Here is a 60948-nt window from a genome sequence, read left to right on the forward strand (position 1 = left end):
TACATAAGATTTAATTCTATAATAAACCTATAACGGTCCATAACTATATAATTTATGTGGAACTAGGGACTTTTTTGAAACATTGAATATCAAGTAGGACAATCATTGGATTAGAAGGCAAAGATAGAGCTTTGTTGGAATCATCTTAATTTCACCTTTGCTTATAAAAGTCCACAATTTACTGCAAACCAATGAATGCATTCCTAAAACACTTTTAATTATTTGTACCAGAGCCAGGACCTACAGAGCAGTCAAATGCTGGGGCACAGCATGTAGGCTAGAGATAGATAGGAGGAGGGAGTACTGTGGTGAATAAAGATGGGTCCTCGTTAGCCAGGACTGATCCTGGCACTCTGTTATGAGTTTGTGTGTCCTAAAAATGGCAGTGATTTCTCTCTGTTAAACACAGCAAGATCCTTAAAAGGCTGGAAATAGTCCTGCAACACTACTATGGCAATGTGTAATTACACACTGAGTGCTCATCAGACACACAGAGACCAGACACACTCACTGCCTGTGCCAGGTTGGCCTTATTATTAGGTATTTGCTTTATGCAGCCTTCTTCCCTCTACCAATCTTTTCAATGAAGACATCAAAGCTGGGAAAATAGAGATGCAAGTATGGAACAGGATGAAAAGGTACCATGTGGGTAAAAAGAAAAAACCTTTCACTTAGCCACAAAATGGTCTGACATTTGCAAATTAGTGACACAAATGTTGATGGGGATATTTTTACCTTGGCACCATAGCCCCTGGGAGAAGATACCTGGAAATTCCATGGGTCAGTCTCCTTTAGTCATAGAATTCATTAGCATGAAATTATGTAAAACTGTTCAAATCAGCAAAGCTCATGGATTATTTACCATTTTTTCCTTCACTTGCCTTCAGGAGGGTAAATTATGTAAAAAAAAGACAATGGCAGAATGACTTCTATTCATTAAACATTTGTAATGAACATTACTTGACATGCACTCTATTTTCTTGATTTGATGTTTTTGTGTTTGCTGCAAGAAATGCACAAAGCCCTATGTTCTGAGTCCTTATTCAGTTTATTATCGTGCTTAGATTATTTGGAGGGATGGATGGATGCATGGATGGTTGGATGGAAGGAAGGAATGAAGGAATTAAGGAAGGAAGGGAGGAAAGAAGGAATATGCTAAACCCATCATTATGCATGTGATGTCCAGAAATACATTATTATTTTTATGTAAAGACTGTTTCAGTCATCTCTTTTTCTTCTTTTTCATCTCCATCACTTCGTTGCTAGACAACCAGTCCCTCCACAGCCTCTTCATCAGTGTGTGTGCAGCACAGGAGCGGTATGGTACTACATGCTGAAACCGGCCTTCATCACATCAACAAACATTCCAAAACAACTGCATGTTGTGTTTACTTGTGTTATCTTTGACTAATATTTACATTTGTTTGATGATCAAATGACATTAAATGTATATGTGTGTGTATATATATACACACACACACATATATATATATATATATATATATATATATATATATATATATATATATATATATATATATATACATTTAGTTTTGTTAATAGCTCTAAACTCTTTTGCTATTTAAAAATGACTTGTTATTGTCCTGTCGGCTGAATCTTAAAATATTTGTATTTTTTAACAAAATGTAGGGAACTGATAAAAAAGGAGAATATTTAATCTTGATATTTTAAGATTTAACCTGATATTCAGGTGTTAAACATAATGTCATTAAGGATCTTTGAGGTTGAGGTGCAGTAGAGGGTGCAGTCTGGAAAGCACCGGGGTTTACCATTCAGTCACACTGAGATAACACACAGACAGGACAATGAGAGTGAAACTACCTATAACTTCTGTTCACACAATGTACTTCATTGTCAGCAGAACTCAAAAAGAGTGGCACAAGATTAAATCGGTATTTGGTTAATTTATAGCCCACTGATATTACATTTACCAATAAGTGTGCAAAGTAAAGACAAGACATTTTAAACATTCATAACGTTTGAACATATTTCAGATAAATAACTTAAAAAGTTAATAAAACATGCCCAACTACCACTAAACATGACCTTAAATTATAATAATTACTGTACCTTTTTTGTATTGGATTCATTTAGCATATATTAAGCATTAAACAGTGTTTTTTGTTTTGTTTTTTTTTGGCTATACACTGCTATATAATAAAACCTGGCACCTTTTATTTGAAACCACCTCAAATGACCTTTAGTGAGAAGATGCCAACCCTGTGAGGATCCTGAGGCATGTACCAGCTCCAGTTGGATTTTGCTTCATGAGGATTTCAGAAATTTAAAGAGAAGATGCCAACTACATGTGGTCTTTGAGGACAACAACCTCCTAATCAATACACAATTGTCAGACTGTATCTGACTGTAGAAAGGACATCATTTATAATAACCGGTGTTTATAACAGTTTAATCATCACACCCTCCAGTGCCACCCAAATGAGGATGAGGTTCCCTTTTGAGTCTGGTTTGTCTCAAGGTTTCTTCCAGTTCTATCTAAGGGAGTTTTTCCTCACCACAGTCGCCTCAGTCACCTCAGTCAGCTCAGGCTTGTTCATTGAGGCTAAATACAAACATTTAAATATAAGTCTAATATAAGTATGATACCAATCTTTGTATAATGTTAAATTCTTTGTACTTTTTGTCATATTTATTTTGTTCTGTAAAGCTGCTTTGAGACAATGTCCATTATTAAAAGCACTATACAAATACATTTTACTGATGTATTAAACAGCCAGACATCAGACAGGTCACCAAAGGAAAACAATAGCAGTTAATAGCCAGAAGGCCAGATTAGAATTTGCAAATAAATATAAGGTTCTGAAACCAAGATGAAACTCTAGAAAAGTGATGAAAGGGGCAAAGTGTGGAGAATGAAAGGCTCTGCTCATGATTCAAAACTTACAAGCTCTTTGAAAAAGTGGAGGTAGTGTCATGGTTTAGACTCACATGGTTGCTTCTGGAACATTCTCACTAATCTTTATTGATGATGTAACTCATGATGGTAGCAGCATAAAGAATTTAGAAATCTACATTTACATTCTGTCTGCTAGTTTACAAAGAAATGCATTCAGTCAAATTAAAAGGAAATTTATCATGCAGAATAACAATGACCCAGAACACACTGACTTCATCAGGGGGGAAGTGGAAGGTTTTAGACTGGCCGAGTCAATTACCAGAGCTCAACCTAAGTGAGATTTCAGTTCACATTCTGAAGAGGAGACTGAAGGAAGAAATTCTGTCATGTGATGTAAGATAAGGGTTAATGCATTTGGTCAAATGAGTGTTTTATTTGTTACAAGGTTTAAATGGTTCCACGATGGGATTTATTACTTTTGCCCCCATTATAAGCATGTACGGTCATTACCTCTTCCTTCCTTCCAGGATGGTTGTGTATACATGAGCAGAGATGTGCTCCAGTTATGCAGATATACAGTGCAGAGATCAGAGAGGTTTTCCAATCATCATGCAGGACTGAACTAGGAGGCTGTGCGGTGTGATGGGTAGGGTGTGTGTGTGTGTGTGTGTGTGTGTGTGTGTGTGTGTGTGTGTGTGTGTGTGTGTTTGGGGATAGAGTGTCCCTTATACGTCTATGCCTCTGGTTAATAACTGCTACAAAATCGTCCTCATCCAACACACTTATCACAAATACACAAAACTAACCACATATTGGCAGTTCCCTTCTTTCCCATGTGTCTCTTTGTTATGTTTCTCTCTCTCTCTCTCTCTCTCTCTCTCTCTCTCTCTCATTCTTTTGTTCCTTCCTCCCTCTCTGTCACATATGGTAGCAGAAGCAGGTTTGCAAATCTCAAGGCAGCGCTTATAATTCATTGCCCTATGTATAAGAAAAGAGAGCAGGAGAGAACTGGAATGGAAAAGAGGAAAGAGGAGCTTAGGGAAAAAGATTCTTCAACAGGATTTAGATGACAGCTACACACAAGCAATCATAAATAACCACTGCTGACTTGCTAATCTACCTTGCATTTTTTTAGTTAGCCATTATATCAGTCTTCTTTAGCCAATAATCTTTATCTGTGCTTTGTGCTACACTGTTAGTCTGAAGATCAATCATATTCATTGATTCCTACTGATCCTCATCAACCTTTGTCTATAGTACTGGCTATAAAGCTGCTTCTGGTAAAATTGGTGTAATTTCTTTGTCATTATATCTGATGACTGTTAAAGTTAAAATATAAGTCAAAAGTTATATTTCTGAATAATATTGTTTGCCAAGTCTGCCTATGATGTCAGTAACAATACTAACAATAGTAACAGTTTTTTAGCCAGGTTTTATTGTCATTTCGTCCATACAGTATATAGCTTGTACAGTACATAGCGAAATTAAACCACCAAATTAAACCACATTAAACGATGTGTCTTGATGGGGCTACATCAAGACACATCGTTACATAAGACAAAACTTTTCGACTAAACAATTTGAAATAACTATTAAATAATTAGCTGCATGGCAGCAATGTCTTGGAAACGGTAGAACTGTCTGACTGATCTGCAGTTCCTGAACCCAATTCCAAAAGTCTTGGTTTGTGGGATGAAGAGTAATTGAAGCTGTAACATTTTAGTTTTAAACTATAAATTGCTCATTTTTCAGCCTGAAATGTACATTACTTCTTCCATGAGGTAGAACAATGGACAATAAATGTTTTTTTTTGCTTAATCTTAGTGTGCCTTCAGTTCCTTCCCTTTGTCACTATAGAGCAGGGCTCATCAATTTTCCCGATGAGGTGAATTTGATTTGTTAGTATGTAACACGGTAGAAAATATTCCCTTCGAGTGCACTTTATTTAAAAAGCCACTTCTGCTTTTATATAAAGTGAATGATCATCCAATTTATACTTCTTGTGGAATTTGTATCGTTACCCGAAACAGATGCTGGGAGCCCTCTCCACCCTCTCCCCAGTGATGAAGACTGGAGCATAATTTCCATCCTGGGATCTCCTAAAGTTGATGATGAGTTCCTTGGTCTTTACAGTGTTCAGAGACAGGTTGTTCTCCAAACACCAGTCTGCCAATTTCTGTACCTCCTATCTGTAGACTGACTCATCAATCATGATCAGCCTCACTACAGTGGTGTCATCTGCAAACTTCACGATGATATTGTTGTCAGATGGAGGAACACAGTGTTATAGTGTCACAGTGTTCCCAGTGGTGAAGAGGGAGTACAGAATAGGAAAAAACACACATCCCTGGGCTGTACCAGTTCTCAAAGTAATGTTGGAGGATGTATAGGGTCCTAGTCTCACTACCTGGGGATGATCTGTCAGGAAATCTAGTATCCATTTGAGAGTATTGGACACTTAGGTGAGTTTTGGGGTCAGTTTGACAGAAATGACAGTTAATTGGAGAGCTGTAGTCCACAAATAGCATCCTTACATGTACTGTCTGTTCTGTTCTTCTCCAGCTGATTGAAAGCAATGTGGAGAGGCAGCGAGATGGAATCATCTGTGGACCTGTTCGCTCTGTATGCAAAGTGATGATGATATGGAGACTTTGATGTGTGAGAGGACCAAAACACTTAAGAGACTTGAAATGCTGAAGAATATAAAATGTTTTTCCATGGCTATAGGTACTTTTTTACGTAGTGTGAGCGTCTGTGTCAGGAGGATCTGCATTTTACAATTTGATGCGATTTTCCCAGTTTTGCCAAGAGATTGAGTTGTGCAGTGTGCATTCAGATGACAAGATTTGTCTATTATTACAGTCTGAACCCAGCTCTATAACACACGGCCTTTTCAGCTAACAATAGGAGTTTGTTTCCTCTAACAAATGTGTCTAACATTAACAGTTAACAAAAGGATTGTGTTTGGAAGTTCACATGTGAATGTTATCTTACTGCATCCTCATCACACGTATAAAGAGTGATAATATCATCTATACTGTACGTCTAATATAGTTATAGATCCAGATTCATATAGAACAGTTTATACATAATTCTAATATAACCGTAAACTTATAAGGGATGAGAAGAGAGAGAAAACTCTATAGTAGTGTATACTAATAGTGAAATGTACCCTGGTGTTAGACATTTTTCCCCTTGGGCCATTATCTCCCCATCACAGTCAGTTATGCAGTTGTGGTTATTCTGTCAGCTCATTAATAAACGCTCCTGTTCCTTCCAGTCTCCTGCTCTAATTTACAATATACCCTCTTCTCACATCCCTCTCTCCATTGCTGCACCCTCACCCCTCTCTCCACACTTTCACCCACCTTTCCTTTTCTTCAGCCATATCTCACAGGACTACTCCAGTCAGTCAAGGTTGGACGGTTTTACCTCCAGTTTCACGTTTGAACACACACACACACACACACACACACACACACACGTGAATCTCCTTTATGCCCGGTGCTGATGTTTAATAAATGTGTTGTCGCTTGCAGTGAAGCATGTCAGATTGGCTGGGTTTGTCGTGTGTGACAGAAGGGAATGGTGCTGAGTGGCACCGCCAGTCTCTGCAAGAGGGTTATGGAGACTCCAGCGCGCTCTCCTTCTGGTACTTACTCATCCACTATTGGACTGTATTTTACAATATATTGCATTTTATGGCATGAGTGTTAGGATGACCCCAGTACTATTCTGTCCTCTGCTCTCCCAAGACACTTGTGTCTGGACCAATGGCATTAAAAGCCAGTTTGATTACATTTGAGATTAAAGTGGGTGCAGGCTGGGTGGAAGTCTGCAGGGAATGAATTATGCTGCTGTTACCTGCTCAAGCTGGGAGTGAAGCAGCTGCGGGGGCTTCATTCCATTGCGCTCATGACCTTGAGGGTCATAGAGGGGAGGGATGCATTTATCACAGGTATGCTGAAAGAAAGAGATGGCAAAGACTCTGTAGACATGGTTTCACACAACTAGTTTAAATGGGCTTCTTTCTGAGTTTCTTTCTGAGTAATGCTTTAAAAAAATAGTTTTTCTACAAACCACTATCTAGCACACCCCCTCGTTCTCTTTCTCTTTCCTCATTCCCGCCTCTTTGTCTACCTCCATCAATGCAGCCTAATGAATAAGAAATAGAAAGGCGAGTCTCTATGACTCAACCCCTCCCTCCCCAAGGCAGCATATGAGACAACTGATTAGGGGAATCAAGGTCATATCCCTTCTCTCTGCCTATAATCTAGCACATCTAACAGGGAATTACTGCCAGCGAGGCCTCACCAAACAGGTCATTGCAGTCTGATATGCTGCTCTGGCGTTCAAAGGTCTCTGTCATGTGGACTAGCAGCCAATAAAGTAGTAACTAGTAAACTAGTAAGTTTTTTAATCTAAGTGACTAATAATTCAGAAAAGTAGTCATTTCCATTGGTAAAGCAAAACTGACTGAGGACACCATTATTTTAACTGTTTCTTTTATTTTTATTTATTTAATGCAGTTAAGTTCAAATAAACAGCAAGAACATGTCAAACTCTAGCATTAATTAGCAAGCATACACTGGCTACAAATGACATTTCTAGCTTTAACGCCTTTACGGGCCATTTACAAAAATGTAATAAATCAGTGCCCTAAAAGTGCAAATAAATAAATCTGTGGCTCATATTACTCTATTCAAAAAGGGACATTTTTTAAACAAAAACACTCATGTACAACCTTGAAGATCAGCCATAATAATTAATTTTAGAAATAAGACTGCACAGCATGGACAGTCATGGCATCAACAGAGCCCTCAGTGACTGCTCTTCCTGTGACTGGTACATGTTATGTCTATAGCAGTGTCTGAGAGGATGTTCTAGACTGATAATGACCCCTGAGCTGAACTTCCATGTTAAACCTAGCATGCGCATCTTTAAACTAAGTGGAAATTCTTTATGCTACTGTACAAGGATTTATGTTAATGTTATTTAGCTTTGAAGGACAACTAAAATTACTCTGGGAGGACCCCCCCCCCCCCAACACACATACATACATACATACATACATACATACATACATACATACATACATACATACATACATACATACATACATACATACATACATAAACGAAATTTATTTTATTTTGATATCATAATGATAATGTTTCACGAAAGTAAAATTATCTATATTTATTTCAAAACAAAAGCAGCACAGTCTTACACATTGTGTAACTAGTACTCATGCCTCAAGCATCTAAGCTGCATGGGTGTAGACATCACTTCCCTACCATTAAGCTGCAGGTCACTCTGCTCATGTGAGAACATATTGTAAATAGGGCATGACATCTGTCAAAGCTCTTTATGTCACTTTATGACTGACATCAGTATTAGAGGATTTGGGAGTAGGGCTCTAACATGTGTGTCTATGTTCCTATCTAACGTGGCATCTAGGATTATATTCCAGAGTTCAGTTTTAGACAAGACAAAAAACATATTTCATGTAGGTTTTTTCCTGAATACAGAAAGAACTGGTCATTTAGAAAATATGTAAAAGAAAAAAAATGACACCTTGGTATTTTGATGAAGAAAAGCAGAAATATCATTCTTCAAGGATGTTTGTCCCTCTAGTATAAGCAGAACAGATTTGTTTCTAAAAACTCCATTAAGTCATTAAATCAGGCACCTCAGGTCTTTTTTCACACCAGAAGTAATTTTGCACACCCAGTACATGCAGCCTGTCTGTCATGTAAAACAAGAAAATGAAAGGAATATTGTTTTTGTATGATACACTTTTTCCCCCATTAAGATTAAGAATACTCTTAATTGATTTATTTCCTCAGAAAAGCATGCTAGAGGGATAGGACACACTAAATTTCCTCTAGGTGAGAATGTGCATGTGTGTGTGTGTTGCATTGTAATGAACTGGCATCTCATCTAGAGCGTATTCCCACCTCACACCCAGTGTTCAAGGGACGGACTCCAGTTCCTCTGCACCCTTAACCAGGATTAACTGGATACCAATGATGAACGAAGGAATGAATTTCGAAACCCTTTATTCAGTTTCTGCTCTTGAATCTCCTATGTGCTCCTCGTGGTTGCTACAAAACCACAACATATGCCATTATCAATATTTATATATAGTTTTGCTGGAAATTCTACTTTATGTTGTTTGGTTTTACTTGCTTAGAAATCGGATGCTATATTCAGACCTTTAAGAACAAACCCTATTACTGTGAACATCAATCAGCTAGTGAGTCTCATTAAACAAATCAGCGATTTAATACATATTAATAAACAGACAATCGTACTACAGTATCATTTGAGAGAAGAACAGAAAAGTGCTTGTATACATGCCACCTTCAGTGGGTTAAGAGAAAGCTTAATTGGCTCTGTGGGGTTCTTATCTTCACCATTACAGCAGCTCACTCGCAGGCTTGTGATGAGAAGCAAACACTGGCTGTTATAGTTAATTGCTCATTTGAATCCATAAAGGCAACCAATTATGTTTATGTGCGTTATAAATCTGATTAACCTCTCTATACTGCTCCCCAAACACAGTGGTCTAATGCTTATTCAATGGGGATGCATATCTCTGTGTGACAGAGAGAGAGAGAGAGAGAGAGAGAGAGAGAGAGAGAGAGAGAGAGAGAGAGAGAGAGAGAGAGAAAAGAATTATGTCTGATGGATCTCTAATTATTTTATAGGTTAAAAATAATAAAGCATTGAGGCTAATTAGGGTAAATCTTTTCAAAAAAAAAAGTTCAAAACTGAATCAAATTCAAAATAGTTTTAAAAATGTAAAATTCAAGCCACATTTAATAAGATATACTGTAGAATTACTGATGCTATAAAACGAATGGTTTTCTAATCAATGCATAAAAAAATCCCAGAATATTTAACCTGATTTATGACAAACTCTCTGTAAATAGTCAGACATATTAGTTTAATTTAACCAGTTAATGCAATTCATAGCATTTTAAACCATTTTTATTGTATTTATTCACAACACAATCAAGAGCTGGAAACCTCTGTTATGGCTAAAACAATGTTATGGCTCTGTTATGGTAGCAAGTCTCTTTTTAAGGAATTTGTTTTCCAATGCATTGGGCTAAATGTGCATTTCCGTAGGATATTTGAGAATTGTGATTTTTTTTTGGTGAAATCTTTTTTCCTCACTAATTGCCATTCTGTGATATGGTGCAGAAGCAGTCCAGTGAAAGAAGAAGGCAGTGTAGCTTAATTTTATCACCAGCCATCCAATCAGATGGAGGTATTTCTTGCTGCCACCTTATCTGCCCTCACCCTCCTTTCCATCCTCAGGGGAAATAAATCCAAGCCAGAGATGCCCAACCTATTATGCTGGACTGCCAGTCATAAGAGCCCTCCCCTAACCTCACACACACACACACACACACACACACACACAAATGCACACGCCACACACTAAATCACTGCTTCAGTCAGAGTCCTATATCCGGTCCTATAATATTCCACATGGGCTGTTTAACACCACTAGATGATCTACTGTTCTGTGGTTTGTAATTCAGTATTTACTTTATTTTCAGACTGTGTAACCAAAGTCTCATACACACACAAAAACAACTAGTGACTACCTATCAGTAACTTGTCCGCACTATTTTGGTTGAACCTCACAAAGGGTCTCACAGGCAGGAAATTATTATAGGAAAACATGCTCATTAGAAGACTTAGTGCTCCTGCATCCTGTTTTTATGGCAGTTTCAAGCGACTTCATCGACAGTAAACACAAGAGGCTCTGGATGCATCGTTGAAGCAGGTTTAAATAAATTATCCCTATGCCATTTCACTCACCATTTGCTGTGTGACTCTACACTCTGGGCTAGAAAGAAATAAGCCCCAACCTGTCTATTTTTGTTTACAGCCTTTGGCGATCTTTAACATCAAATAAGATCCTTTTTAAAGGTGTTTTTTCCTTAAAGGACAATGACGGCTTGGCCAATTTGTACCAGCTGGCTCTGTGAACTACAAAAGCAACAGGAAAATCTATTTTCTCTTATATATAACTAACATCCTTATTGAGTCAAGTCACTGCCAAACCACGAGCATTGATACAGTTTATGGTGAGCTTTTAGCTTTTTGCCTCAAGGCCAGATGTTAGGTGCTCTGAAGTGACTAAATCTCATACATCTTTCCTCTGACTCCTTTTGACCTTAATCAATAGAGAGGGGGGGAGATTCCCACTTAATTCAGCACTCGGGGTCAAGTCTCTTTCCTGAGGTGACAGTTAACAGCCTGCTGCAGCTTGGGCTTCGATGCTGATGAATTATGGATCTGAATTGAGATGAAAGACGAGATTAATTACCATAAGCTCCATGCCTTTATACCTGGATGAGTAATTGAGATTGTTTCATTTACAGCAAGGGCTATACTCCATATGCAGATTATATGAGGACAGAAGTCCTTTAACTAACCTGAAAAATCTTTTCTCATTTACCTGGCTAATTTGTCTAGCTAATAGCCTGACTGTCAAAGGTTGAAGATGCTAGTGATGTATCCTTCTTAGTTGCTGTGCACTGCTCGTACTATAGTTATATATTTTAAGTTGTGGTTTACTGACAAATTTGTCATTAAAAATTTTGACCTAAATTTAATTTAATTCTATATCAGCCATCAAGCTAAGATGTAGGTTTATACCACTTTCTGAGTGATCAAGAAGGTGTTCTGATTTTCTATAACAGCACAGATCTGAGGGGGGACACGGTGGCTTAGTGGTTAGCACGTTTGCCTCACACCTCCAGGGTTGGGGGTTTGATTCCCGCCTCCGCCTTGTGTGTGTGGAGTTTGCATGTTCTCCCCGTGCCTCGGGGGTTTCCTCCGGGTACTCCGGTTTCCTCCCCCGGTCCAAAGACATGCATGGTAGGTTGATTGGCATCTCTGGAAAATTGTCTGTAGTGTGTGATTGTGTGAGTGAATGAGAGTGTGTGTGTGCCCTGCAATGGGTTGGCACTCCGTCCAGGGTGTATCCTGCCTTGATGCCCGATGACGCCTGAGATAGGCACAGGCTCCCCGTGACCCGAGATAGTTGAATGAGTGAGTGAGTGAGCACAGATCTGAAAGCATTGTTCAAATTACAGATCAAATCAAAGGCTCTCTTTCTAATATCTTATCGTTTCTATGGTTACTAAGTTTTTAAGTAATACTAAGTAATTGACAGGGGTTTTGAAGTCAGAAACTCATACAAATCTAATGCTAGCAATACACCATTTTGGAAATGTGAACAAAATTCTTTAAAATAGTGTTGTGTTCGTAAAACAACATTTATGGAAAGAGTCCATAGAAGAAGAAGGAAAAACTCTTATACTGTTGCTGACCAGAGGAAACAGTTCTCAAGGTTGATGTGCCTCAAAGTTTAAGCAAAAAAGGAAAAATTGAGGGAAAATTGGCAAGTGTGAGGATCTGAGCTGTTTGGATCTGTTTGTGATGGCTAGACGACTGGGTGAGAGCATCTATAAAATGGGATGGAGTGTCCCGGTACTCAGAGGTTAGTAAGTGCCAAAAGATCCAAGGAAGGAGAATCGTTGAAATGGTGACAGGGTCAATGGCACCAGGGTGCACGGGAAGAAGGCAAGCATGATGCTTGAAGTTGGCATGTGATGCTGTGGGCATGTTCTGTTCTGTTGGGAATCCTTTTGTCCTTGGGTGGATGTTACTGGCATTTATGAGTCTGTGTGGGTTTCCTTTGGGTTCTGTGGTTTATACCCACCACCCAAAACGTGCCAGTAGGTGGGTCGGCTTAGATAAACTGCCCGTAGGTAAGTGTTTCTTTGTGTGGTGCAATGGTCTGGTGTCCCACCCAGGGTGTTTAATTCCTGCCTCAGAGTGAAATAATTGAATGTGCTTCCAGTGGACTGAGTCCTGTGTCGAAACTGCGTCCCCTGCTGAAAAGGTTTCACTTTTTGTGTTAAAATGGTCAAAATAGAAGCTGTACCTGTGACTGGTGCAGTCTGGAAGTGTTTGTGAGGAAAAAAACGTCTCAATGTTTGTCAAAACAGGAGATCAAATGCCTATACACAGCAGAGACAAACATAAAACGAGGACGAAAGAGAGATGCATTGAGATGGCACAGCAGGAGCCAGTGAAGTCCGTTACCATAGTAACTAGGAGGCGGAGCCACTTTTTTAGGCTTGTTTGCGCCTAGAGGTCACGTGACACGGCGCTGGGGAATGGGGCACTTCCTGTTTGCAGTGAGCTGCTGTTGTCAGTTTCAACAAAATGGCTGCTAGAGGACCGCAAACGCAAGCCCAGTAAACGCCTTTCTGTCACTACAGAGCAATTTAAATGGACATCTCGGAGTTTCTGTCCACTCAGAGCACGTACTCGTGTGGACTCGTTTGCACGCGTGTTAGCGAGATAAATGCACGCTGAGAACGTTTGTGCACTTTTATCGCCTTGTCGAGATGAACACGTCATTGAAAAGGCGCAGCGCGCGCGGTGGAGCTGCTGCACGCGCCGAACACAAACACTGAGCTGCTCGTCTGCGTGCTCAAAGCGCTCGTTTCCTCTGTTTGCACTGGTTGTTTTTGTTTGTTTTGTTTTGTTTTGTTTTGTGCAAAAAAAAAAAAAAACGGACTGAATCCCTGACGTGGAAAAGCCAAGCTAGCTGTTTGACTGCAGTGTCGAGTCGCCGGGGTGTCAGTGCGAGTGTATAAACACGTCCCCGGGACACGAAACACTTTCTGCACTAAACCGCCATTGCCGGACGTGTGATGTAAGGTAAGCATTAATGAGTCCAAAAACTGGCACGTTTCCACGTTCAACTCGATGAATCCGTTTAAAAAGGTATTTAACGCGGTGGCACGTGCGGGGTTTTGTTTGGTTTACCGACCAAAATAAACGATTATTTTAAAGACGTGTTGCTTTGGGATGAAGAATGTTTAACAGCCTGTGTGTAAACAGTTAAACCGTCCAGTCTGTAGTGTTTTATCATGGATTTGTTCACGTCTGATTCGTCAACATCACATCCAGTTAAATGTTGTGTGTTATTCAGTGCGCGAGGCCACGTTGTAACCGTGCGCTTCTCTTCTGTGATTGTTTAATCTGCTCGTTTACTGTTCACTTCTGCTGCAGAACAACACACAAGCTGGTAAAATAAACCTTGCAGGCTGATTTGACCGGATTATTTTTCGCTTATCTGTGGCGCCCCCGGTTGTAGCTTACGTCATCATTTCCCCTTAGACGTCACAAGTGTAAACACGATGCAAACTGAAAATAAAAGATGCAGCAGAAAGTAAATAAATACTGCATCTGTTCCCAGAGATAAATACATCACCTGAGAAGATACAGGGGAGGTTTTTATACAGACAGCCCCGCTGAGAATAGTGACATATATATATGTGTGTATAATATATATATATGTATACATACATTTTTTCAGAAATGTACGAATATGTACTCGAATAAGGCTTCAGCTATTTTGCATAAAATATATATTATATATATATAATATATAAAAAACAACAAAAGTTATTAAATAAAATAAAATTTATATAAATAAAAGTTTATTTCACTTAAGGATTTTGGACATAAATAATTATCATGAAAATAATGTGCTTTTTACAGCTATTATTTATATTAAATTATTATTATCTACTATTATTATTTAAAATATTAAGTCATCAGTGTGTGTATGTATGTATGTATGTATGTGTATATATATATATATATATATATATATATATATATATATATATATACTATTTTATATAACTTTTATGCTGACAAACTTAGTTAACTTGTAACTTGATTAATAACAGGCCATGAGAGAATAAATTGAAAAACAGAATTATATTGAGAGAGAAATTTGTAAACGTGAATGCGATTTTTTATTTTAACACGTTAATTAAAAAAAAAAATTTTGCGCGCACAAAACCCACCATATATTTTGTGTGTATTTATTTAATTGATTTTGTAATACTGTAATGCAGCAGTGAGATTTAACAAAAGTTGTAAAACTAATAATTAAGACGTAATTGTCACGTATGTCAGGAAACAAGTTTTCAGAGCTATATGATTTAATGTGACTCACACAATTAAGTTTTTTATTTGTTTTTTATTTCTTTTAAGCTTAGCTTCAGACAATGCAAGGTCACAAAGAGAAAGAACAAGGAAATAAACATGACATTTAAAATAGTACTTTAAAAGAATACTTTAAAATAGTCCAATAGTGCAGTGCTGCTCAAAATCCGGTTCATATCTTTCATTTTGTTGCAGCATCATTATCAGATGTTTCCTATTTATTATTGAGTTCTTACAGTTCTTATCATTATGACTATAGACTCTGATTCTGAGTCTTTCTGGTGTGGTCACATGGTTTGAATCTTAACTCCCAAACAAGGCAGTGGATAAATAATCAGTTGGGACCCAGAGAGTGTAATGAATATACTAAACATTATAAGGCTCATGAATAAATACACACTGAGGGGTTTCCATTTATCATTTACAATTAAAAGTGGTGCTTGGCTACAAAAAGTTTAAAAACCACCGTTTTTGTGTTTAGTTAAATATTTGGCTGCATTTGGTATTAAATGAGTTACTGACACGCTAGTAGGGGTGTATACACATGTGCAAACACAGATTTTAAACACTAGTGAACACTAGTTACAGAGAAGGATAGAGTGCAGTCCTGCTGACAGGATCAGCTGATTGTAAGATTTTATCTGCACTGATTGTTTTCCTCTCGCAGCTATTTACTCCTAGTTGGTGTGGGGTTCACAGATGCCTTGTGAGAAACGTGTACAGGACTCTGTAGAAACTGCTGACGTGCCGTTCCATGTGCGAGCCCCCCTGGCCTCACGGCTGGCCAGTGCGGTGCAGTAGTTGCTAATTTTGGAGCGCAGATTCGGCCCCTTCGCAGGATCAGGGCCCTCCTGTCAGCATGTGAGCATATTAGAAAAACAGTGTATTCTCTGCCAGTGAAAGAAGCTGTTGGTTGAGCTAGACAAAAAAGAGGCCACGTAATGCTCAGATTACCACACAATATGCTTTGACTGCATGCTCTTACACAGTGATGTTGTGGCCTTGTGCACTGTGCTGAGCTTAATGCAGCTGAATGTTGCTGTTTGAATAGAAGAAGAAGTAAAAAAAACTCTTATACTGTTGCTGACCAGGCAAAGACAGCTGTGAAGGGCAGTCGCTGGCAGAGAGTCTACTGGTGTGACAGTTTAGATGGAAAAGCTGTAGAAAATCACAACATGCTGCCAAATACATAAGATGCATCCCAGATTGCATACTTGCGCGCTGTACTGTGCCATTTTGTCGTATTACCCATGTGAGTATTGTCTTTACTGTGAAAGTTCTAACAAGAAGAAGTGCACTTCAAATACCAGGATGATGCATGTAGTCAGCTGAAAAAGAAACAAGTGTGGAAGCTTGGAAGAAGGGCAGAGCTCGCACGAGAAAAGAATTAAAGATACGACGACGGAAAATTGACGACACATTGGTGCAGAGGACGTCTTTAAAAAATAAATAAATAAATAAAAGATCATTGTATGAGCGTTTGTCATCATTTGTCATAGGCTAAAAAACTGTTTATACTTCCAGTAATAAAATAATAATAATCTGCTAGTGTTCCATTTGAGACGATAGAAATGTATACACTAGATGCTAGAGCGCATAGTGTAAGTGTATATCGTGTTGTATGCCATTTAGGACACAGCTTCAGTTCATCTTTTACTATTTGGTAAACTAGTATGAAGGAACACTCCAAGGAAGGAGTGTGCAATAAAACAGTGTGAAAAGCCCAATCTTAGTAAAAGCAGAGAGCCGTGTGGTCCAAGCTAGTTGGGAAGTAAAAAATCTACATGTCTGTGCTGATGTGGCTGAACTTTACTCTTATATTGTATTTTAAATCCAGTATCGTGTCATATAAGACATATAAGAAGAGACAACCTGCAGTATCAAACACTGCTTTATTATCAGCAATACACTACAACACAAAAAAGCGAGTTTTATTTATTTCTGCAGCACATAGCTCCTGACCCCGAATAGCCATATTTGCTAAGCATACTGATTTATTCAAATGTATTTATTAAAAATAAGCTCTTTATTATTATTTTTTATTATTCATGAGTCAAATATTCCAGTAATTGATGGTAAACCATCTTCTCCTTTGTGCCCTCTATCAGTATGAAGGCATCGTGACACCGGTGCCGTTTGATCGTACGAACCCGGTTACTGATCTGACCACACCGAATGGCCTGGTGCTGCGTTCATCATAGCAGGAAATGATCAAGTTTTCAGGTCGGCAGAAGACATTTATTAATATCATTATATCAGTGTAGGTGAATTTATCTTATCATCCACTAGTGCCTCAAAATCTTTCGTTTGCTCCCTCTGGCAACTAGATCTTTTTTATGCTGATATACCCCTTGGTACACCTTGTTTGTGTCCCTGATGTTGACTGTGTGTATTGTTTAGCATATGTAAATCCCATCTAAATCTTAGGGGGCGGGGCTAAACAGCTGTGCAGGAAAACCTGACCAGTGGACATGACGCCACAGTCCCGCCATTTAAAACCATGAAGAAAAGTCTAAGAACTTGAAAAATAGCATTGTTTTAACCCTCTTCCCCTCTCTGTACCATAATTCACCTCTCTGTAGTGACAAATATTGTTTTATTTATTTCTTTATTTAGTTTTTAAGCCCCCTTCCCACAGTTCACACCCAAACACCCAGACAAACAGTGAATAGATTAATAAATTAAAATAAAGAAGGAATAAAAGGGCATACTAAAAACAACGGAAAGTAACACAATACAAAGTACATAATAGACAGACAGACAGACAATAAACAAATGAGTAAAAGACGACCACTTTTAAACCTTAACAACAGCTTGTTTTTTGGGACCCCAATGTTTTTATATATTGGTCATAACGTCCTGACACTAAATATGACACTCAGCAGAAGTTCTACCCATTCGTTTGTAGGAGGAAGGCGTGTGTGACTTCCAATGTCTCAAAATGTCCTTACATGTAGAAAGTACAGCTGAAGAGAACTGTTCATTTCAGTTTGAACACATGTCGCACTTTTAAGGTTTTGGATTAACTCAACCCTCGTACATGGAACACAATCGATGGGGTTGGCAAAACCACATGAGAACATTGGCACCCGAAGGACGGAGACAAGGTAACGTCATGAGTGTGCAGCCGCACTCGCCCGCCACACCACTACAACAGGCCCTAAGCACAAACATCCTGCTGTTAACACTTTCCTCTAAGACAAAATGAACACGACTGCAGCTTAACCTCCTCCAGAGTAGCTAGATTTGTGGGATTTGTTTATCGCATGCAGGTTTGCGCTGCATAGTATTTGCTTGCGAGACAGGAAACTGAGTGGCGTCACATGTTGAGGATGTGTGACGTTTATTTACACATATATATATATATTTATTTGGCCATTTTTATTCTTCAATTTACACAACAGACATTAAAGAGCAAAATATTTTTTGTGTGAAATTTTAATAAATACTTGGCTGATCCAAGCAGTGACCGTGCTCGTGCTACTGGAGAATGCGTCTTCATGCGTAATTATCTATCCTAGTGGCAAAACCTGCAACTATGTTGGGTACGTACGTGTCGCATACCCAGCCCACGCCTGCCTCTTCTGTATTTAAATTCTACTCGTTCATGATTAAAAGGTTTCTTTTCGAGCTTCATTACAGCTGAGGATCACGTGCATGTACCACTTACTGTATCCAGCGTACTGTTGGCTAGCGCTGTCTCGTGTCCCTGTCTAATCATCTTGTCCGTATGTGTTTCTTGAAACTGATTTGTAGATAAATGGCCTCCCACAAGTTTCCCCCTAATGCATTTTATTACTCCAGCCATTAAACACCCTAAGAGACGCGAGTGGAATGAGCAAAGCCTTTATAAAGGATGTTTGTGTGGTCTTCGAAGGCAATAAATTGGGAAACCGCTTGTGAAAATGCTTTTATTAGCAGCTACTTGAAAATAAAAGTCGCCAGGGTCATAACAACGGCGAATCAATCAAAGGGTGCTGTTTTTAGCTACTTTAAGTATAAAACAGTTCCATTGGTCACAATACATCAGTTCAGTTCATCTTTACACAACTACATCAAACATAAAAAAAAAAAGAAGAAAGACTTGAAATATTTCAAATGGAAATTCTAAGCATCAGTTTAGGTTTGACTGGATAACACCGTTGTTTTACTTTCACTCTTGGCTCTGTCCTGTTCTCTGCCTTTGTTCATTTTCTCGTGCGATTTTCTCTCTCACTGGCTCTCTCTCTTTCTCTCTCTCTCACACACACACACACGCACAGAGAGAGAGAGAGAGAGAGAGAGAGGATTTTGGGTTCCCCAAGGTTGGACGGAACATCGGCTTTACTCTTCACAAATGCCACGGCTGTGTAATAGCACTGTTACTCTCAGACGGTGAAGCTGCAGGTTTCTTCCACCGCCGTTGCTAGTCTCTGGGCTCTGGGTTTGTAGCAGTGGCATTTTTGGCTCGGTGCCCAGAGAGAATCCAACCCTACCCCCAACCCTCCAACCCTCCATCCGCACCCCACTCTCCCCACTCTCCCCTTCCATCTACTCCATCTTGTGCGCTTGCACCAGGCTCCCTGTCGATGCAGTTTAGTCACAGTGCTTCTTCATCCAGCTGCACAGAAAAAGAGAAAAAAGCATATAATTTTACTGTCAAGTTAAAATACTTCAGTTTTTAATCTGTCTGTGTAATGATTGCCTTTAGAGTTACACATGGTTTAGTGAGTACACCAGAGCTGAGAGCTCATGCGCTGCGAAATGAATCAAATCACCTTATTAGCTTCTGTAGTCATTTAATCGTGAAAGTGTGTGTGTAGCCATGAAGGTTTTTTGAGTCATTATTTTTTGAAGTCATTGTCTTTTTGATAATAGCAGACTATTGGACTTGTGGTATAATTTGTTCTTGGACCAATTAATAATTAAGAAATAAACCATGAAAGGATGAAGGGGTGTCCAGTGAAGGGAGAGTTTACCAGCCCCAAAATAGATTATTTTCCAATAACAGCACAGCATGTTGGCTTTTATTGTTTGAATTGTTATCCGTTTATAGTTACGCTATGCTGTGGAAACTTCAGTGGCTCCAGTTAGTTGTTCCTGTTATCATTTTTTTTCCCGCTCCTTCACCCAGCCGTTTTATTTTCTTCGTCCTTGAAGTTAATAATACAAAAAAAAAGATGTTCATGTTGCCCGGAAACAACAAAAAAAAAAATCCACAAAATGTCTCAAGAAAAATTCCCTGATGCAAAGCACAGACACTGGAGACTCCTTTGAACAATGGATAAGAAAAAGCCTTTATTACTTTCTCATATACATTACAGAATAATGAAATTCTTTTCTTCACATGTCCCACCTTTGGTAATCGGGGCCGGAGCACAGGGTCAGCAATGATGCGACACCATAAGTCGCCCTGCAAACCTACGACCTCTTATTAGTCAGAAATGCGCCAGTGTATAAGTCCGTGTATAAATCTGCTGTGATTGGTACACTCTCAGTTGACTCAGTGGAAGCCCCGCCCCTTTTCCCTGTCTCACACAAGTAAAGGTTTTCCTTGCTTAGTGTCTGCTAAGCATATGCATGAAGAAATAGACCTATAAAATAGACCTATGACAGAGACGCATCATCATGTCCAAATGTCGAATATAGAGAATAAATTGTGAAGTTCCTTTAAGTATATAGAGAATTTTACGCTAACTACCAGGGCAAAACACCATAAGACCCCTAGAACAAAAAGGTTCTATCTCCGTTTGTGGTGGTTTCCACTCCAGCAGACATTTCCCCAGATTTCAGACACATTCATTCCTCAAATTCTCTGCTGCATTTTCACTACAAAGTGTTTGAACTTACTGTAACACAGTGTGACGTTTTTAATTGCGAAATAAATTTTGTCTGCATTAAACAAATTTTGTCTGCATCTTATTATTTTGTGCTGGAGCACATGTAAATATTAAAAAAGAAAACGGACCAAACCTCGCAGCAGGTTTCCCCGAATCTCCTCACATGATTATTTTAAACTTGGCTATCATGGCACAGAATGATTCAGCTCATCAGGTGGTTGGCTGATTGTGTTGCTTTGGAAATGGCAAATGTACAGTATGTGTTCTCTGCAATGTCGTAACCAGTAAATACTGGACCGATTGATTTTCCCCCGTAGGGTTTGTTCATCTTATCGAGATGTGTTTTATCATCGACCTTTATCAGAAATCTTCATAGAAATCTAATCTGAATTTATTCTCATGATTTCTTCATATCCAGAGCTGAACGGTGAAGCATGAGAGAGCTCATTCATGAAAGGTTTTAAACATGCTTGCTTGCAACATCTGTAATGTCTGGTTTCTAGTTGAACCAACCTTTTTTTTTTCGACCATCGTGCCTCTAAATGAAAATCTTTGTAGAAAACAGGTTTTATCTTTATGTGAAAAATAAACCAGTGGAGTTTGAAACTGAACAAACTAGTCAAGTGTACTACATGCTCACTACATCACCATTTGACATGAAGCCTGTGGCACACCACCCACATGTGAGACCCCTTTATTAGTAGGTAACATTCTGTCCTGAAGTGTTTTATTTCTCTTTTACCACAGCAATGTCTTAGAAAAACCAACTGTGGTGCAGAGTTTGTTCCTGTCCTCACTTTTGCTATAGAAGCTATAAACCGAGTCACTTGTCATTTGATTCAGTTCTCAAGAAACCACAGAGCTGGGAGAATTTATATAGTGGCACTGCTTCATACCTGTATTCAATTTTTAACCCCAGTTTACTTTCCAGCCCTTGGTATAATTAGACTTAAAGGATGTGTTAAGAGTGTTACAAAGTGTGTAATTAATCCATCAGAAGTGCTGAGCAGGTTCTTACTCGATCCATTAGTGTGTATTAAAAGAAATAAATCTCTTATATTAAATTAAGCAACGTGTAAATGAATTTCAAAAGCAGCTTGTCCATCGCAGATGCCTTTTTTTTTTTTTATCGCCGTTTAAATACTTCCACTTCTCTCCTGTGCTGCATATTGCCTTAATGTGTGAGACACAGTTAACATTTGCCCACTCTGCCTTTTCTCGCAGTCGGGAGACGAGGCAAGAACCACGAGAACAGACCCATTTGATGGAAGAAAAGAAAAAGAAAAAGCAAGAGGAAAAGAAGAAAAAGGAAGTCGCTCAGAAAAAGGTGAGGTGTGATGTTTTTTTTTTTTTTTTGTTTGTTCTTCTTCTTGCCCTTGCCCTGGGGTTTGAGTAAAGTATGTTTACTTAGCACCGCCTACATCCTTTCTATACTCTGAGGCTGGAGGGGGATTTCCACCCGCCATCTTTGCAGTCGGGCTGTATTACGTACCCAGGAGTGCTGAACCCTACAAGCCCTTAATTCTCAGTTCGGTGTGAACGCAGTGAGGGTTCAAAGCTCCTCAGCATCTAAAGATCTAAAACGTGTTGTTTTTCCCACCGTAATATTCTCAATTTCCTGCCCGTGTAGCCCTAAAAACTATCCGACACACTGAATGGGGGAAAAATGAAAAGATTCATTTATTTAGAGTTTTCAACAGTCATTACACTATATAGTGTATAGAATTTTAGTCTATATAATGTATAGAATTTTAAAGCTTTTTTAAAACAAGACGGCACAAACGGCCTGTTAACATGTTTCTCAGCACTGCATGAAGACGTCTTGTGTCCAAGTCAGCCCTGCTGAAGGTCGCACTAGCGTTGCGAGTCCATATGCGTTATTAGACTGAGTAGCTTTCTCCTTATAGATATAGATTATATTTGTTATATCAGTCTCCTTTAACTGACTTTAATATGAACAAATCTTGCAAATAAACTAACACCTGTATAGACTGTTTCTTTAAATCAGATGCTTCATATAATCAGCATCTGCATTGACTATTTTTTAATCATGGTTTTTATTTGGATTGTTTGAAATATATAAATTAAATTGTTCACGGTTTTATTAAGCATTAAGTAAGCAATAACACAACAGACTGTGCTGGGGGGTGGGGGGTGGTCGGGACACCAAGGAGGCGTGACCCTGGAGGTGTAGCCCACGCACTCACATAATATTTCCACAACAACAATTACACCTAATGATTATACCTACTTTGTTAAATGACACATTTTTAAAAATCATTCATTATTATCCTTAGATTATGTGTTGCAACAAGTAACTGTATGAGCTGTTGCTATGGAAACTATAACATATCAGCAGAAGCACAGTGATCTCCTGCTACGACTGGAGCGACTGTCCTGGTACACACCTTCTGACCAATCAGATTGGAGCATTAACCATGCTGTGGAATAAATAGTGTGGAATTAAACAGCATAGGAATGAACCGTTGTTTATTCCATACATTTATCAGACGCCATCTGGTGCATGGTGGTCTTAGTGGTGTGCAGAGGTGGGCCAGGTTTGTTTCTTTGATAACATTGTTGTTTTTTTAAAGTTACCGAACAGAGCAACCAAACAATTCATGCAAATCTACAAGGAAACAGAACCTGAATATATATATATATATATATATATATATATATATATATATATATATATATATATATATATATATATATATATATATATATATATATATATATATATACTGTATACACACACACACACACACACACACACACACACACAAACATATATATATATATATATATATATATATATATATACTGTATACACACACACACACACACATATATATATATATTAGTCGCTGTCGGGCGGAAACCTTGTATGTCCAGATTTTGTCAATTTAATATTTTTTCACATATCGATGCTATTGGTCAGTCCCCACGTGGGTCTGTTATTTTTACAAGTTATTAACCAATCTAAAGTCTTGAAAATAGCTTGAGCGCAAATCTCTTAACTCCATTGGACACTTCAACTGTCCACCTATATATATATATATATATATATATATATATATATATATATATATATATATATATATATACACACACACACACAAATATATAAATATACGTATATGTGCTCTGATGATCACGTCAGCTTCCCAGTTTACATAGATGCTTTGTCGGTGCTTAAACAAATTTACCTCGACATGCCCCATCTCGTCTTTGCATATTATACAAACAACTGTTGTTTGCTCCGAGTCCACCATGTAAAAAAATTCAGCCGTTCTTTATAACTGATGTTGAATTTGTTAGGCACCAAATCCTCCATGTTACCAGGCTGCCACGCAAAACAAAGAGGATATAAGTTACATCCCTCTTTGCTAAATCTGCACAATATTATAATAGTTTATAAAAAACAAGTTGTTGTATTTTTTTAGTTCTCCCCTGAATCTGCTATTTCAGGTAACTGATGTTTACGTATTGTCCACAAAACACAATAAGGACTGAATTTTCACAAATGAACTGGTTTAAGTGTTTACACATGCTTGATTCTCAATACTGTGTTTTGTTACCTATATTATTAACGACTGAATAGTTCTTCATGAGTCCTTTGTTTGTCCTGAGATTTTAAACATCCCACAGTTCTTCAGAAATATCCTCCAGCTCCTGCACATGCTTTACTTTTTCAGCATGTGACCCCTTTCCAACAGCGACTATATGAATTTGAGGTCCATCTTTTCCCACTGAGGTTAACTAAGGGACTCGTACATGACTAGAACACAAGCTGCAAACATTCGCTGATGCTCAAGGAAGCAGCCTGAGACATTAAGAGCCATGGGGGGTGTAAACTGTTGAACAGGAACATTTGTATATTGATATTTTTCCCCCTCTCTTCTGCTTCTATACTTCTGTAAAGCTGCTTTGAGACAATGTGAATTGTTAAAAGAGCTACACAAATAAATTGAATTTGAATTTGAATCTTAGCTTCTGAAGCACTGTACTAAATGAAAAAAATCAGATCTTTTAAAGAAAATATTTAAAATTATTTTAAATTAGTAACATTTTGCAGATTCGGGTTGGGGGGGTGTAAACTTACGTGCTCAGGTGTGAGCTAGGGAAACATTTCTGCTTGTTAGAAAAATGCCCTCATTTCATGTTCATTGACTCATTGACTCATTTTTCTTCAATGCAGCTTTGTTTCATAAAAATGTAAACAAACCTCAGTTACTTCAAAACCTCAAAATATTTTCAGGGTTTTTTTTTTTTTTTTTCAATCCTACATTAACAGTCTTTTAAGATGGAACCAGAATGACAAATGTTGTAAATCAACCTAGGCAGTGATGTGTATTTGGTGGCCATCCTCCTAATCCACTTCTAATATTTCTTCCCAGGCTGCTGAAAAGGAAACCAAAGGTGAGTTCTCAACCTTATGTCTTTAAAACTCTTTCATAGTAAACGGACAAGGTTTTCACAAATCAGCACAATGTTTTATTGCCCAAATGTATGATTTATCTCACAAGACAGTTTCAGCTGATTCGTTCTTTCTTTAGTAACTGAGGGCAGATTGTCCGGCTAGAGGCTTGTGACCCCCGAGTGATGAATAAGGATCGATCGAAAGAAATCAAAAGAAAATTACAGAGTATTAAAGACTGGAAATAGGTAAAGAAAAGGTTGACAACTTGGTTATTATTAAAAAAATTCTTCTTATTAAAGAGTAACTGTTTAGTTAATTTAGTTATTGGATCGCCGTGAATATGGTTCAATCTTGTTTCTGCTAATTTTTGAACAGTGTTAATAAGCTATATTTTCTCACCAGATCCTCTTTCCGCCCTGTTAAGAAACGCTGACATTAGAGACTCCTTCCGTAAATGTTAAACAACATCTCACAGCTTTAGTATCAGCTATGTGTTTGTTTCTGCAAAATAACACATCATTCAGTTTAGTTATTATTAAGCTATCGACATAACATTAGTGCTTTAATATATTCAGTTCAGTTCAATTTTATTTGTGTAGCCTTTTAACACCGGACACTGGACTGTCAACGCAGAAACACAAACATACAACGTGTGTATAAACATATAAACGTGTGATTTGTCATACAGTCAGAGCTGCTGTCATACAACAGCTTCTGACCAATCAGAGGTATGCACCAATGGAAGTGATAGTAATAGGAGTTCCTGTTTTGGTTTGGTTTTTTTTACATACATCAACCAATGATGAGTGAGGGAGGGCTTTAAAATTTGTGATGAACCTCTGTAAACAGTGTCCAAAGAACGTAGACACTGAGAAGACCCAATATAGAAAAACCACCTGGGAAGCTTGTGTGTCAGCCAGCGTTCGGTTCTGTTAACAAGAATGATGGGGACGTACGTTGGTCATTTTAATGATAGGAAGCATATTGAGAAGTTACGCATAAGAGAGCGCATTTTAGGTGAGAGAACTGTCCGCTTCAGCCGAGGCACAGTGTCTTTACTAACACTGTGCAAAAGCAGGCTGAAGTGCTATCAGGGAGAACCGGGGTCCACCTGGATCGTAAGTACTGAGCATGCCCTTTTCACCTTGTGGCATTAAGACCTCAGCGAGGTCGCCGTCTGAGCTGTTTGTGACCAGATGGGAGAGGGGCTTACGACACATAAAATGTAGACACTCATAAATCTCATTAGAGCATCTGCTAAAGCTGAAAGCCTCCAACACTTAGCCTGTACACAAGGGGAAGCTTGTGTCTGCGAGCAGTTCACCGTTAATGGTGTTGCGTGTGGGCACGTGATCAAGGCTGAACCTCTGTTGCCTTTAGACTCTTCTAATTAGGGTGTTGTAGAGCACTCGCTCGCTTTTCTTTCTGCTTGCATCTGTCTTTGTTGACATATGAGTCAGTGCAGAGAATTCCCAGAGACTCGGTCAGGATACGTCTGGGGAATTGGCACAGTTCCTCTAATGAGGTCTAATCTGATTTAGCTTTGTTTCGTGGTTCTCCGTGTCCTGTGGCCATAGCGTGTAGTAACCACAGAGTCACGTTAGCTTTGCATCTAGTCACGATTCTGCTCGATTTCGCTTTTAACATGTTCCTGATGTGTGTGAAAACATCACCTGTCATCAGTGCACACTAAATAGTCTTAAGCTGCGTCCCAAATCACACGCAGTTAATCACTACTTTACGCCAGTTTGGCATGGAATATTGGATACTTTCAGCTTTTGCTTACCTAGTAGAAGAGGGGCGCAGCTACCAGGCAAAAAATGTCTAGACTGCTGGCGCCACTCTGGTGGGCAAGACATCTTACAAATTTATTTAAAATAAAAAAAATCATCTCATTCCATTAGAGAAACGTCGCATTACATTCATTTACCAAAGCCTGGGATACAGCTTAAAAACAAACAAACAAACAAAAAAACTGTTGTTTTCCATGTATACGTTCACTAGACGCTGGAGTGTGTAATGTGCAGTAGGTCATTCAGAGTTCAGCTTTAGTAAGAAATGTCTTTGCATTGTCTGTAGTACAGCAGCTGCCAGCATGGAATGTCATCATGTAGAGAAACTATTGTGATTAACAAAAACAAAATTAAATGCAATTTTGCTAACTGAGAATGGGATTTAATGCACAGTTTCTTCTTGGTGCACCAAACTTTTACTGATGCCACAAAGCGCACAAGCCATATTAACTAGCGCCCAGAGGGATTGGACGTCTCAGGGCACAGCATTGCCATTGAGTTCTACTTGTTTTATTTCTGCACAGAAATTGATGACTTTTAAACTGTTCAATGAAAGTAAACGTGTTGTTGCTGTACACACGATTAATACCTTGCTGTTGCTGCTGCTTACAGAATATTTTGCTGTAGTAAAAAACATGCTTAAAAAAATGGTTTTCATTATGAGCTGTAGATATAAAAAGTTTTTTGTGTGTGTGTGCTGTGTGTGTATTGCATGTAAAATGTGTTTTTACTTTATTTATTTATTTATTTATTTTTGAAGACCTTATCTTCTCCAGGCTGTCTCAGGGATACACACACACACACAGAGCCATAGAGAGAATGGAGAGCAATGAGCAGATTGAAGGCAGGGGAACGTGAAGGTCGTGTTAGTAGAAGGAGAAAAACCCTGACACGGCTGACAGAGACCATGGGTGTTTGTTGTATATGTGTAAGGAGGGAACGGTGTGAAAGAGTGAAAACACACTCTGCTTTCCTAACTTCGTTCTCTCCGGGTTTTTGGCAGGTGTGCTGCTCGAAGGCTCTTGCGTTTCTCCAGCTGACAGTGAGCTCTTTTGCTCTCGCTAAGTCCTCCATGCTCACACTCAGTCACCTTTTATTTATTTATTTTTTTTTTTTTGGTCATCTTGTTAACGTTCATAAACACACCCTGGGTTCAACCTGTAATTAGGTTGTGTAGATTGACTCAATTCAGGAATTGAAATACATGATTCCATAATATAGGCAGAATATCGAGAACTGGAGAATATGAATCTCTGTAAGAGCAGCCATTCCTGTCGAACGCTGCCGAAGTGGCTGAAATGGCCACATAACTACCAGTCTCCTCCAATCAGCTTTCCATTTTTACCCTTTCTATTTTAAATATGGCACAAGCATCACATACAAATTCTCCCTGCTGGCAGCCACTGGCTTTATATCGAAGCCAAACCAAAAGCATTGGTACGCTATCTCCAGTTCACGATCAGCAGCACGTTACAATTAAAATAACCGTTAGAGCTCGTAACGTGATGGCGCTCGGTTCGCAAGATTCAAAGCCAAACTGTCTCACAGCCCGGAGAAACTGATTATGCTGAAAAAATAAAATAGGTAGCTAATGAAATATTATAACAAAATAAACAAGATTATTAGAAATAAGAAATAAGAAATGCTAACGGATTTAGTCAACATTCAAAAAAAATTCTGCTCACGTAAAAAGTGTTCAGGTCATGCAGTGTTTGTGCTGCTGCTCAGTTTTGCTCGGCTTCAGGCTCTGCTTTCGGAAAGACAGTGTGAACAAGTATGAATTCACATTCAACGTTTTTTTTTCTTCTCCCTCCTCGAACTAAGTGGGCAAATATCATAGCTGCTTACTATGACACTGATTTCTCAGATACACTACAGAAGTGTTTTGACACTCGGCTGCCATAGTGTTATGCCCGTGATCTTAGGTAATTACTTTGAAGTGTGTTTGTGGACTGTTGTTAATTTGCAATTTTCTCTGTTGCTATTCTGTATTCTTAGCAAAGTCATGTGACATTCTTAAACACAGTTATTGCATTTGTAATAGTCCATGTAAGAGACTTCAGTCGAATAGAAGTAGAATGGGAATTGAATATTGAACGGGAATTGAATAGGTATGGAATAGAAACAGAATGGATTACAATAGAAAATGGACTAGAAACAGAGTGGAACAGCATAGAAACCGAATAGAACAGAAATGGAGTAGAAACTGAATGGAATTTAATAGAAACGGAATTGGAAAGAAAAAGAACTAATAGAATTAAATGTAATGGATTAGAAAACAGAATTGAATGGAAATGGAATAGAAACAGAATGGATCTGAATATAAATGGAATTGAAACCGGATGGAATATAAATGGGGAATAGACGGATCTGGAAATCCCGAGGATCTGAAAATAAGACACTTCATTTTTAATATTCTGTGTACCGGAGGTTTGATTATAATAGTGACATTGTTCTCGAACGAGGAGTGATAATTGTGTCCAGTAAACTCCCAACTGTCCGTGAAGTAAATGTGGTATAACGTTGTAACGACCACAAACACAGCAGAGGTCAGAGTGTTAGATACCGAGAATGGATATAAGGTGCATGAGTTTGAGCCCCTTTTCCACCAATGCAGTTTTGAGTGCTGGTTCGGAGCCAGAGCCTAATTTAGAATCAGTTCTTTTTTTTTTCTGACACCCAAAGCACCGGCTCTGAACCAGGAAAAGTGGTTCTTAAGTAGCAGCAAAACGTTGCTGGTCTAGACTTATGAACCGCTTGTGGCTGGGGGCGGGGCTACTGTTGGTGCTTTTGATAATGTACCTTAAGTAGGGGCTGGGGGCGGGGCTACTGTTAGCACCTGGTGGCGGAGCTGTTTAATACACCTTTACTTTACCGCAATATGATACATTATCAGCACACATGATAGTAGGTAGCTACATGCTAAGGCTACCTTTTTTCCTGTGTTAATGATAAAATAATGTTATGTACTTTCCATTATTCTTGATTGCAACCAAATTTCTACAAATTACATCGAGCTGCACGTACACGTTGGATTCGTCGCGTTTGGATGCCAATGTAGGTTTGCAAAGCCATGAGCATTAACAGTAAAGCGACATCTGTCATTGTTGATGTTGTGTTTGTGTTTGCCGCTGCTGCGCTAACGTTGCTGGGAAAGATGAGACGTATACAGTGACGTAAGACTCGGCTCTTTGATGGCTCTATAGCCCATGGAAAGGCAAACCGGTTCCTAGAAGGTTCGCCAGTGGAACCAACTTTGAACCAGCACTAGCTCTGAACCAGAACCCGGTTCTTTCTGGTGGAAAAGGGGGCAATTGTGAAGATGTGACATGATGTGGCCCAAAACCAAGCATTCCTGTGATTATTTTCCCAAAAACACCCTTCCAGAAAATGTTTTATTCTTCTTATAGGCAACATTTATTTACATTTATTAATAATGTTTAGTTGCTGGTGTAGAACATCTGCAAAACGGGAAAAGTTCCTTATATAATTTGTTGTAGCATCTAGAAATTGTCGTTCCCTCACAAGCCAAAGAAAATGTCACCAGATCATTAAATGCATGTGTGTGTTTAATTTGTTTACGAATACTATTTGCCACACAAGTCTCTGTGTTCTCAGTATTATTATATCAGTAGTAATGCTCTGGCAGTGCGATTTAGTGCTGCAGTATTTTCTATCCCTTTGAAACTTGTGGGATTGAAGAAGTGTAGAGTGGAAAAAAATTGACCTAATTGCACTCTACTATCAGCGAGCATTTCGAGTACAGTGTGGCGGCGTGCTAATTGCAAACGGCCATAGCGAGAGTGTCTCAGAGCCGTCCCACGAGGCTCATCCCCGATCACTCCGGCTTCACGTTTATCGAGCCGGTCCCGGCATAGCGGAGCTCAGAGCCTTTTCATCTCCTCTTTCATCTCTCTCTCTGGCTCTTCGCATGCCTCTGAGAAAAACAGGCTTTAAATACAGCTGCGTTATTTAAGCGCAGCTAATTAAGATCCTCAGACGTCTGCTCAGCGTTCCGAGGTTAAAGACAAACAATAAAAAGGGGCAAGAAATGGAAGCGCTGGCTTTCAGGCGCGTCTTGACGGTGCTAATGACAAGCTATAAAACGGGTTCCAAAAGGCTTTGCGTTTGGCGTAAATGTTTAAATGTACACACAGAGCAGATTTCCAGTTTGCACCGGCTTTGCCGTTATTTACCCAAAAAAGCATACTTGATCTGTACATTCCCCATTTCTTTTCCCCTTTGTTAGCTTCACCCCTTCAGCCTGAGCCATTTGCCTTAACTGCCCCTGGACATTATTAAAAATATTTCTTTTACTCCTTTAATAGTTTTTAATTGACATTTTAATTGACACCGCCTCGCCACAGCCAGGATTTCACTCTTTGTTTCCAAAAGTCTTTAAAAAAAAAGTGTATTAGAAAGCTACAGCAGATATCACACACATGGCCATGGGTTTGGCTTCGTCACATTTTTTACCCGTTACTCTCTGCTTACTAGAGCGGCTATTCACTATTGGAGCTTTTGTTGTGTAATTTGTTCTTGGATGTTTCTCCTGCAGTGAGATGATGAGTCTGTCTGCTGCAGCATAGTATGATTAGCTAGATTAATAGACTTGCATTGAAATGCTACAGAATTCTGATTTCTAAAATATTTTGAAAATATGTCCTTGACCTTCGGCTGCTCGCTGTTCAACAACACAGTGGACCATCAGATCCTCCTCATATCTGATTTCAGCACAGGGTTTTTTGTTTTTTTTTTAACACTCTGCCCTTTCGTATGCAACCCTTCCAGTTTACACGAGCTTGGGACTGAGGCTGAGAGAGAACCCCTCAGTGGCTGGTTGTTTCCAGCCCAGGAATCAATCCTGGTGTGTCAGTGACATTTTCATCTCCGCCTTGTCAACCCTGACGTTCCCTGAACACACAGAGCCACTTAATACCTATTTATTATTTAAATCTGATATAAAATCTGAAACTTCATCTGTGACAAACGCATCACTGTGAGCATCTGAACCCCCATCCTGTGACGGTGTACACTGAGTACACACTGGTCACCACGTGTGTGTAGTGTGAACACAGTCCGGACATTATTACACCAACCGTCTTGGAACCATCATGTGATCTACGATGTCATCAATAATTTTTTCAAAATCCACTAGTTTTATTTTTTCTCGTTTAAAATGTAAAATTTACAGAGTACAGCTTAAGGACATGAAACAACATGAAACGTGTCAGTCCCATTGCATTATGGGACAGTGCAGTGTGCATTGACTCCATGCTGCAGAATCTCAGCAAAAGCAAATCAGTCTGGTGTCATTTATACCTTTTTAAAATATTAATCCTACTCTCTCTCGCGCGCTTCTCTCTCTTTCTCTCAGTCTGTTTGCCCCTCTCTCTCTCTCTCTCTCGTTCTCTCTCTCTCTCGTTCTCTCTCTCTCTCTCTCTCTGTCTTTCTCTCTCTCTCTCTCTCTCTCTCTCTCTCGTTCTCTCTTATGCTCTCTCATTCTTTCTCCTTGTCTGTCTCTCTCTCACTCCCCCTCCCTCTCTCTGTCTCTCCTTCTGTCACCCCCCTCTCTCTCTCACATTCTCTCTTTTGCTCACTATTTCTTTCTGTGTCTGTCTGTCTCTCTGTGTTTCTGTCCGTCTCTCACTCCCTCTCTCTCTCTCACCCCCCCTCTTTCTGTCCATCTCTCTCTCTTTCTCTCTTTTTTGCTCTCTCATTCTTTCTCCTTGTCTGTCTCTCTCTGTGTCTCTCTCTCTCTCTCACTCCCTCTCTCTCTCAACACCCCCACCCCCCTCACTCACTCACTCCTCCAAAATGTTTTCCTGGCATTCTAAAGCAACTCATAATTATGAAATGTACGGATTTTATTGCATTTTTCTACTTAACACCCGATGGATTGACTTCCCTTTTTATTCCCCATCTTGAGAGAAATCACGTTACTATTTCACCAAGCTGTATTTTGTATTTTTCAGTGTTATGTTATGAAATGTTGCGAGTAAGCAGCAGATGATCGGCTCTGACGATCTACGGGAGGTCTGTGCACCGAAGAACAGAAAAAAAAAAAGTGTAAGGTTGCTTGCATCTCCATAGCAACAGGGAGATTGTAGGACCTAGGGACCCACCAGGCTTCAGAAGGGTTTCGTGTTAAGTGGCACCCCAAGGAACACGTTCACACACACGCGCACACACACAGTTCTGACACTTCACACTATATAAAAAAAATTTGTTTGCTTAACTAATGTTCCAATGCAGTTAAATTCCGACATAATTTCTCCTGTTATTGATACGCTGTGAGGTTTGAATTCAAAAAGTAAACAATCTGTAGCTAATCAGCAGTTCTTTTTTAAAAAAAAAAAAAAAAAAATCTAATTTGCTTTATAGGCGTCGTGTAAACGAGCTCAGTCGGATTCAGGTGTTGCCGTCGTGACTCTCTGCTGATCTGCTTGCTCTGAGGAGAGAGCGGCGTAGCACAGCCCCAGGCCTCAGTTCAACGTGAAGCTCAGATCAAGTGCTCTTTAATTAGGTGGGAATTCTGTGATTGAGGCTTGAGGAACTGGACCTTTGGGGGACACATTTTTAACCCTGACATTTTTTCTTTCTTTTGTCTCAAAAATGTCACGGAAAGGCAGGTGGTGGTTTAGAAAAGACGTTGTTTTTTTTGTTACTTTTTGTTTCTTTTGTTTTTTTTTTTTCATACTTCAATTCTTCGACTTTTTGATGAAGTCCAGAAATGACGCAAACTTTACTTCAGCTGTTTTTGTCAAACTTTTTATTTTTATTTATTTATTTATTTATTTTTCTTTCAGTTTGCTAATCACACCAGAATGGAGCAATAAAATTATCTTATGCAAATAAGGTCATGTTACAGGCAATTCCACATCATCTCATAATGTGCTCCTGAAGCAACAATTATTTAAAATAAATAAATAAATAAATAAATATTATAAAAATATTTTTAAAAAAACTAGTTGTTGAACTACTGGATCAAGACTGGATCATGAAGACTGGATCAATCCACTTAAAATACTTTGCTAAGTCTGTATTTGCAGACCGCAGACCTGCAGGTGACGACCCTCTCCATGGAGACTTCAGCATTTTTGTTAGGCTTTTTTGGTGCATGGGCTTTCAGCTGTGAGTGTGTGTGTGTGTGTGTGTGTGTCTACCCTTCATAGTGCGTCGAGTACAGCAGATCTCATGATCTCACTCTTTCCTCTCAGGTTTCCATTCACTCTTACGATGGTAACAGTTAGAGATATGAACCTATTTATCACAGAAACGGTGCTTAAAAATAATCCACAGCAGTGGAGAGTAATTAAAGCATTTCTATTGACTCAGAGCTAATAATAGCATCGTTGGTGGGGGGTTGGTGTGTGTGCAGCCAGCTAGTTTAGCACACACACTCAGATTTCTGACTCTCTCCTTCTTTCCTCAATCCTCCCCGTGCTAACGCTGCTCTGTCATTGGCTGAGCACATGCAAGCTTCTAGAAGGCTCCTAGGAAGGTCGAGTCAGTCAGTTTGCTGGACCGACCTGCAGAAGCGGAATTCAAATAAGCGAGGGATCCATTAGATATAGAGCGGATCAGTCCGTCATCGAGGACGTCCTCTATTTCCTAACTCTTAATCTAAAATCAGAAGGAACAAAAGAACAGCTCAGACATGCAGAATGCAAGAGAGAGGGAAGAGTGGAGGGCGGGTGATAGAGAGCAGGAGAGGGAAAGGGGAGAGAAAAACAGGGAGGGAGAGAGGGGAGGTGTGTGCGTGTGCATGTGTACACGTGCAGGGGAGGGGGTGTGTGTGCCTGCAAGAGAGAAAGAGGAGGGGTGTGTGTGCGTGTGTGTGCATGCACATGAGAGAGAGAGATAAATGATGTGTGCTGGAGGACTCTCCTCCCCCTGCTGCTTTTCCTCCGCTCTTGGGAGACGGACTGAACTGGAATTAATCAGCGGCCAGCTTCACCGCCTCAGGACAGCAACAGCCGACTCCGATGTCATCGCTGTACTTTGTGATTGCGCTTGTGATATATCTTTACTTTAGCTTGTGTCATGTGTGGCTTGTATTTATTTTTGCTGATATTTTTACACCAAAATAAACAAACGTATTATAAAGTTAGTAAACCATAAAACTTTGACGCTAAATTGTGTCCTAAATAATTCAGCTAAATAATGAACTTGAACCATCACCGAATCCACCTGCACATCACGCTTACCATTTTAATTGGACAAATCGGATAAAGAATTGTGATTTTTCTTAAAACTCGTGTGACGTACTTCAAGCTCAGGTTCTGAGGCTAACCAGCATTCCAGACTACTGTCAAGCAGCAATATAAAGCTGAGTGCACATATATACAGTGATTTACAGTAATTAACTCTTAATTGCTATGCTGGGGCTCTGCTATGAGTTAGTAGGTGACAAGGCCGAATGAATTTAGGGTGTTTGGCACCATGACACTTAAGCTTGATCACCTTACATTGTTGGACTATTAAGTAAGCGTCTTTCACGCCAATAAAGTTCCCACTCTCTTTATTCAACTCTGATGCTGCTGTGTTGTGTGAGTAGAGGAATATTATTAGAAAATGCCTTGAAAATTCCTCTCAGCAGCATTCATGCTTCTTCACATCACAAATTTGTTACCTTTAATCTTTTCTAAACTATCAGTCAATCCTCAGCCACTAGCTAACTCTCCCTTCTCATTTAACATCCACCAACACCTCATGTGACGCTCTTAAACTTCATGCAGCATCGCAGGGCATCATAACGCAGGGGCTCAGTGACTCACAGTGGCCTTGTGAGTAACAGAATGGAGGAAGTATCGCAGCCCTCCCATCCTGACAGCACAGCTTCTCAAGGGCTTTGATCACGGCTTGGTTCTTGCTACTCGGCTGGTTTGAGTATTTCATGATCTCCTGAGATTTTCACGCGCAGAATGATGCAAAAAAACATCCAGAGGCAGATCTGCAAGCAGAAATGCTTTGTTTATGATCAGAGAACCACCACCCAGATTGGTCTGAGCTGATATGAAGGCTAGCATCTAGATGCAAACATCTAGACGTGGTGAGCAGAAAAGCATCTGCAATCCTTCAGTGGGTGAGGCTTTTTTTCCAAAACTGACTGTAAACTATGGAAAATGAATATTAATCAGTGCCATATTCCCTCGCAGTCACTGGATAAACATGTGGTACGAGAAAACATTTCCTTGTACACTATTTGCTTCTGTATGTTAATCATAAACGATGTAATTCTACGCCATGAAATGCGAACGAATGCCAGTAATGTGTCCGAAATCTTTCAGGTAGGCGTGATTTGAAACGCAACAAGCAGAAGGATAGAACATCAGTCCCTGATCCCCTGAATACCTGTTCACTATGGTTATGTTTCCTCTCATAACACTGGTCACATTAACATATGTAGGATGGTACTGGACCTTTTTTTTTAAAAATCGACAGCTATATACAGGTGAACACCCTTTCTTATATTATTTGTGTAGACTGCTGTGAAAAAAATAAGCTGTGATATAATCAAGTATTGTGATTATTTGACATTTAGTGACTTTTTTCCTTCTGAGAGCTACTTTGATAAAAACATTAAGATTGCCAAGAGCTACTGGTGTTCGACTATTAGTCCCATTTATTTACATAGCTTATTGCCATAAACCAAACTAGTTGATTGAGCTATTTTTGTGTTAATTAAAGTCGATATTAAACAGTCGTGTTTTGCAAATAAATCTTTTTAAATTCGCATAAGCAGCATTTTAATTGTTGAGTCGAGTTAATTGATTTAACACAAGTTATCAGTTATTACAAGTTGTCAGATTTTGTTCATTCATACGAATCCTGTTGTTTAGCAGCAAATTGTTACTTAAAACGCCCATGGCACATACCCTGATGGCCTCAGCAAGACTGAAAATACAGTGAATATACAGTTGCAATGGGAAATATATAACAGTACTTATCTATGAAACCCCGCTTGCACTAATAAGAAATATCTACAGCAAACCCATCGTACATCTTCACGCAGCAGGATATTTTCATTCAACTGATTTTTTTTGGCAGCTTGGTATATTATTAACGCTGACGAATTCAGTTAATTTGATTCGATTAATTTTGTACACATTCTATGAACCTTTAGGCGAGTTACAGGTTGCAGAACCCTGCTATATATTGTTTAGGTTGCATGCCAGACTAAAACAAGTTGTGGTCAGCGGTGGTTAGTTTAAGACCTTGTTGAAATCTGTAACCTTTATAGCTCAACTCTTTGGTGTTTTAAGTGCTATGACTGTGTATACAAAGCCTGGCAGGACTTTATCAGCCAAGAAGAACTGTGGACGACAATCAAAACTTGATGCTAGGGATCGTTGAACACTAGGAAGGATTGTGTCCAAACAATACATTTTTGGACAATTTGTTTTACTGCAGCAAAAGTGACAGCAGAACATAACATCCACCTTAAGGACACTTTTTCCTGCAGAGAACTTCACAAAGCCAAGTGCAAAAATGTGTCATGATCATAAAACTTCACAATACATAACTATAAAACAATAACTAAATCGGAAGCACAATATTTCATACACCATATCAAGATTTCTTATATCAACTGAGATTTAACATTTACATTACATTTCTGTTATTTAGCAGAGACCCTTATCCAGAGTGACTTACAATTTTATTTCAATTTCTAAAATTAACTGAGCAATTGAGGGTTTAGAGAATTGCTCAGGGGCTGGGGATTCAAACTCATGACCTTGCGATCAGTAGTCCAACACCTTACCCTCTTTTCTACCACATCCCACAACATTTCTTTGATACCTAATCGAAGACACACGCACTGTGTAAAGTCGTCGTATTTAGCGTATAGCACTATTGTAAAATTATATCATATCAGTTATATGTCAACTTGTCAATGTCAACTTTATTTGTATAGCACTAATCAAACACATGTTGACCAATGTGCTTTACAACATCTAAGTATTAAAAAAAAGTATACAATTTTAATAATAGCAATACACACATTAACAGTAATAATAACAAATATTTCAACAAGAGGGATATGCCATGTAAAACAAGTATGTCTTAAGATGTATTTTAAAAACGTGTACGGAATCAGCATCCCTGCCGTACATGGGTAAAGTGTTCCAAAGTCTAGGTGCTACTGCCGCAAATGAACGATCCCCTTTCATGCTTAACTTGGTCCTTGGAATTTTAAGTAAATTTTGAGTTGTTGATCTCAATGTTCTTCCCGTTTGATGTTCGGTTAACAAATCTGATGGTGCAAGGCCATGCAGAGCTTTATATACTAGTAAAAGTAACTTAAAATCAATCCTGTACTGTACAGGAAGCCAATGCAAGGAGACCAGGAACGGAGTGATGTGTTCATGTTTTTTAATATCCATTAATAATCTTGCAGCAGCATTTTGAACCTTCTGCTGCCACAAGATAGAGGTGGTCACTGGTGTTACTGCTGTTTTTGTTTATTTTGTGGGTTTTTTTTGTGATGCTATTTATTTTCCTGTGTAAGTATTTATCTCCTGTTCAAAGATCCTTGACTTTGGAGATCGGATGCATTCTGCCTTGGCTTAAATTGATGGCAAAATGAATTAATGTAAAGATTTGAATGAGCAAATCAGATTTTAATTGATTTATGTAATGCAGTTGGATGTTTGTTGCTCTTTCAGAGCTTGAGACAAAGCATCGCTAAAACCTTAGGCTTATTTGTTAATTGTGGCTGGTGTCGTTGGTAGAGCTAGTGCAAAAGTGCTTAATATGTCACTTTTGAGTTGTGGCCTTGGGCATACAAATGGATGTATGCTGAGGTTTCTGTAGGATTCTCCAGGTGAAGACCAAAAGCAGCAGCCAAACCAAATGTTCACTAAAGTGAACTCGTCTTCTGTCGCAACTCCACTTCTATCTCCAGCGTCTCCTCTGATGCTTGAACTGACTCCTTTGCGCTTTGCTTTTAACCCAAGTATCTGAATCCTCTTTCATCTTTGTTCACAGTGCCAGACTCTGCCAAGCCAAGCCCTGCCCCTCTTCCCCCTGCCAACCCCAGCACTACCAACCCCTCTGTGCCCTCGGCCAGCAGCAGTGGTGCCAATGGCAAGCGTGCGCCCTCCAGCACTCAGCAGCAACCGCAGTCGGCAGTACAGCGATACCCACCTCGAGAGGTCCCACCACGTTTCCGCCAACACGAGCACAAGCAGCTACTGAAGAGAGGACAACCTCTGCCTCCTGGGAACCTCGCTGTTGTGCTGCCATCCTCAAGCAGTTCTACTGTGCAGTCCTTCCCCAGCCAGTCACACCCAGGTCAGCAGCTGGTCCAGTACACTCACCCATCATTTTGAGAGGCTGATTAGAAACAAATGGTCTCGGGGTGAATAAATCAGAAATTGATTAGTTAGCCAAACCTCAACTTGGTGCATATTTTCATGTTCTGTTTGCGTATGACAAGACTATTGAAAATAAGCTATTATTGAGCCTCGGGAAGGGGTGACTTTGGAGCAGAAGGGAAATCCGTATCTTCTCCTGGTAATGCCTCTGGTGATTAAAAAGGTTTTTAGAGACTGACTAGCGGCTTGATTTTCCCCTTAATGGAAATGTTGTAGTTTAGTAAACACTTTCCACATCTTTTCATAGTCCTGATTCCAGAAACATTGTCTAGCGTCTGTTCAAGCTATTCAATATGGCTCATTCCTACCAAGAGCCAGTAGCAGCAGGTTGTGGGATTTGACAAAAAGAGTAGCACTAAACCCAGCTTTGATGAGTTGGGAGTTTTTCTCTTGATACTCTTGACTCCTGTATTAACAGACCCCTGGAACTGCTTGCCTGTAAATGCATAACTGATGGCCTGGATGCCTAGGCTGCTTGTCACGGTTACTCTGACGCCACTCATCAGATCTCTGTAGTGAAGTTTTGTTGCTGTTGAACTTGAATTGAATTGTACCTGAATTGAAGCTTTATGCTGGGGAACTGAGCAAGCGTTTTAGCTAGCTTAGTACAGTGTTAACTTGCATACATGGTGTTGAATCCCCTTACATCCTAGCCATGGCTCTGGCAACCACGTAGTCCAGTTTGCACTAATTAGCCATATCTAATATCCACAAGTAATGTTACCTTATATAATCAAAATATGCTTTCCATATTGTCTATCCTGGCACATTCATCCTGTTTACTTGTTTGGAGTCTGCCCACACATACAGTCAGCTGCTTATGGATACTGATTTGCTTTGCTCTAGTTTCTAAATCTAAGTCAGGAGCGCAAAGAGAGTTTCTTCCTGTGTTTGGCAGGCGTGTGTACGGATATGTTCTTTCGGTCTGCGGGTGACTTGTTCGGCTGCAAAGAGCAAGAAAATTGCAGCAGCCCAGCTTAGTGAGCTGCGGTGACTCATTGCTCATGGTATGTGAGACGTGGGCTGCTTTTGATTGACCCGGACCCGTCTAAACCCTATTTTGAGGCAAAAGAATCGATTCCCTGCCCAGGACTACATTTTGATTGGTCCCTGTGGTGATACAAACATGTGAGCTTGTAAATAGGCAAGTTGAGACTTTGATAATAAAGTGGTCCCCTACCCTGCTGCCAGCAGCACACTCTCCTTTCATTCCTGTGCACATTTTCCTCCTCCTCTGCACTTTCTACCCCCACACAACCCAAAAGGTTTTCACTCAAAGGAAAGCGGTGATTCAGAGAGAAACAAGTCCAGGTCTGATTTGATTTCCTCTGCCCACGTCACTCATTCTGTCTCCTTGTAATCTGCCTGAGCGACAAACAGTTGTTCCACTGCACGTTACTTAACAAATCGAAACCCAGCTTCATGATAAAGGCGCCTTTATTTTCACATGCAAGCATTTTTTTTTCCCCAAAAAACTGAAGTGTAGCCAGAGCTCTAACCAAAGCTGGAGGCAACCCTGTCCTGTATTTAGGAAAATCTTTCGCTTTTTCTCTTGTCTCATGTTCTTTGCCTCTAGTATGTGTCATTTGGTATTTGGGAGTTTTTTTTTTTGTTTTTCAAATGAAAAAGGAAACAAATATCAATTTTCACCAGTTCTGTAGGAAAGATATTGTGAAGACAGTGGTTTTTTCCCCCCACATAGTATGTAAGAAAAACACTGCATAAAGAACACCAGTGTTTAGAGAGCAGTTACACTTTTTTACACACCTTTTTTAAAATAAAAAAAAAAAACTGTGGCTATATATTATATCAGTACGCTAGCTGGGGCGTTCCTTGTAGAATTTAGTGAAAAGCTTCCACACAGTCATCACTCTATAATGTTCATTAACATTCGTATTATTTGTGGGGAGACTCAAGACGACTTCTTCCTATTGATTGAGCATTCTGGGTGCCTGATGCACCTTTGCCCCAAGGGTATTATAAGCCAGTTATAACCAAACACATACAGCGGATTTCTGAGTCTCAGTCTGTTATCCCAACACTTCTGAACTACATTTTTTTCCAGATTCACATTAAAGGTAAATAATAAAGTTTCATAATAGAGCAACTGTGCTGTGGGTATCCAGTAAGTGTGTGCGTGTGTGTGCGCGCGCGCCTCGTCCCCTACTGTCAGCTGCTGGATCTGGCTAGAGTGCAAGCTGATGTGCGTCACATCCTGTGCAGGAGGAATGAAGCGAGTGTGCTACTAAACTATAGTTGCATAAGTCTCCCACTTACCAACCCCCTTCTTGTTGCCTCCTTCCTACAAGCCTCTCTATACCCATCGCACACGGCTGTCAGCACAGCTCCCTCAACACATTTGCACAGTGCTTCTATTGTTCTCTCTCTCTCTCTCTCTCACTCTCTCTCACTCTCTCTCTCCTCTCTCTCTCTCACTCTCTCTCTCTCTCTCTCTCTCTCTCTCTCTCTCTCTCTCTCTCTCTCTCTCTCTCTCTCTCTCTCTCTCTCTCTCTCTCTCTCTCTCTCGGTGTGTGTGTGTGTCCGTGTGTGAACTCACTAACATGCTCTGAGTGGAGCAGGTGGTAACATACCGTTCTCAAGGGTTTTTTGCTTCCTTATCCAGCATCACACAAGGCTTTGTTGGACATTTCAGATTAACACAGCTAATGCACCTCAGCCGTGATCATATTTTACCACCTAGATGTTAAAAGCATTTATTCAGTTATATTCTGTGTGAAATGTAATTCTAAAACGCAAAAGCCAGTCTAATACAATCTGTTAAATCTCATTGGCACAGTAGAGCTTAATGCTTTTGATTTGTTGATATCAAACACTGTATTGCTATTAGGACAGTTGTGATTGAGTGTTAGCAGAGCACAAGTGGAATGTGTACCGCTGTGCTGGGACGTGTGTCTGAGATCTAGTCTACTAGCAGGGAGTCTCAGTCTTAACCTTAAGACGTCATACCCAACCATTGGCTCAGCGTCTGATGTATATTCCACACAAAATAGGAAACACTTCAGAGGTTTGGAAGTCAGTTGACAGGATTTTGGTAGATGCGCGAGAGACTAACGAAGCAGGAGCAGGCCCTGGTTCTCACTAGAGACTATGGGGAAGAGCTCATTATACCCACTGCATACTTATCAAAACAGTATTAATAATACGATTAATGACCATTTGCTTAGCTTTTTTCTGTTCCCTAATTCAGCAAAATTTATTTAGAATGAATATTTTCCAGTTTATCATCACCTCCAAGAATTAGTCAAATTTTAGACTATTTATTTCCTGAAAGAAGGATGTTATATTTCATTTGTTAAGGATAAACACACACAATAAATGGCATTCATTGCTAAATCACACAGGGCAAAAATCACGACATTTATTGAGCAACTTGTATACATTTTAATTATTTAATTATATTCTATTTCTATACTACTGTAAAGGTCCTTTGAGACAATGTGAATTGTTAAGTGCTATTCAAATAAATTCAATTCAATTCACTTGAATGGTCATAAAGCACATTTTATAGTGGGTTTAAGGTGTATTTCATTATGTTTTAAGGCCAAACATATCGATGATTTGTGTGTTTCAGCTGCTCTGTTTTGCAGTTTGATTTCAGAAAGCATTTTCTTGTAAAAAATTCCACATTTTGTTATGCAAGTTGGCATATGACGGTTTCATTTGAAACAGCCGTAAGAATGAATTCAACTGTGCAGCTCTTCCTCAACATGCAGAGAACAGTGTGTGCTTATGGGCACATTTCCAACTCTTATAGCAACAACTTATAGCCTTAATTATGCTTAATGACTTTTTTTTAACTGTATTTTTGAAATTTTTTACTGTATTATTGCAGGTCAACTGACTTCATCAAATTGTTGCGTCTCTTTCTGTTGTTGTTTCTTCTCTTCCCTCCACTTTTCCCTTGTGACAAACTTTGTTGAGTTCCCAGTATGTTTTGATTCAGTGTCTTGCTGCATGATGAATTCTGCCAATTAATAAGGGCAGTGATGGCTCAAGTGTTTAAGGCTCTGGATTAATCTGGGGAGCAGGGTTCAAGCCCCAGCCAAGCTACACTGTTGGGCCCTTAAACAAGGCCCCTAAACTCTCTGCTCTATGGGCGCTGTATTATGGCTGACCCTGCGCTTTGACCCCAACCTCCAAAGTTGGGATATGTGAAGAAAAAATTTCACTGTGCTGTAATGTATATGAGACAAAATAGCGGCTTCTTCTAACTTGGACGTATTTCTCTGTAATGAATTTCTCTGTAATGAAAAATTTTGGCAGATTTTTAAGAATGTTCCAGAAACAACCATGTAAGTCTTAAGCTATGTCTCTTCCACCACAATGCTTCATAGAAGAGCTTGTAGGTTTTGAATCATGAGCAGATGCTTGCTTTCTCAACATTTTCATTGCTCTGTTATCGCTTCATCTTGGGTCTAGAACTATTGTGGTTCATCTCTGTATTTCACTGCAAATTCCAGTCCGGTTTTCCTTTTTTTTGATAAGTAGAGATCGTATGGCCTTTATATTTCTACCCTCAATGTCTTTAAATGGTGGATTATGATTCCAGCACCTCCATCCTGTGGAGGATGTTGGTTATGTCACTGAGGTTTTCTTCACAGTTCTCACAATGTTCAACATTAGCTGTGGTGCTTATTTTACTAAATCGATCCGTTCAATATCTGTTACTATATGCACCAGTTGACTCTTGCTGTTTCAGGAAACTCTAAATTGTTGTTTTGGCTATACCCTCTGATAGATGTTTGCTCTTTTCTCAGTTTTCTAATGGCTTGCTTTTCTTCTGTAGATGGCTAACTCTCTGATCATGTTGGCTTATCCTTTAAAACAAATAAAAGAATTAGCCTCGTTTTATTGCTTCCAACATATTATCCTATTTCTTCACAACACATCCACTTTTTTTACATTTCTGACCTATATTTCAAACCCTAGCAACACTGCTGACTTAATTAGTAAGGCTTAATTACATTGTGTTTCCCTAAAGAGGTCTGACATTATTTTTGAGTAAGTAAAAAAAGTCTGATCTCTGTAAATGTAATCAATGGATAGTGTTTATTAGGCATTTTGTAAATAACACCATTCTTTTTCACTCATAAAGTGGTGTTCTCTCATCACTTGGTCATCATGCTCCCCCTATGGTCTCTCTCTCTCTTTCTCTCTCACTCACTCTCACTCTCTCTCTCATTCACTCTCTCTCTCTCTCTCTCTCTCTCTCTCTCTCTCTCTCTCTCTCTCTCTCTCTCTCTCTCTCTCTCTCTCTCTCTCTCTCTCACTCACACACTCACTCTCTCTCTCTCTCTCTCTCTCTCTCACTCTCTCTCTCACTCACTCACTCACTCACCCTCTCTCTCTCTCTCACTCACACACTCACTCTCTCTCTCTCTCTCTCTCTCTCTCTCTCTCACTTACTCACACACACACGCACTATTTCCTCCCCCACTTCTTCACAGAGCATGCACACTGCAAAGACATTTAGCTCTTGGCCACCTGCCTGCATCCATGTCAGCCTGTTTCCCATTTGGCGTTGGAGTGTTTCTCTTTCCTTTTAAAGGTGGGGGTGGGTGCAGGAAGCCTTCATCTGATCTAGAGTGTTACAGTATTATCCTCTTTTCTTTTTAACAAAAAAACAGATCATTTTAAACAAGCATGGTAACAGTAAGCGACAGAGAGTGAGTGTGTGTGTGTGTCAGCCTATGGACTGACGCTGTACTGCTTTTGTCTTTGTGCTGCTATTGCTGGAGTTTGGGATATGCTAATTGCAGCCCAAGCGGTCTCGGTTTAAGATTTTGTGAAGATTTACAAGCATAAAATTAGCCATGAACAATGGCAGGAAAAGAAATCTCTGCTGTTTTCCACTCTTGTGTGATTGCATTCTGTAAAGAACTCCCTGTTTTAACCTTCACCCGGGGTTCACTCCCTGCATGCAAGCACAAGCACGAGGCTGCTCTCTGCTTCAGGAGCATAGAGATATATAAATAAGGCTGGAGTGAGGGAGCGGGGTCGGATCCTGTCTAAGCAGTGTGGGATGAACGGGGCGGTCGCTTGCACGCTGTGCCGCAGTTTCTTGGCAGCGGTTCAGAAGTGAGCCTTGGAAGACATATTGTAGGAGACATATCGTAGCAGGAATGCCTGACGTTCTGCACACAACCTAAAGCCCATGGGACGATGGTCGGGAGGCTCCTCTCTTCAGGTACTTTTCCACTTCGTCATTTCCCCACCCCCTCTAGACATTTCTCTTCCGCTCTCTTCCGCTCTCCTCTCTGCAACACCGCTTCTGTTTATTTTGGTTTCACAGTATCCTGATGACTACAAATAAAGCACAAAGCCACAGAAGGCAGTTTTACGCAGGGCATAAGTGTTCTTTGTTGAACATGCTTCTGAGCGATGCTGATATTTTGACGACAGCTCCAGGCTGTTTTGGCTACGTTTCAGGCTTGATAAAATGGCGTCCTTTGCTACGCAGTGACTCTTCAAAAGGATGGTGCTTATGTCAGAAACACGCTGGCTTTACTATCTCTCTCTCTCAACTGTTATGTTCTTTCACTTGCATACAATGTGTCACTGTTTTTATCTGATCACTGGTTGAAAGTGTGTACTACAATCTGCCTGCTTGGAGTGCAGGACAGCCGCTGATTTCGCTACAGTTGAAGCACCCTAAACAGTGTATTCACATGCAAAGACACAAAAACAGCAGAGTTGATCCATGGGCAGTGATTGCCAAGTATTTAACTGCTCATGATCTTTCAGCGAATGCTTTCAAATGTTACTGATTTATTTAAAAGGCCTTGGTTCTGAAGGTAAAGATTTGTGGTGGCGGCAAAACAAATTTATGTATGCGGAGAAGCTAAGGGATTTTTTTAAGCTTTTAGTTAAACAACAGACCTACATGCTATGTTTAACAAGTAGTACCTGGTAAATATTGGGTAGAAATGTTTTGTTGCTGTTTTTGGATGTGTAGATTTACTATAACAGTAAGTTAGCATTAATGTATTAATTCAAAATAAATACGATTGATTGATTGATTGATTTGAAAGGAATCCAGAGCAACAACATCTACAAAAATAAATTGTATTTATGTTTTTTTGTTGTTGTTGAGAATTTAAAGATGTGGAGGGAACACACATAAACATTTAGGTAAAGCCTAACATGCTGCACCTGTCTAATTGGATAAATTCAACGATACCACCAGTAATTATTACTGGTCAGTCACCCTGTTGATAGACAGTACAGGGACATCACAGAAAAATGTTCACCCTATCATTAAGAGATCATGAATTCCCCACAGTTCAAAAGCATAAGTGGCTTCCAGTCAAGTGAGCCAAATTGGCAGTGCTCTCTTGGTGGAGATTCCATACTCTCCTGGCCCTGTCAGTCACCACAATGCTAGCCAATGCTTGGACATCTGTTAGCTCATGTGTGCTGAGGCAAGCAAGTTTCCTCTGAGTGTGTTACATGCATAAAGCAGCAGTTTGAAAAGATATGGTCAGTTGTCTTGGCATGTTTCAGAGAAAACACTAATTATTCTTCCAACAAACACACTGTATTTAAAACAGTGCAATTTTTGTGCTTTTCAATTCCTAAATGCATTTTCTCTCAATTTTATGTAATTTATTTTACACATTTGCGTTGTCCAGGTGTCTTTTTTCCCCCACACGTATGCAAATACTGGTTAGATGTACTAAAATGCAAAGCAAAATTTTTTGACCTGTTTTTTTTTTTATTTAAAAATCTTAAAATACTTTGATTAAATGTCCTTAAACTATCTTACTCTTCAGGCTTTGGTTTATATAGTAATATATAGTTTCTAAATGTGATCCTGCATTTATTAAAAGTTATAGATCTACTGAGTTCTGTCTTCTAAGTACTGCTGCTGTTATCATAAACGTTGTAATGTGCAAAAACCCTTTACACTTTATTTTTTATTTTGTTTCAACCAGATGAGAGTAAGGTTCCTTTCACACTTTTCTTCCTTCATTTAATATGAGTTTTTCCTTGCCACTGTTGCCTCTGGCTTACTCATTGTGGATCTAGATCTGCAAATGTACAAATAAAGTTCAATATATGTCTAGTCAGTTGAATTGAATTAAAATGAATAATGATGTTAGTAAGCCAATACTCAGTGGGTCTCTGTTTTGTCTAACAGTTAATTAATGAGTATTTAACAGAACAGACAGTAGACAGTGTTCTTCACAGGCTGCATTTATGGTTTGCCTACACTTGTGTATTTAAATGAAGTCACCCAGTAGTTATTTCACTATTATGCCATTTCATTAATTTTTTTCACTCATTGTCTTTCCTTGCTCTTTATAGACCTGCCCTTGCAGAGTGCCCATTCAGCACAGTATGAAAGTCCCCACTGGGGACATACACCAATCAACAGCAGTGCTACTATAGTCACAACCAATAACAGTGGCTGGGATCAACTGATTATAGACAAAAGTGATTCTGAGGAGTGGCCTTCTATTTCTCACAGCGAAAGCCACATCCCTGCAGGATGCCCATCAGATACTGAGATTATCAACAGCAGCACAGACAGCATGAGTATGGCCACAGGAGGCAGCCAGCAAGGACACTTTCCCACTAATCATCCCAGTAAAGCCAGTAACAGCCACTCAGGAGGTATCCTCTCCAGCCAGAGTGGGGCCAGTAGAGGCTGGGGCTCTGGTCCATCTCCTGCCATTGCTGGAGAGGGAAAGGGTGATAGCAACAGTGCATCAATGGGAGCCAGGACCTGGGGCTCCTCCAACTTTAACTTGAATTTGAATCCCAATGCTAACCCCTCTGCCTGGCCAGTCCTGGGACATGAGGGGATGGGCGTGGGTGGCAGCTCTGGAGTATCCAACCAAGCTCCGTCTAATATCTGCAGCCCACCGTGTGCTCCCTCCTCTGGACCGAGCAGTAGTGGAAATTTAATTGGCGACAATGGAAATTCTGCTGGAAACTCTGGTAACGGTAATGGCAGCACCGCTTGGGGTGGTATGGTGTCTAATGACACCGCTGAGCCACACTCCTCTTCCACGAATGTGTCTTTTAGCTCTGAACCTCAGAACCTTAACACTGAAGGACCAAATCACACTAAGCAGGAGCCCATGAGCCCTGCCAATAGTATGCCTAACTGGAATGTCAACCCTGTTGGCATGGGCTCTTTTGTCCAGTCTTCAACAGGAAGCTCACAGGTCAATGGGGAGGAGGGGTCTGTGTGGGGTAATGGAGATGCCAAATCTGCCAGTAGCTCTAAGGACTCTGGATGGGATTCAGGAAGTGGTTGGGGTCAAGGAGTAGCTTCAGCCACCCCTGGCTGGGGACAAGCCACATCCAATGGGGACTGGGGCAAGCATTCCACTGAACCTAAAGGGTGGGAGTCTGCAGGATCTCCCACTCAAGAGCAGCCACTAAGTTCTTGGGGCAGTGGGGCTAATGCTCCAGCTAGCGAGGGAAGCAGTGACAGCATGGATGGTCATTCTCACAGGAGGGAACGCTCAAGAGATATGGCCCCACCTCTCCTGCCTGCCCAGGACATGGACCCAAGAGTTCTGTGCAACACAGGATGGGGACAGACCCCAGTGCGTCAGCACACAGCATGGGAGACGGAAGAAGCCGCACACTCAAATAACAAGAATGATGCTGGTACAGAAGCATGGGGCTCATCTTCAAATGCACCTCATATGGCACAACCATCATCTCATGGTAGTGTCAATCCAAGTTCTCGACCTGATTCTGGGGGCAAGAGTGATGCACATCGCCCTGCAGCAGCAACTCCATCAGGCTGGGGACCGTCCCCCACTCAAACCTGCTCTGGATGGGGTGACAATGCCAAGAAACCCCCTATTGGTTCTGGGGGCTGGGGCAACCCACCACAAGGAGGCCACAGTGGCAACTTGCAAAAAAGTGGGCAGTCTTGGGGCTCTGAAGACAAATCTTCTAATTGGGATGACTCCCATTCCAAGGCTAAATCTCAGGGTTGGGGAGAGAACCCCAAGCCATCCCATAATTGGAGCAGTGAGCGAGGAGGGGACAGTGGAGCTGGAGATGAGTGGGGTGACTCTGGAGAAGGGAAGAAGAATGGGCCGTCCAGCTCTTCCTGGGAGGGAGATGGAACAGGGTGGAAAGAAAGCCCTCGTAGTTGGGGAAAGCCATCCCCAGGTGGTGGATGGGGAGATGAACAACGCTCCAATGCCTCAACACAGGGGTGGCGCAACAAGTCTCAGGAGGGTGGCAATGGCAGCAGTACTAGTGCGAGCATGGGTTCATGGGGAGGATCAGGCTCTGTCAAGAGTGGTTCAGGTTGGGGGGGAAGCAATGGGGGAGGAGTAAAACATAATCATGCTTCAGAGCCAACAGGATGGGAAGAGCCATCCCCACCGTCCATCCGACGCAAGATGGAAATTGATGATGGTACCTCAGCTTGGGGTGATCCAAGCAGTTATAATAAGACAGTTAACCTCTGGGACAGGAACAATCCTGGAATGCAGAGTAAAACAGGCTCTGGAAATGCCAACAATCCCCCCAGCAACCATCACCACCATACCCACCATAATCAGCCTCCGTTGCAGGGCCATGGACATGGAGGGCCAGCTGCAACCAACAGCCATATCACTCCTGACAATACAAGCCCGCACCAAGTTGTGGCTCCTCATAACAGAGCACCCCTGATGACAACAGGTAAAATAACTTCCTTGTCTCTTGTTTTCTGTTGAAAAAAAAAAAGTTTTATACAACTGCCTTGAAATAAAAAAGTCTCACTTTCCCTATGAAGTCTATATATATATTCTACATCCATATTGTCTATATTTTTTAGTTGTTCCTGTATTTTATTTCTTATAGTAAATAGTTGATGTGTCCACAGGTTTTCAGAATTTAACTAAACTGCCAATATTCAAATAGTAAAATATGTAATTAGGTGTTTTTTATGCCCAATGTCTATAGGAGTTCACTTAGAAAATGACGTTACAAATGAAAAGCTGGTGGAATCTGGTGATATTACACAGAGAAAGTCATGAGGGGCCGAACATACTCTAGCAGTTTTGTGGTCATGTATAAGCTGTATATGTTTATTAACTCTTTTGAGTATAAAGTATAAGTATAAACATTAGTGAGAAGGCACATGCCTGTGGGGCAGGTAAAATGTGTAGTTTAAAAATACAGTTTAATAGATTTGAACTATTTTAATGCATAGAGTTGCATGGTATCTCCAAGCATTCTTAAAATGCTTTTGAATGGCAATATTATTAAAATTTAAGTAGTAGTCCTACAGTATAAGATTGCAGAGGAGGAAAAAAGACTTGATTAGTGAGACTTTCCATATAAACATAGATGTGGCTTTTAATAAAAAATGTAATTAAAACCTGGTTTTTCTTGCATGTGTGAGACAGTATGAAAGGTGTATTGAGAATTTTGGAGTACTTGAACAGAAATTGAGCAGGTTGTTGGAAAGGATTTGATGCCCTCTACTGCTGGTTTCCTGCCATGCAGCCACTCTTCCAATTCAAGACGTAGAAGGACAGCTGGTGCCAAAAGTTACACTTCGTCTACCATTCACTCGGACTATAGTCAGCTGATGGTTACATTTAAGGAGCATTTTTACAATGAAACATTGTGACAACGTAGTCACAACTTTGTCAACATTGTGACAACAGGGTTTTAAAAATTTCCCTTCCGTGCTTAGGTAATCTTTGCTGTGTTGTGTTTCTAAGCTAATTTGTGTTTTGCTACTGTATGCCAAGTGTTGCTTTTTCCTGGTTTTTACACGATATGAGACACATGCTGTTTAATAGATTTGACTGATTGACTGTTTACTAATCATCTAGCTGTAAGTAGTGTTCACACAATAACAACAACTTCATGGTTGTAGCAATAAAATCCTATTGTTTTTTTTAAAAGTGCAAGTGATAAGTGTAGTGTTCCTGAAGTTACCTGTGCCTTTGTACAGGATGGGGGGAAATGCCTAATGTCCACTCCAAACCTGAGCCTTCATGGGGAGAGCCTGTACCTTCTCCAGCAAGCGTGGACAATGGCACATCAGCCTGGGGCAAACCCCCTGGGGGCTGGTCTGACAGTAGCCCTGAAGGCTATGGCCGAGGTGGAGGCCCACCAGGATCTGCCCCCTGCAAACCAGGTTGGATTTCACCATCATATCTACATGTCACATGTTCTCTGTAGCTAAACGATAATGTACATGAAAATTGGATAAATCAGATCAGCATGGTCTAATCAGTATTCAGGGAATGTAAGATAACACACAACAGACCATTCACTTATCCAGTCATATTCTTCAATAATTTCTACCTACAGTTAATGTTGTGGTATGTAAAGCAGGTCAGTTAATGTTATCACTTTGTACCATGTTAGACCAGACATTCATTCCATCCCTTTCTCTTGAAGTTTGTTAGACAAACACGGCAGCTTGTCTTTTTACTAGGACACCACAAATCCTGAACTGTTTAAAATAAAAACAAATTTGGATCCCGGGTCAATTTGTTCTTTTATCGTTGGCTTAATGCTAACACATCCCAAACAAAATAAGGTTTCTGAGCTACACTGACCTCTGCGTTGAGTGAGTTCATTACAGGATCTTATATATTTGGTCGCATTTTGATTTTTAATAAGGTCTAGATCATTTGATATTTGCCATTTAAGTTGTAAGAGGAGACTGTCTATATTTACAGCCTCTAAAACTATGCAAGAAGGCTGGGGAGGTGGAGAGGACATGAACCTGTCGACAGGGCAGTGGGAGCAGGATGAGGGTGACATGTGGAACAGTACAGCCTCTCAGGAGAGCAGCTCATCCTGCAGTTCTTGGGGCAACCAGCCCAAGAAAGGTTCTCAGAAGGTCAGAGACAAATTTATACTTCACACATTCACGTTCCTCTTTTCAGCAATATGTGTAATTGGTGTGTAAGTTAATTCTTATTAGAATAATGTAGATTACGATATATAACACTGATCTTTTCCGGTCTTACAGACGAAGGTTCCTAATAAACAAGATGATGCTTGGATTATGACCCGTCTGATTAAGCAGCTGACCGATATGGGTTTCCCTGTAAGTCTTAAACATGCTTCATTAGACAGTTTTTAGAAGTAATGCTTAATTAATGGACAGTAATCAGCAAGATCAGTATGGGATTTTAATGCATAACGATGCATTTTCCTTAATGTGTGTCTACAGAGAGACCCTGCAGAGGAGGCTTTGAAGAGCAACAATATGAACTTGGACCAGGCTATGAGTACGTGCTTCACCTTAACAGATTCACCCCAGTGGAGTCCTTTCAATGTAATTTATGGTTAAAAACTTTTCTGTTGCAGCTGCCCTGTTAGAAAAGAAGACTGAATTAGATAAGCGAGGGTTGGGAATATCTGACTACAGTAATGGCCTCATCAACAAGCCAATGAGCTGCAGGCCTTCGATCATCTCCAAAGACTCCTCCTCAGACCGTCCTGCCTTCATGGACAAGGTATTCATTTTATTCTTACATGTCGGTTAAACGTGGCATGTTTTTGCACTAAACGGTATAACGTAGGACATTCTTCATTGCAGGATGGGGGATTAGCGGACGATGCCCAAACTTCACCATTTATGCCTTCTCCCAGCCTGAAGCTCCCGATGGCTAGTGCTGCCCTCCCTAGCCAGAGTATTGGGGTCACAATGCAAAACTTGAACAGACAGGTCAGGGAGTGAAAAAGGAATGTTGGCTGTTGTTTAACATACCCCTGTGTTTCCCACAGTCATTCTAAATGTTGTTCCTCATTGTTGTTTGGGGTGTATAGATGCAGAGTGGCATGTTTGGCAGTAGTGGAACAGCACAAACCCGGGCCCTGCAGCAGCCTCCTCCTCAGCCAGCAGTGCCACCTCTCAACTCCTCCCAGCCTAGTCTACGTGCTCAAGTGCCTCAGTTTCTCTCCCCTCAGGTTTTGCTAAATAAAATTTCTTCAGTTAAAACCGATATTCTTTTGGCCATTATGGGTCAATAATACACAGCAGTAGAATAAGTGGTGGTATTTAGAATGTCCTTGAGTCACAACTATAGTCAGCTATTCTTGTGATATTAACATTAATCGGCTTAGGAAATGAATTATCTTCATGTTCGTTCCAATAAGCATGATTAAAATAACATGCTAGAAATTAAGGGGAAGATTCATCTTATCTTTTAAAAGCAGAACTGTTCTTAATTCCTCTTAAGGCTGCTCCTGTACATATTGAAATCTCTGTTAGCCTCAGAATGTGAATAGACTGGCTTCCTTCCTTTTTATCTGCAGTCTATGCTATATATATATATATATATATATATATATATATATATATATATATATATATATATAATATACCTTTTTTTTATTTTTTATTTTAAAAAAGGTCATTATATAGCTATTACTGAGATTTCAGACAGCCGCACACTAGTGTGTTGGTCTAAAAAGACTCGTCAACTCGTGATCTGTCAGCAAGCAGAGATTTGTTTTATGCTATTTTGTTGTCTTACAGGTTCAAGCACAGCTCTTACAGTTTGCAGCAAAAAACATTGGTCTCAACCCTGCACTTTTAACCTCACCAATAAACCCTCAGCATATGACCTTGTTGAACCAACTCTACCATCTGCAACTGGTGAGCGTTAGCATCAGTCAGTATGCTGTACGTCAAGTACTATACTTTGTAAAGTCTTAATTGGCATGCGGTGTTCTGTATTTGTGCAGGCATACCAGCGTTTACAAATTCAACAGCAGATGTTGCAGGCACAGCGTAACGTTTCTGGCCCTATCAGACAACAGGAGCAGCAAGTAAGCTCACCTTTCCCTTTCTGAAAAACCTTTACTTCTCTAGTGGCCATTTATAGACATATTAGTTTTGTCAATGGTCATTTGCGGTTTCCACAACAGTAACATAATTATAAAACGGCAAGCACTTGACAGTGACATCACGTTGTTGTCTATCTTTGTTTTGTGTGTGTGTGTGTGTGTGTGTGTGTTAGGTTGCACGTACAATCAATAACATGCAGCAGCAGATCCAGCAACACCAGCGGCAGCTGGCCCAGGTTCTGCTGGTAAAGCAGCAGCAGCAGCAGCAGCCTCCTCCCTCTCATCCCAGCTTGCATCCCAACACAGGCAAATCAGCACTGGAAACGTTTTCATCACACCAACAGGCATCAGGCCTAACTGTCTCTGATCTGCCGACCAAAGAGCCGCAGTCGTCTCCCAACACATTCTCCTCTTACACTCTCTGTGAGTTGGCTCTATCTTTCTGTATCTCACAGGCAACTACTTTTAGAGGGAAATGATTCTTTTTTGTTGTTATTTTGTTGCCAGTGTTATGTGAATTAAACATCCTGCGTTTTCTTGTATAGCTGGACTGAACCCCAACATGAATGTAAACTGCATGGAGGTGGGAGGTCTGTCCATGAAGGACTCTCCTCAGCCTCAGTCGCGCCTGTCACAGTGGACGCACCCCAACTCCATGGAGAATCTCTCTGGCAGCTCCTCACCTATGGAACCTGGCCACAGCAAGCATGGTACAACTGCCACAGATCTACTTTGCTTTTATACATCTCTACATCTAGCTTATGCAGAGTCTACCTATTACTGTGTCTACCTATTACTCTCTGTGTTTGTCTCAGGTGCCATCTCTGCAGGTCCAAACCTTGGTGCTTCCGGTAAACCCACTATGGACGACTCCTACAACCCGTATAACCTGATGCAGGGCACTGACTCTCCTGCCAGTTCACTGGTGACCCCAGACAGTTGGGGCCAGGGCAAGAATAATAGTGACAAGATGTCCAATGGGACCAACATCAGCTGGCCACCAGGTCAGTAATTGTTGATCTTGATATTGCTCACCTGATCTTGATGCAGCTCAGTTTATGTCATTCAGTCTGTGAGTCAGTCTTGTAATAACCAATTTGAACTACATCAGAGTTCTGCCCAGGAGTGCCCTGGAAAGGACTACAGAATATTGATCCTGAGACTGACCCCAATGTGACCCCAGGAAGTGTTCCCAGTGGCCCCACCATCAACACCAACATTCAGGATGTGAACCGCTACCTACTCAGAGACAGGAGTGGAGGTGAGAAGTCGCTGTAAAGAAGAAAATATTGTCTAAGCAAAAAAATTGCCTTTATTTCATAGTCAGCACCAACAGTTTTTGTTTATTGTTTGTTTGTCCCATTTCCTGTGTTCTTTGGGACACAGAGATTGGCCAGTGAATGGCTACTGTAACTCTTCTGTGACAGACTGTTCAGTTACATCCACCTCTTGCCTTGCCCTTAATCTATTTCCTTAATCTACAGTCTCGGTAGGTAACTGGGCAAGTTGCCAGAGGGAGTTGAGATATTATTTGAGGAATCATCCAAACTAATTGTCTGGATGTGTTGCTTTATCACATTATACCTAAAACTCTAAGTTTAGTTGTTCTGTGTCACATCTTTTTTGTCACTAAAATCTGTCTTGTGCACATAGATAGAAAATTAATCTGATGGTTTGTTTGTCACTAATGTGAACTGGGGTTAGACTGCAACACAATAATTCTCCCATCACAGTGTAATCCTTCTGAAAACTAGTACACTGTTCCCCTTAAACAACCCATTGTGTTGAGGAAGACACTGGAATTTTAACAGTGATTTATTCAATTGCTGAGCTCAACAGAAAACAACAACAACTCGCATCTTTTGCTTGGCCAGGTTCTTGATTTGTTGTGCATGCTTATTTGCATGTAAACGTATTTTTGATCTGCTCAATTTTTAATGTCATTCAGCAATTTTCATTTGTATCAAAAGTATCATTTAAAGAATGATATAGATATTGTGTAAATTGTTTTTAATTCCTATCTGCCATGAAAAAGCCTATGAAGCCGATATGTCAAACTTAAATACAACAACACAAAGTGTAGACTGCTAGTGAAGGGACATGTGAGAATCCTCATGTGTTTTTTTTTTTTTTTTTGTCTTGTGTGTAGCATAATTACCAGCTATACATTGGGTTGTACCCCAATTTCACTGAGTAGATTTTAACTAACAAAATGCATTACATGTATTAGCATGAAGTTCTTTTGTTAATCACTTGTTTTTTTCATACCTCTGTCTGCTCATGAAGGCAAACTGCCAGACATGAAATCCACTTGGTCGCCAGGACCCATCTCACACACGCAGGCCTCGCTGTCCCATGAGCTGTGGAAGGTGCCGCAGGGACCAAGGAACACTACAGCCCCCACCCGTCCTCCACCTGGCCTGACCAATACCAAGCCCTCCTCCACCTGGGGGGGCAACAGCCTAGGCTTGGTGCCGGGCTGGAGTGGTTCTTACTCTTCAGGTACTTGTTATATGAAACAGTTTAAATGTATATGTGGATGCACAAACTGAGTGAAGTAAAAGTACAAGACCATTGGGATAACTATGTGCAAAGTGAGGAGGAAAACGCACAAAAAAGAGCACTAACATACAAATACTGCATGACAACTTTAGATTAGAGACAAGAGTGAAACCCTAGATAACAGGAGGTGTATCATGGCTAAAGTAGTGCTGTACCACCGCATCTACCACACAAAAACACTACTCCTTCAGCTCCTTGCCGTTTGCACACCTACGTACAGCCATGCTATCTCGTTAAACCAACCAGCAAGTGCAGAGTAGGTTTAAAGTTTCATCCATTTGTAATGTCCCTTACGTTTACTTCCATTACAGCCAGTTAAAAGCAATGAAAATTCAGTAAAGACAGTTGGCTGTGTTCAGAAGACTGATTCTCTTGTACCTCTAGAATCTAGGCAAACATAAAGGTCTTTTTTTACATAAAGATCATTAGTGTTATTCTCTTTATCCTGTGTGTTTTATTTAAACAGGTACCACATGGAGCACAGACAGCTCCAACAGGACAAGCAGCTGGCTGGTTCTAAGGAACCTTACACCCCAGGTACAACAGGAAGACTAGATAAACCTTCACAGATTGTTTTCTGAAATTAAAATACTGATATGAACGCATGTAACGGGGTCTGTCCTCCAGATTGACGGCTCTACTCTGCGGACGCTGTGCATGCAGCACGGCCCCTTAATCACATTCCACCTCAACTTGACGCAGGGCAACGCCGTGGTGCGCTACAGCTCCAAGGACGAGGCTGGCAAAGCCCAGAAGTCCCTACACATGTATGTGCTGCTATTCTTCTTCTTTCCTAGATTGTATTTAGTGGAAGACCTTCTGTGTAGCTAAGTGATACTCAGCCTTCAAATATATACAGTAGATCCACCGATGCGTTACAGTTGAGGTTTGCTGTCTGGGTTCTTTGCTACTTCAGTTGCATGTATATGTGGATATCATTTGCCAAACATTGCGTGTTGTGGACAAGAGTTGACTTGATTTCATTCTGTTTGTGCAGGTGTGTGCTGGGCAACACCACCATCCTAGCAGAATTCGCTGGAGAGGAGGAGGTGAACCGCTTCTTTGCACAGGGTCAATCCCTCACACCCACCACCAGCTGGCAGGCCAACCCGGGCACCAATCAGACGCGGCTGGGGGGTGGAGCATCTGCCAATTCGCACCCTATTGGCCACTGGAACACCGCCGGCCTGGGAGGAGGCGGAGCTGGCAGTGCAGCTAAGGCAGGCAACGAGCTGCTATGGGGGGGCGTACAGCAGTACTCTAGCCTTTGGGGGCCGCCCAGTACAGAGGAGGGCCGAGTGGTAGGCAGCCCAACCCCTATTAACACGCTGCTTCCAGGAGACCTGCTGAGCGGAGAGTCCATGTGAGGGTGTCGACGCAGGAGAATTATGAATATTCAAAAAATCAAAATGAACATAAAACAGTGAAACAAACAAAAAAAAAAAAACTTGAAGAAATATAATTAATTACGCAGGAGCAAAAACCAAGCAAAATCATGTGGTGATAATCAGCATGTGTGGAACTGTGAACCAAGAGACAGGAGGCTGAAGATACACTTGTAGAGGCTGCTGACCTTCTTCCTCTTCTCCTCCTTTTTTATTTTGCATCATTTCAGTGGATTTTTGTGTTCTTCCTTTTTTTTTTTCATGTGAGGCTTTGGTTACAGTATTTTCTAAGACTTTTGGAGAAGAGCAAGTGACTAAACTGAAAGGAAATAGAACCTTTAATTACAAACTTTCTCTTAATAACTGAAAACTGTGTGAAACTGTATTTTACTACAACTGATCAGACAAGCTGCCATTTTTAAACGTCCCCTGGCACAAGCCCCTCATCACCCCAGATACACCGTACGAGCCTTCCTCCCTACTCCCCCAAAGAAACGCATCATTCTGATCAGCCCTTCCCTTTAGACTGTATCCACTGCTTTTTGTTCATCTGTTAGCCTGGCGGGTTCGTTTAACAGCACTAAACTAGCCTTAACTGCTTACCAGCCCCATCTCCTACACACTCACTCTGGGCTTACAGAAGAGATGGATCAGAGAATTGCACATTTTTCCTCACTTTTTCGAGCCAGCAGAGAAGAAAAGTTCCATGCTTGACTTAGCACATAGGCCACAGCACACATCTGCTTCTCCTTCAGACCTCAGTCATCACCCTCGTCTGTCCGCATCACTATTAAAGTGGCAGACGTGCGGCTGGTGCTTACTCATCTGCAGGACAGGCTGAGCAAATAGTTGCCAGCACCTGTGTGTGTGTGTGTGTGTGTGTGTGTATGTCTGTGTGCTGCATTAACCACTGTCTTCAGAACTTTTTAACAAAACACTTGGAACACAACACACAGAACGGACACACCAAAACACGTTCATTTCCTTCTCTTCTGCTCCATGAATGACCTCAGTTATTTGTGACCCAGTGGGGGAAAAAAGAAAAAAAATCATGTTTGTCGGACGTGCAATATGCCACAGACTCTTCCGTCCATCGTTATACAGAGCTTATGCTGGTGAAGTTTCCTTTTCAAATTGGAGTTGGGGAGGGGGGGCAAACACACACACACACACACACACACACACACACACACACAGCTCACTCATCCAACAAATGCGGGGACATAGAGGAAGACTTTCCCATGGTGTGCGAGCCTGTAGTGAAGACGATCACTAGCACTTCCTTAAAGACACAGAGTGACCATAGCAGGATGTGGGCTTCAAACCAAATAAGTGTTTCTTGTAACCCAGTAGACAAGGTGCATTTTATGTTGTATTTGGTACAAAAAGAACAGAACAAAGAGACTGCTTGGAAAAAATTGGGTGGTTGATCATAGCACTTACCAAGAGCATCAAGCTCCAACTTCAATGCCAACAAATCACACATGGAAAGCTGGAACTGAAAAAATGCAAAGAAAAAGCAATCTACATAGCTTTTCCATGCTCTCTTTTTTTGTTGTTTTTAAGAAAAAAAAAAACTCTAAGTGGAATTTTTCTCCTTATGTCCCTCGGATGGACGTCAAATGGTAGCAAATGAAGGGTAGTTTAAAAAAAAAAACAAAAAACAAAAAAAAACCATGCAAAACTGATTCTGAAGCGTTCTAGAGTTTATATATATATATATATATATATATATATATATATATATATATATATATATATATATATGAATGATACACGTATATAGATATATATCAAAGTAAATATTGCTGTTACAGTACTCCAACATTGTTAGCCTTTTGTGTGGAGATGCTAGACATGTCCATATGTGATATGTGGTAATAGATCCTGCGGGGCCCTTACGCCTGGCGGCCCCACCTTCCTTGGATAATAAGTGTGGCCACTGAGTGCCTATCTTGTTGTGGCAAGCCTCTGTGCCCACGCTGACTCTGTCGCCACTGTGCCAGACCGGTGCGCCCGATGCAGAGCGTACTTGGAGCTGCTGTTTGGCCTGGCGCAGAGTGGCAGCTCTCTCAGAAATGGCCCGACAGTACTCTTGCGCCAGCATTTTGACCTCGTCTCAACTATCTTAAAACTCTTTCTTTTCATGCAAAGATCACTTTAGCTGGAAGTGGACAAGATCCTTTCATGTCATTTTCAATTATTGGTTGTAAAAAAAATTTTTTTTTTGTTCCCTGGAATTGCAAGTGTTATTTTTCTTGTCAGCATTGCTGTTATTGTTGTCATTAATGATACTTTATGCTCTTTTTAAGTGTGTGTGTGTGTGTGTGTGTGTGTGAGTGAGAGAGTATGAGTGAGAAAGAGCAAGTGCGAGTTCATGCAGTGGTCTTTTTACAGTGTAGCTGCTCTTTACCAGCCCCTTTCACTGCACATATGCAGGAACATTTGGAGAAAGAGGCATGTGGAAGCTTTTTTATTGCAACAGGTCATGTTACTATGCCATTTCAGACGATCATTCTGATCTAGAACAGCGGTTTTGGGGATTTTTCCTTTTCTGGGTTGCTCTTGTTGATTGAGTTTTGGGGCAAATTCTACTGGAATTAGGGAACTCTAGTTAAGAGTATTAGACATGCTCAGCCTGCCTGCTACCTCTCCATTAACACCCCCCACCTCCCCTCCTCGCTTTCCTCCTGCTTATCCTGGCACTGTCCTGCTAGACGGTACTCATACTGGTGCTGAAGACAAAACAACAGAGTGCAACTCTTCCCGTACCACGTCTCATTATCACAGTAATAAAAAAGCAAATGACAAGAGACACCCTCTTTTTCTATGCA

The 60948-nt window shown here is 40.4% G+C and overlaps 1 protein-coding gene across 3 annotated transcripts; it reads left to right on the forward strand.

Moving 5' to 3' along the window:
- The first annotated feature begins 13086 nt into the window (after positions 1 to 13086).
- Positions 13087 to 59645, forward strand: tnrc6c1 (trinucleotide repeat containing adaptor 6C1). Of its 3 annotated transcripts, XM_060892398.1 has the most exons (22): positions 13087 to 13639; positions 21985 to 22087; positions 25164 to 25185; positions 38974 to 39279; positions 47691 to 50042; positions 51310 to 51495; positions 52046 to 52209; positions 52342 to 52419; positions 52546 to 52603; positions 52683 to 52831; positions 52915 to 53043; positions 53145 to 53285; positions 53857 to 53976; positions 54066 to 54149; positions 54341 to 54590; positions 54713 to 54877; positions 54983 to 55171; positions 55279 to 55428; positions 56454 to 56669; positions 57196 to 57266; positions 57357 to 57496; positions 57727 to 59645. In XM_060892398.1, exons 2-22 carry the CDS (start codon positions 22025 to 22027, stop codon positions 58094 to 58096), a joined length of 5403 nt encoding a protein of 1800 aa, XP_060748381.1. In that variant the 5' UTR covers positions 13087 to 13639; positions 21985 to 22024; the 3' UTR covers positions 58097 to 59645. The 3 variants fall into 3 exon arrangements, with proteins under 3 accessions (XP_060748381.1, XP_060748383.1, XP_060748382.1); XM_060892400.1 differs by lacking the exons at positions 13087 to 13639; positions 25164 to 25185 and having other exon boundaries at positions 21989 to 22087; XM_060892399.1 differs by lacking the exons at positions 13087 to 13639; positions 21985 to 22087; positions 25164 to 25185; positions 38974 to 39279 and adding an exon at positions 45117 to 45570.
- The last annotated feature ends 1303 nt before the right edge of the window (positions 59646 to 60948 follow it).

Source organism: Tachysurus vachellii, chromosome 18 (assembly GCF_030014155.1).
Source record: "Tachysurus vachellii isolate PV-2020 chromosome 18, HZAU_Pvac_v1, whole genome shotgun sequence".
In the NCBI taxonomy this organism is placed as follows: domain Eukaryota; kingdom Metazoa; phylum Chordata; class Actinopteri; order Siluriformes; family Bagridae; genus Tachysurus; species Tachysurus vachellii.

Coding starts and splice junctions, on each gene's coding strand:
- tnrc6c1 (XM_060892398.1), top strand. CDS start 22,025: ATGGAAGAAAAGAAAAAGAAAAAGCAAGAGGAAAAGAAGAAAAAGGAA. Junction 25,186..38,973: donor TGCTGAAAAGGAAACCAAAG/GTGAGTTCTCAA, acceptor CTTTGTTCACAG/TGCCAGACTCTGCCAAGCCA. Junction 50,043..51,309: donor AGCACCCCTGATGACAACAG/GTAAAATAACTT, acceptor GCCTTTGTACAG/GATGGGGGGAAATGCCTAAT.